The following is a 72,089-nucleotide window of genomic DNA, read 5'->3' as shown; positions in this document are numbered from 1 at the left end:
ACCTCTTTAATTTATTATTTCCCGTGTTTAAGATATAAATATCCATTAATTAATTTAAGTCTGCTATTTGACTTTAATTAATTAATATCTTTTTCCAGGAGTTGTCTAGTTCAAAATCTTTATTTATTATTCTGGAATAAATTCCAACCGGCCGGGTTTCTGAATAATAAAACCTTTTTCGAAATATGCAGAAGAATTAGACTTATTTGCTTCTTATACATTTATATGTTTGAGAAACATCTTATAAATGCATATGCAAACACCAATGCGATAAAATTAATTCTTCTCGCCTTGGGTTAAAAGTGGATTGTAGAGTTTATTGTATACAAGCAATTCTATCCGTGCAACATGCTCGAAATATGCTTTTCAGTATACCAATCCTAACAATCTCCCACTTATACTCAAAATCATGCTTTCGAGTATACCCACTGCCAAAACTCTCCCACTTATACTCTAAGCAGGTCTCGGGCCATGATACATCGAACTACCGTACTTTTCACCTCATGTGTAAAACATGTTGCCATATAGGCATTTTGTGAAAAGTTCTGTCAGGTTGTTCTCTGATGATATCTTGGAAACCATAACGTCTTGCTGCGCACTTAATCCTTAATTAATTTCATACTTCATCTCTATGTGATTGCTTAACTTTATCAGATCGTGTTTCCCTCGAGTTAGACATATGACTAGAGCAATTATAACAAAATATAATACTCATACACATACTCAGAATCACGGTCAAAGCTGTTAGGAAGTTACTGAGATTAATAACTACCTTAGTAGTTTCTGATGAAACCACACTTGTAATTTTCATCATAGAGTCTGTGATGTAATCACACTCCTTCATGACTCAGTTTTCAACTCCTAACGTTAAGACATAGTCAAAGGATAACTCGATCATCAATCAATTATAAAATCGAGTCGATGTAACCTAAAGGACATAACATGGATATCTGGTAAACTAGAGCATACCGTTTAGTCTTCTTCAAGTACTATAGTATATTCTTTACCCAATCCAATGTCCTTGGCCATGGTTAAAATGATATCATGCTTCTATGCCAACGGCAAAGCTAATATCTAACTTAATACACTTCATAGCATATATGAGACTTCCAATTATTGAACTTGTCTCATTCTTCTTGATCTCATTCAATGTCGAAAAACACTTGACTAGAGACAAAATAATTCCGTCTAGAAAAAGAAAAACTTTTTCTTGGAATTTTCAATGCTAAAGTGTCTAAGTATTGTGTAGACATAGGATTCTTTAAGAAAACATACATTCTTTTTCTAGCAATCTAATGACACAGATGCTTAGAATGTAACTAGATTATCTTAAATCCATCATCCTTAAACTGGGTAGACGACCTGTTTCCTACGCTAGATAACCATCTTAGTTGTTTATCAACTTTTATAGATGTCATCATCGTAGAGTACCAAGAATACCAAATATAGTGCATTTTCAACTTTCTTGCCCTGTATTACATAACCATTAAGATGTTCCATGCAGATGATCTCCTCAAGACTTCTACTTAAAGAAAACTGTCTTGACAATCATAATACATACATCCTAATTTATGTAAGCTACAATAGACAATATACAGATCGACTTAAGCAAAAATGGCAGACGAGAATATAATTCTCCCTGGGTATAACCCTTTGCCATTATTCTAGCCTTTTGAGATCCATGCTTACACTTGGAGGTCCACTAGCTCCCACTGACTGAAATAGTCTATGGGTAGTATCGCAAGTCTTGCAAACATTCTTGTCTATTTAAGATTGTTATTCAGAATCTATCATCTTATCAAGAATGATTATCTGAATAAGTCATTGCGTCCTTGTAGTTACAGGGATTATGTTCAAGTTGATCTAAGACTGAGTCTTAAGACTCTTTTAGACCCATGAACTTATTACGTTCGCAAAAATGCTCCCACTACGACATAACTCTTACAATCTTAGGTACAAACGTTGATTTTCTTAGTGCATAAGTTTCTAATGATATGACTTCTTGGTTAAGATGGAAAATAGATATTCTCATTATCTTGAGAATTATCATGTTTGTTAGGCTTGTAGTTCTCCTCATAATCTTCATCAAAGAATCTAGTATTCGTGTAAACAAACACATATCTTGTCGTGAAGATTATAGAACCTGTACCTTTTTTATCATTTGGGACAACCTTAAAACATACCTCAGTACACAACTCCAATTACTTAGATACCTTTTCCAGAACATGTGTTGGAATAACTCCACACCTTGAGATGTGCTGGACTAAACTTGCCTCTAGTCCACAACTCGTGTGTTGTAGAAGGTACTGATGTTATGATAGTTTCTTTAAGGTATAACTTGTTGTTTCCAACGTATATCCCATCAATGATAAGATGTTATTGAGCAAAACTGTTCACTTATCGAACTTGTCTTCGAGAGACTTCGATATCTTCTTATATGACAATCCCATTCTTTAGAAGAATGCTTGGAGTAGTCAACTAGGATTTAACTCCCACTACTGATCTTAACTCATTTGCTCGTCTCCTATGGTGTAAACCATTGAGACTTACTAGTCTTTCTATGCTGCATCTCTATATGTATTCTGAATCCCTTGAACCACCAAAGGATTCTAACTTATAGTGCATCAACCAGACTTACTTGACCTTTAAGCTATTTAACAAACAAGTTGTTAAAATCTTGATAGTCACTTGAGTTAGACAAAATTAGTTTGAACAACCAAAGGATTTGGAGCCCCTTGCACAGCGGAAGTCATGCAAAAACAAATAAATCAGATCTACAGATCTATTTGACCGATTATGGGATTAATTATCTACATGTTAAACAATCAATTGCATACAAGAACGCACACAATTCATGTAAAAGGAATTAAAACCTAGTTCATGAATTTCCTACGGTTTAGAATTACCGATCTGATTCTCCAAAGAATCGACGATTGCTTTCGCCTTCTCCACATGTAGATCTTCGTACTCAACCATGAATCTTCTAATTTGTATCCCGAACTCAGAATCTGACCTTTGGGTGGGCAAAGCTTATCAGAATCGAAAAAGGCTTGATTAGAAAGAAGACAGAATATCAGTTTTCTCAAAAACTGATTTTTCGTCCACTCCCAGAGGGGAGCACGAATATTATGAGGTTCATTCACCCTAAATCTCCTTTCTAATCTCCTTTTATATTAAGTTATAATGGGCCAGATTAGGGATCCATGGAGGTTGGACTTGGGCCAAAACTGTTGGGCTTTTACTAATTAAATTGAGCCCCAATTTAATACAAGTCCGACAGAATATTATTATCAGCCACTACAATAAAATAATATTGACCCCCCGTCCAATCCCAAATTACGAGTAATCCGGGCTTTACCTCTTTAATTTATTATTTCCCGTGTTTAAGATATAAATATCCATTAATTAATTTAAGTCTGCTATTTGACTTTAATTAATTAATATCTTTTTCCAAGAGTTGTCTAGTTCAAAATCTTTATTCATTATTCTGGAATAAATTCCAACCGGCCGGGTTTCTGAATAATAAAACCTTTTTCGAACACCTCTTGAGGATATTATCAAACTGGACTCACCCAGCACACGATTCATTACAATAACAATACTAGCACCTCTAGACATTGATCGCCACTACCCAAGATACCAGGATTCTTGGATTGCGAAAAATCCGCACCATTTGATAAATCAAAGTAGTGCATAATCAATATCGTATGCTCAAGGTTATGTCAACAATGATTAAGAAATAACAATCACCGAGACCTCGTCTTTCAGTAAATAACAAGAAAGACTTATCTCAACTGTTAGATCCTTCTTATACGTCTAAATGTTTGAGAAACATCTTATAAATGCATAAGCAAACACCAATGCGATAAAATTAATTCTTCTCGCCTTGGGTTAAAAGTGGATTGTAGAGTTTATTGTATACAAGCAATTCTATCCGTGCAACATGCTCGAAATATGCTTTTCAGTATACCAATCCTAACAATCTCCCACTTATACTCAAAATCATGCTTTCGAGTATACCCACTGCCAAAACTCTCCCACTTATACTCTAAGCAGGTCTCGGGCCATGATACATCGAACTACCGTACTTTTCACCTCATGTGTAAAACATGTTGCCATATAGGCATTTTGTGAAAAGTTCTGCCAGGTTGTTCTCTGATGATATCTTGGAAACCATAACGTCTTGCTGCGCACTTAATCCTTAATTAATTTCATACTTCATCTCTATGTGATTGCTTAACTTTATCAGATCGTGTTTCCCTCGAGTTAGACATATGACTAGAGCAATTATAACAAAATATAATACTCATACACATACTCAGAATCACGGTCAAAGCTGTTAGGAAGTTACTGAGATTAACAACTACCTTAGTAGTTTCTGATGAAACCACACTTGTAATTTTCATCATGGAGTCTGTGATGTAATCACACTCCTTCATGACTCAGTTTTCAACTTCTAATGTTAAGACATAGTCAAAGGATAACTCGATCATCAATCAATTATAAAATCGAGTCGATGTAACCTAAAGGACATAACATGGATGTCTGGTAAACTAGAGCATACCGTTTAGTCTTCTTCAAGTACTATAGTATATTCTTTACCCAATCCAATGTCCTTGGCCATGGTTAAAATGATATCATGCTTCTATGCCAACGGCAAAGCTAATATCTAACTTAATACACTTCATAGCATATATGAGACTTCCAATTATGGAACTTGTCTCATTCTTCTTGATCTCATTCAATGTCGAAAAACACTTGACTTGAGACAAAATAATTTCGTCTAGAAAAAGAAAAACTTTTTCTTGGAATTTTCAATGCTAAAGTGTCTAAGTATTGTGTAGACATAGGATTCTTTAAGAAAACATACATTCTTTTTCTAGCAATCTAATGACACAGATGCTTAGAATGTAACTAGTTTATCTCAAATCCATCATCCTTAAACTGGGTAGACGACCAGTTTCCTACGCAAGATAACCCTCTTAGTTGTTTATCAACTTTTATAGATGTCATCATCGTAGAGTACCAAGAATACCAAATATCGTGCACTTTCAACTTTCTTGCCCTGTATTACATAACCATTAAGATGTTCCATGCAGATGATCTCCTCAAGACTTCTACTTAAAGAAAACTGTCTTGACAATCATAGTACATACACCCTAATTTATGTAAGCTACAATAGACAATATACAGATCGACTTAAGCAAGAATGGCAGGCGAGAATATAATTCTCCCTGGGTATAACCCTTTGCCATTATTCTAGCCTTTTGAGATCCATGCTTACACTTGCACGTCCACTAGCTCCCACTGACTGAAATATTCTATGGGTAGTATCGCAAGTCTTGCAAACATTCTTGTCTATTTAAGATTGTTATTCAGAATCTATCATCTTATCAAGAATGATTATCTGAATAAGTCATTGCGTCCTTGTAGTTACAGGGATTATGTTCAAGTTGATCTAAGACTGAGTCTTAAGACTCTTTTAGACCCATGAACTTATTATGTTTGCAAAGAACGCTCCCACTATGACACGACTCTTACAATCTTAGGTACAAACGTTGATTTTCTTAGTGCATAAGTTTCTAATGATATGACTTCTTGGTTAAGATGGAAAATAGATATTCTCATTATCTTGAGAATTATCATGTTTGTTAGGCTTGTAGTTCTCCTCATAATCTTCATCAAAGAATCTAGTATTCGTGTAAACAAACACATATTTTGCCGTGAAGATTATAGAACCTGTACCTTTTTTATCATTTGGGACAACCTTAAAACATACCTCAGTACACAACTCCAATTACTTGGATACCTTTTCCAAAACATGTGTTGGAATAACTCCACACCTTGAGATGTGCTGGACTAAACTTGCCTCTAGTCCACAACTCGTGTGTTGTAGAAGGTACTGATGTTATGATAGTTTCTTTAAGGTATAACTTGTTGTTTCCAACGTATATCCCATCAATGATAAGATGTTATTGAGTAAAACTGTTCACTTATCGAACTTGTCTTCGAGAGACTTCGATATCTTCTTATATGACTATCCCATTCTTTAGAAGAATGCTTGGAGTAGTCAACTAGGATTTAACTCCCACTACTGATCTTAACACATTTGCTCGTCTCCTATGGTGTACACCATTGAGACTTACTAGTCTTTCTATGTTGCATCTCTATATGTATTCTGAATCCCTTGAATCACCAAAGGATTCTAACTTATAGTGCATCAACCAGACTTACTTGACCTTTAAGCTATTTAACAAACAAGTTGTTAAAATCTTGATAGTCACTTGAGTTAGGCAAAATTAGTTTGAACAATTACTAAGTATTTTCTTGGCCTTATGTTTAAGTACCATAAATACTTTATCATTCATTGTTTAAGAAGTTGAACTGTCGTGTTAAACTCAATCTTTTTGTAATTATATTGTTTAGATACCATGATGTATAATTTGTTTTTCTATGGTACTATGATAGATATTCGATCCACATTTCTCAATAATGCACGCATTATCAAATGACATCGAACATCATTTAATCATTAACAAGTTTAGAAACTGAAACTGAATTCTTTCCAAACTAAACTGTACCAATAAAACAAAGTCTTATACATCAAAACATAACCATAATGTGAGCATAAAAAAATAGTTCCCACTGCAACAACTACTCAACTGGATCTAGATCTCTCTTTTAGAAATTGCATTGTTATCTAAGTCATTGTCCTTCTGTAGAAGAGGTCAATCCGACTCACAATGCATCTTCTCTTTTGCCTTTTCACCTAATTTTTTGTGCCTTTATAGCTTTCATTGATGACAGTTTAGCTCTTCCCTCTTTCCATTGCTAGTCTTCTGTTTGATTGAACTAAGACATAGGAAAGATGCAGCATTAATGAATTCGTCAACTATCATGTTATCGCTTAGTCATTTTAAATATGGCTTTTGCATAATTATCACATAAGTAGATAAGCCTGACAATCCACTTAAAATATATTAACACCAAATAAATAGATAAATCCATTTAATTCATGGTGATTAATCACACTGGATAATTATTGAAATTATTTAATAAAGCTTGGGAGATTTTAATAAATAATTAATTCCTTATCTTATCCAATATATGAATTTCGGATTTGATAAATTTATTTGGATAATGACTATCCAAATTAATTTAGAATTTATCTAGATAGAATGGAATCTATCTAAATCCTTTTAGGATTATTCTAGATTTCACATGGATAAAATCAAATCCTAAAATTCAAGATAAAATTGACCTTGGATTATCATTATCTAAATCTTACCAGGATATTTCAGGATAAAAACAAATTTCTCCAAATCCATAAGACTAAGATAAAATCCAATCATGCTAAGATTTAAACAATCTTAGATTATTTAGAATAAGAAACTATAATTATCATATCTATTAGGATTCATACTAGATAAAATTAATTTTATCAAAATCCAATTAGATAAGTATTATCTTGTATTATTTTTATCCAAATTTATCAAGGATATTTTCTAAATAGAAATAAATCTATTTATATCCATAAAATTAGGATAAACTAGAATTAATATTAATTAATTCAACTAGGATTTAACTAGATAGACCTAAATCTATCTTAAATCCAAAAGATAATTACAATAATGGATTAACAATTATCTAAATCTTCTAAGATATATTCTAGATAGATATAAACCTATCAATATCTATAAGATAGAGATACATTTAATTATCTAAATCTACTAGGATATTTTCTAAATAGAATTAATTCTATAAATATCCACAAGATAAAGATAAACATGGATTTTAATTATCCAAATCTACTAAGATATATTCTAGATAGATATAGATCTATCAATATCTACAAGATATGGATAAACTTAATTTATATTTATCGTAGTCAATCAAGGATTCAACAAGATAGAATAAAATCTATCTAAATCCATATGACAGAAATAAATTTAATTATTCATCCAAATTTATCTAGGATTTCTCTAGATATAATTAAATATATCTAAATCCATAAAATAAGGATAAAATCCAATGTAATAATTATTTATCTAGTCTAGCTATGATTTATTCACATAGAATTAAATCTAAATAAATCCATAAGACAAAATAAAATAAGATTAATTATTATCCTAATTTATCTAGAATTTGTCTAGATAGAATTTAATCTGCCCAAATTCATAAAATAAAGATAAATCTTCAATTAATCCATGATTTAATCAAAATTAAATTGTAGATAATCCAACTAAAGATAGATTCAAATTTTATTCAAAATTAATCTTGAATTTATCCAAAATTAGTTCCTAGGTTTTAGGAAACATAACTAATTTTGAAATTTTCTCCAAATTAGTTTCTAGGATTGGGAAAACCCTAACTAATTTGGAAAGCTGCACCGCCACACGAGCCCAGAAACGCCGCCGTTGGAGCTGTTGCGACGTTGAGACAACCCAGCTTGGGCAGCCTTCTCTCCGGTCGCCGTTGCTAGCACTGTCCGTCTCGAGATCTACAGATCCAGCTTGGAGCCCCTTGCACAGCGGAAGTCATGCAAAAATAAATAAATCAGATCTACAGATCTATTTGACCGATTATGTGATTAATTATCTACATGTTAAACAATCAATTGCATACAAGAACGCACACAATTCATGTAAAAGGAATTAAAACCTAGTTCATGAATTTCCTACGGTTTAGAATTACCGATCTGATTCTCCAAAGAATCGACGATTGCTTGCGCCTTCTCCACATGAAGATCTTCGTACTCAACCACGAATCTTCTAATCTGTATCCCGAACTCAGAATCTGACCTTTGGGTGGGCAAAGCTTATCAGAATCGAAAAAGGCTTGATTAGAAAGAAGATAGAATATCAGTTTTCTCAAAAACTGATTTTTCGTCCACTCCCAGAGGGGAGCACGAAAATTATGAGGTTCATTCACCCTAAATCTCCTTTCTAATCTCCTTTTATATTAAGTTATAATGGGCCAGATTAGGGATCCATGGAGGTTGGACTTGGGCCAAAACTGTTGGGCTTTTACTAATTAAATTGAGGCCCAATTTAATACAAGTCCGACAGAATATTATTATCAGCCACTACAATAAAATAATATTGACTGCCCGTCCAATCCCAAATTACGAGTAATCCGGGCTTTACCTCTTTAATTTATTATTTCCCGTGTTTAAGATATAAATATCCATTAATTAATTTAAGTCTGCTATTTGACTTTAATTAATTAATATCTTTTTCCAAGAGTTGTATAGTTCAAAATCTTTATTCTGGAATAAATTCCAACCGGCCGGGTTTCTGTATAATAAAACCTTTTTCGAACACATCTTGAGGATATTATCAAACTGGACTCACCCAGCACACGATTCATTGCAATAACAATACTAGCACCTCTAGACATTGATCGCCACTACCCAAGATACCAGGATTCTTGGATTGCGAAAAATCCGCACCATTTGATAAATCAAAGTAGTGCATAATCAATATCGTATGCTCAATGTTATGTCAACAATGATTAAGAAATAATAATCACCGAGACCTCGTCTTTCAGTAAATAACAAGAAAGACTTATCTCAACTGTTAGATCCTTCAGTGCTATACCACACCAGTGTCGTCTATTTCTCTTCTACAAAGGACCGACTGCGTCACCTTCTGTGATCGTCGTTCACTACCAGTCTACTATGCAGTAGAATTAGACTTATTTGCTTCTTATACGTTTAAATGTTTGAGAAACATCTTATAAATGCATAAGCAAACACCAATGCGATAAAATTAATTCTTCTCGCCTTGGGTTAAAAGTGGATTGTAGAGTTTATTGTATACAAGCAATTCTATCCGTGCAACATGCTCGAAATATGATTTTCAGTATACCAATCCTAACACCTAGCAACATCCCCCTCCTTTTCTAACTCTCCATCTGAAAGTTCCTCTGTACTGGCTGGTAGCTGAGCCCCTGCGGCTCCAATAAATTCTGATTTCTGGCAGAAATCCTTAATTGCTCCTTCTATCTCTTCATCTGTTAACCCTTGGCAGAAATCCTTAATTGCTCCTTCTATCTCTTCATCTGTTAACCCTTGGCTATTGATCAGTTCGTACCATGCAGTCGCTTCTACACCAGCCTGTTCGTACACATCCAACGCTTGGAGTCTTTCCTGCATTAATTCAATCTCAAAAAAATCTTGGACTAGGGTGTCAATTACATCAACTTAGCATAGATTTTATCCCCATGAAAATCAATGCAAATTGTCACTTCAGCCATGTCCACGATTGTCTTAGTTGTTCTAAAAAATGGTCTCCCTAGCAATATACCACTGGACTCCCTAGCTTCAGACTCACTAATCTTGATCACATAAAAGTCAGCAGGATAAGTAAAATCATGCACTCTCACCAGCACATTTTCTAACACACCCTCAGGATTTATGCACGGCCTATCAGCCAGTTGGATTAATACCATAGTGCTCGATAACGTTACTCCCTTAAGCCGATTATAAATTGACAATGGCATAACATTTATAGAAGCTCCCAGATCACACATAGCATGCTTGATTTTTACATCTCCTATAGTTATAGGCAAAGTGATCATACCGGGACCGGCTCTCTTGGGCGGTAGCTTTTCCTGCACAATTGTTGACGATATCCCTTCCACCATGATCTTTCCATCCTTCTAGGCCTTCCCGGCTATGAACTCTTTGATAAATTTTCCAAGCGGGGGTAGCTTCACGGCTTGGAAGAATGGTATAGTGACATCCAGCCTCCCAAAAATTGACATGTAATCCACTGGGGTTTCGTTCTTCCTCTTGGTCAGGAAACGGTAAGGGAATGGTTTTTTTTCTTTCTCCTCTTCAATTGGTTCCCCGACAGCCTTTCCGGAGTCTTTCTTGGGCACATTTTGGGCTGGAGCTTCTTTCATGGATTCCACTTCTTTAGGCTGGCCTTCCCTGGGTTGTTTGCTCTTGGTTTCATCCCTTTCCACTAGTGTTTCGTCCAACAAAAATGGATTCTGCATCTGGGGCAGAGGTTTGTTAAGCTCTTCTTCCGAGACGACGTCCTTCAGTATATTCGTCCCACTAGGCTCTCCGTTGGGCTTCTTCGGTTGGGGTCCCTCATAGTTAGTGTCGGACCGTAATGTGACCTTGCTCACGTTTGCCTTTTCGGGTACGTGGACTGTAGACGGGAGTTTCCCTGAATTCCCTTTCAATTCACCCATAGAATTTGCCAGCTGAGCCAATTGCCTATTCATCATATCTATGTTCACCTTATGCTCCTTCTGGGCACTCTGCATCCCCTGCACTACTTCATTATTGGACTGCAACTCACCCTTGATACTCTGCTGTGAAGCGAGCAATTCTCCCATCATGTCCTCCATAGATCTCCTTGACCTATTAGGATATTGAGACTGATTTCGCCCTTGGTGCTGGTTATACTGGGGGTTTTGGTTGGGCTGGAAATTATGGAAGTTTTGCTGGTTCTAGTTATGTGGGTATTGGTTATACTGGCCAGGAGGGTTGTACTGGTCTTGGTGATATTGATTCTGGTTCTGGCTTTGGAACTGGTTCTGGTTCTGCTGATGTTGGGGGACCTTGATTAGGCTGATTCTGGTAATTTTGGAAGTTCCTCTGCTGGGGTGGTACATAAATAGGGTTCGAGTTCTAGTTCTGTGGGTTGTGACTGTAGTGTTGTTAATTGTGGATTTGTTGGTTTCTTCCTGACCAGTTGAATTGGTGGTCGGGATTTGCTAGGCCACGGTTGGGATTTTGGTTCGGGTGGGGGTTGTAAGAGTTCTGACCTTGACCTTGGTTCTGATTTTGGTTCTCATCTCCCCATCGAAAATTTGGATGGTCCCTCCATTGACTTGCTCCATATTGACGAAGTAATTCAGCTGATCGTAGGTTGTCCTTTGACTTCGCAACTCTGCATCCTTATAGCTCCTAGTTCGGGAGGTGGTGGTGCGTTCTTCTCGATCGCGCTCAGGAGTGTCTTTTTCAGCTCTTCCATTTTCAAATCCATCTTCTGCTCTATCTCCTGCTCCTGGTCAGTAGATGAAGCACTCGCAATTCTTTCTCTGCTGTAGCCGTCTCTTGAATTGTCGTACTCCTTCTTCGCGCTCAAAAGCTTCCCTAGAACCCTTTTAGCTTCACTGACCCTCAATTGCGTGAAACTTCCTCCGGACGAGGAGTTTGCCAAATCCTTTGTTCCCTTATTCATCCCCTCATAAAAGGTATGATGTATTTCTATATCCGCCATACGATGGTTTGGGCATGCATCCAAAAGACTCATATACTTCGCCCAATAATCACTCAAGCGTTCATCATACCCTTGCTTCACACTGGTTATCTCTCTCTTCAACGCACTAGTCTTCGATGACGGGAAAAATTCGCCCAAGAACGCTGACTTGAAATCGGCCCAACTCTCAATGGAGTTAGGGGGCAGACGCATGAACCAGGTGTTGGCCTCCCCTTTTAGGACGAACGACAGAGCCTTCAATCTGTAATTATCCTCGATCGCCCCTGTCGGCCTTCTCTGTGCCCTACAAATCTTACAGAACTCATGAAGGAATTCGTAGGGGCCTTCATAGCTCTTCCCACAATACGTGGGTAAAATTGCAATAACATGGGGCTTCACATCACAAGCCGTCTGTCCTGGGGTGACAACTATAGCTTACGGCGGTTCTCCTTCGGTATGCGAGTTCAACGTCCCTATCTCCGGGTCTTTATCTATCTGGGCAGCCATTCTCCTTGGGTTATCCTCCAATTGTAGCACCAGTTCTGGTATTCCTCCGTCTATGGTGTCCTGCTCTTCGTCACTACTCATGCCTAAGTCGGACAGGGCTGTCGACAGGCCAGAACGAGTGGTCACAAGTATAGTTCCTCGTTGGAGTATCTTTGCTCTCCAATGGTCAGAAGCCGAGCTGCTTCTCATAAACTGAAACAAAAGAAAGTGAAAAATTATACACAATATATACGCCAAAGTATTACACACAATAACAGTTAATAACACCATTCATCCCCGGCAACGGCGCCATTTGATGAGCTTCGGTTTCAGGTGTCGTGTAAAGCGAGGATTTATCCTACTGATCAGGATAGAAACCCCCGCTAAGCCTGAACCTGACTATCAAAGAAATTCCTTAACCCACTTCTACTGATCAGTATAGTGGAGGTAAGGGTCGAATCCCACAGAGATGATGCGTTTTGATAATTGTGGTGATATTCTGGAAGGTTTTGGTTAGCTGCCTCGCTTGGGTTGAGATTCTACCTACACGGGAATTAAAGGGTGTACTCTACTGACTGGGTGGCGTGAAAGTGAACGATATGTGGCTGTGTACGTGAGGGTGGGGAACAAAGTGTTTCAGAGACATGTGGAAAGTAGGTGGTTACTATAAAAGGCTAAATGGAATATCAGAGAATAAGTGGTAGTTAGGTGACTAGACTGACAGATCTGTAGGGTACCTGCAGAAAAAGTAAGGATAAAACAAAAAAAAGTGACTATAAAGTAGAAGTGGTCCCAAACTTTGATGTGGATGTTATCGTCTTCAACAAGTATGCAGAAATCAAACAAACTCAGATTCCATGGATAACATTTGCAGATTAACAACTTCACAATTCAGATCCACAAATTAACTCACTAAAATTCAAAGATGAAACAAGCGAAATCAAGATCTACACATAGTGGATGACATGCAAGGTGGCAGAATCACATAAATCAGATCTCACACTTAAACACTTCAGAAATTAGATCTAGGCAGCAACTTAACTAACAAACACAAATCGAACAACTCCAAATGAAATCATGCTTCTAACACTTAGAAATTACCGCAACAGCTAGATCTAAGCTACCTAGGCAGAATGAAACAGAATCGAACCAAAAGAAATGCATAAAAAAAACTCTATTGCATAAAAGGCGTTTGATCTAAACGAACACTTCAAAAGCAAATGGAAACTGAAAGTGCAATAGATCCAATCTATGGAAACAAGTAAAGATTAACTAAGAAAGCAAATAAAGATTGTTTTTGCCACTCCGGGTGATGAAACTGCTACTACTACGGAAACAATTGGCTGGAATGATGGAAGGCGAATCTCCGGCAGACTGATGAAACTTCAGGTGATCATGGTTGTGGCGAGGAATGAGAAGATGTAGGACAATGCTGAAGGAAACTGAACTACCGAGAGAAAATATTCTAACTAAGAGTGGAGTGGCCATCCTCTCTTTCTAAGTGGCTTGCTTTTATAGGGAGGCCTGCCCTTGATTTTTAGGGTAGACTCTCTTCATGAAATGACTCTTTTGCCCTGGTTTGTGGTTGATCCTTCCCAGCAATCCTTCTTCTCCATCTCGAGCCTTTTCTGGCATGCATCCTGATCAGTATTGCACCCTTCTGGCGCTCTTTTCACCTGTGTTGTCCGATACCTTTCCTTCTGACTGGAACCCTTTCCCTGCACACTTTAGCAACTGTTTTGCAGATATAATCCAATTATGCACTTATACTGACCAGTAACCAAGGCCTAGAATGCGACTTATCAGTAAGCAAATGAAGGAGTTACCCTAAGGAACTGTGGGAAGATCTCACATTCAAAGGAAGATCGTGTGTGGCATAACAGTGAGATGTCAAGGATAAGATCACATGAAATCCCACGACGCCCAGTTAATATGGAAGTACCAAGATGTGTTAGGATCGGGAGAAGGTAAATCCCAGGAACAAATGATTAAGAATGATACATCGATGGTTGTACAAGGATAATACAACCTGGGTGACAGTCGATCGTCTCACTATGCATAGCCACTTTGTGAAAATCAGACAAGTTTGTTGAGCTGTACGCATCTTCATAAAATACCAGTAATTTTCACATTAGACCAAAACGACAGATTTATAACTAGATTTTTGAAGAATCTACATGATTGGTTTCAAGAATTTATTACCACCGATAAGGTGATGAAGTGTCAAAGCGGGTGCAGGAAACGCCCGAAGACACGATCGAGAGCCAAGGTGCTCGGTATAGAAGGAAAATTGGGAACAAGTTTACCAGAGATAGAGTCTGTTCATAACAGCAGCTATTAAGCAAATAGTGAAATGATATCGTATAAAGCTTCACACGGAAATGATCTTAGACCACCCTCTATGGAACGAGGTCAGTGAGAGAAAAGTATTGGACCCGGATTTCTATTACGGAGGTGATGGAAATTTCTCAAGAATCCTAGAGGGAGGAAAGGGGCCAGGACGGATGGAAGTCCCGCAGGGATGCCAGACTCATAGTTTAACAAGGAAAAACAAGGTTAATTGAAGAGTATCTCCCTCAAAGAGATAATTGGATTCGAAGTCAACGGAAACCTCGACCGCAATATATAGGGTCTAGTGAAATGCTCGAGGAAGTAGATGCAGTAATTATCAAATGACACCACCACTGAACTTGAAAATTTTCATGACATGCCCTTGTCTAGAAAGTACGAGTTTAATTTAATATGTGTATTCCATCGAGAAGAGAGAGTCATAAATATGGACTAGGAATTACAAGGAGAAGTCAAAAATACTTCAAAAAATACAATTATATGTTGGATATTATTTCGAATTATATGTTGTTGAAATGATACTGTGATTTATTCAAGTTACTTCTATTATTTCGAGCTACCCATGGACGAGTGGTCTCATTTTCACTTCTCTTCTCAGCTTTTTTAATCCTGTCCTAGTCATAATAACCGAACTTTCTATCCTTAGAAAGTGCAATAGTGACAATGAATATACAATAGTAATTCCGTAAACCTTTCTTCTTCTACCATTTAACAAATTCTTATGTCGACAAATGAGATTGGACTTTGCAAAATAAATTATAGAGTAAAGTCCCAATTTGGTCCTTAACATATTGCAATTTATTGATTTTGGTCCAAAACATTATCTTTTGAATTATTCGGTCCCTCACAAATAAAAACGGGTCACATTTGGTCTGAATTTGATGGAACCGTTAAAAGTTAACGTGTGACGCCCCAGAAATTTCGCGCCAGGATTTGAAGCATAATTTCTTTTTCTATGGGAATGAAGGAAATATTTTGGGTTAGAGGTAATAATTATCGACATGGAGCTCAATTGAATTCAATTTCAAAGGATGACTTAAGTAGCATCTCATTTTATCATGTTGGACAAAGTACTAGGAATTTGTTTGAATCAAGATATCACCGTGGAAAATACAACCGTTACGATTTGGAATATTAAAGATAAAAGGCTTCACTTTTGGGAAGAAAGTAGCAAAGAATTTCAAGGAAAATACTAAAAATATATGTACAATGTTTGTCACCTTCAGAAAGTACTACAATACATATGCGTGAGAATATGTGAAGATTGGAGTACATGCTACTTTTGTGTATGAAATTTAGAAGCTACATTTCATCAAAAAGTAAATGTGGAAGCCAAATGCACAAAGGTGCAAGTCTACCTTCCACAAGTAGTATGATACTTGTCCTATGTGAGGATTAAATGGAAATATTACAACTTCTTTACAAAGGTCACTCTACATCATCAAACCAAAGTGAGCAAGGAGACGACTACAAGATCCCCAAATCTTCTTTGAGACTCCTTCTACACATATCTCGATTCTTGATCCGCACTCCATGCCAAGGGGTCAAATTGTAGTCTCCTAGAGATAGCATGAGTTGTCCTAAGGAAATTCCAAAAATGGTTAGATTCCTCCATCAACAAAACCCAAGGAAAAAGTTTATTCATGAAAATGGAAAAGCATGAAATAAATCTTTAAGAAAGTATCTTCTCCAAGCTTAGGAAGAAACAAAGTGGCATAAGAGAAATGAGATCATCAAGAGATCAAAAAGGTGAAACATGACAAAATAGAGAGTGAGATCAGCCATGGGCCACTCTCCCAAAAAGTTCGCCAATTTATGTATGGAATCCTATTAAGAAAATATGAAAATGGAGGCAACCCCTAACTGGATTTGGAGAATCCAGCTTCCAAGGATCAACCCTCAATAGCCAAGGACTCGGCTATAAATACCACCCATCACCACCCTCTTCCTGAAGCGGTTGGCAGCGGAAGCGTGCATAAATTACCGATCACATAAATTTGATCTATTTAGCAGATTATTTAGACAAATTCTATTCGTGTAATTATCACATGTATCATGCTCATAACTTGAATTAAAATCATGCTTTAGAATATAAAATACCTAAAACATGCATACTACGGAGTTAGCCAAATTACCTCTTTGATTCGATCAAGAATCGAAGATAGCTTGCGTCTTCTCCATGTGAAGATCTTCAGTACTCGACCTCGGACCTTCTGACTGGTGTCCCGGACTATACGCTGATATTTATGTGGGCAAATATCACCAACGTACTAGGACTTAAATAACGAAGACAGAAACTGCTCACGGAGGAAGCACAAATTTCGAACTCTCGGACAAAAATTTTGATAGATAAAGTGTATTTTCTGTCTCCTTTATTCTCCTATTTATATAAGTCACATATTGGGCCCAGTCAGGGATCTAAGGAAGAATTTGGATCAGGCCTCACCCAATTAGCTTTTTACTAATTAAATTGAACCCACAATTTAATATAAGCTTATATTGGAATATTACAAGCAGCCACTACAGAAGTAATATTGCACTGCCTTCCAAATCCGAAATTACAAGTATTTCGGGTTTCCTTTAATTGCATTTAATTTATTTCCCGCGCTTAAGATAGAAACATCCATTAATTAATTATTTTCTGCTATGGACTTAATTAATTAACATATTTTAATCTCCAAGAGTGGACTTAGCAAGAAACTCTTATTTATTATTCATAGAGTAATTAAACTCTAACTAGCTAGGTTCCGAATAATAAAACCTTGTTTCAAGCTCCTCTTGTGGATGTTATCAAACGAGACTTTCCTCGCGCACGATTCAACATAATAGCAATCCTAGCACCGCTAGATAATGATCACCACAACCCAATATACCTGGATCGTTGGGTGACGAAAAACCCGCACCTTTGGTAAGTCAAAGTAGTAGATACTCAATATCGTCTGCTCAATGCTAACGTGTAGTAGATACTCAATAGCGTATGCTCAATGCTAACGTACATTGATTAAGAAATTAATTATCAAGACCTCGTCTTTCAGTAGATAGCATAAAGACTCGTCTTGCTGTTAGATTCATTCAGTGTTATACCACACCAACGTCATCTTATTTCAATAAGGCTTAGAAATAATCGGACTGACATTGCAACCTTTCGCGATAGGTAGTTTAGGGCTATCTAGGTTGTGAAATTCTTATTTTTCTTTGTTTAGAACTGACCGTGTTCCTTAAATTGGACGACGCCCACAACCGGTCTACTAAAACAAAGACTTAGACTTTGTTACGTCTGCTTATTCATTTAAATATGCAATAAACAACCATTAAATGTAAAACATAACAACATTATGACAAAAAATAATCTGTTGCATTTATTGGAAAATAACAATTTGAGTTTTAGAGTATCCAATCACTCGAAAGGTGATTTCTAGTATACAAAACCCTAACAATCTCCCACTTATACTCAAAACAGCTTTCGAGTATACAAAATGGTAGTGCACACGTCTAAATTTCTCTCACTTATACTGAAAGCGAGTTGAAGTTTTGAATGAGTCGAACTCCCATCCCTTCAACGTGGCACTCGAACGGTTTCACCGCCAAAGCCTTTGTAAAAGGATCTGGCAGGTTGTTATCTGACGCACTCTTGACCACTTGTATGTCTCTTCTCTGCACTATATCCCTGATGATATGATACTTCTGCTCTATGTGTTTGCTCGCTTTGTGAGCTCTTGGTTCTTTCGAGTTTACCACAGCACCAGAATTGTCACAATAAATGGTGATGCTCTTGGGCAGATTCGAAACCACACCTAAATCCATAAGGAAGTCGTGAACCATACAGCCTCTTTTGCAGCCTCCAAAGCGGCCACATACTCGGCTTCCATGGTCGAGTCCGCGATAGATTTCTGCTTCACATTCTTCCAAATTACGGCTCCACCTCCTAAGGTGAACACATATCCTGAAGTAGTTTTTCTCGAGTCTTGATCAGCTTGAAAGTCTGAGTCAGTATATCCCAAAGGACAGAGCTCGGCTGCATTGTGAACTAGAGCATAGTCCTTAGTCCGTTTAAGGTATTTGAGTATGTTCTTTACAGCAGTCCAATGTCCTTGGCCCGGATTCGACTGATATCTTGCCACCATGCCAACAGCAAAGCAAATATCAGGTCTAGTACAAAGCATAGCATACATGAGACTTCCAACTGCCGAAGCATATGGAATCCTTCTCATTGCTTGTATCTCAGACGGCGTTTTAGGGCACATCTCTTGAGATAAATGGATGGCATGTCTAAAAGGTAAGAAACCTTTCTTGGCGTCCTGCATGCTAAAACGACTAAGTACTGTGTTGATGTAAGGTTCTTGAGATAAGCACAACATCTTCTTTTCTCGATTCCGAAGAACCTTGATCCCGAGGATGTATCTCGTGTCTCCCATATCCTTCATCTCGAACTGGTTCGACAACCATGTTCGTACTGATGACAACATCTTTTTATTGTTTCCAATTAGAAGAATGTCATCTACATATAATACTAAGAACACTACATTCCTCTTATCAACTTTCTTATACACGCAGCTTTCACTTGGGCACTTTTCAAATCTAAACTTGTGAACAGTTTGATCGAAACATTGGTTCCACGATCTAGATGCTTGCTTGAGGCCATAAATGGCCTTCTTAAGCTTCCAAACCATGTGTTTTTTGCCCTTTATGGCATATCCTTGGGGTTGTTCCATGTAGATGGTCTCCTCAAGACAGTCGTTTAGAAACGCAGTCTTAACGTCCATCTGCCATACATCCCAATCCATATAAGCTGCAATAGACAATAGTATCCGGATCGATTTGAGCATGGCCACTGGGGAGAAGGTCTCGTCATAATCGACGCCTTCCTTTTGGGTATACCCCTTGGCCACTATTCTTGCCTTAAAGACTTTGACTCGCCCATCGGGTCCACGTTTACGTTTATATATCCACTTGCTCCCAATGGCAGTACAGCCTTCGGGTAGGACGGACAAATCGTAGACGTCTTTGTCTATCATAGATTGTAGTTCCGAATCCATTGATTTCACCCATTCGCAATGATCGACATCTGCCAGCGCCTCCGTAAAGTTCCAGGGATCTAATACATTGCTGTCCGATGAGTGATCCATAGATTCTCCCAAACCAATGTATTTGTCGGGCTCATGCGAGACCCTACCACTGCGGCGCGGCACTACAATATTTTGAGTAGAAGTTGAAGTTTCGGGAATTGTTTGTACACTTGGTACTTGTTCTTGGTTAATGGAACTTGTGACAGAAGTTAGCTCATCAAGAGCCACTTCACTGCTGGGTTTATGATTCATTACATAGTCTTCCTCTAAAAATGTCGCGTGAGTACTCACAATGACTTTCTTGTCTCAGAGACTAAAGAATTCATAACCTTTCGTCCCTTTGGGGTATCCTATAAACAAACATACCTCCGTCCTTGATCCTAGCTTAGTTTGATCCTTTTCCAATACACGAGCCGGGCAACCCCAAATCTTGAGATGTGCTAGATTGGGCTTGCGCCCAGTCCACAACTCATAAGGAGTAGTAGGTACGAATTTTGATGGTAAATTGTCTAAAATATGGCTTGCAAAAAGCAAGGCATGTCCCCAAAACGAAATAGGCAGACGTGCATAACTCATCATCGATCGAACCATATTTAACAAGGTCATGTTCCTTCTTTCAGCCACGCCGTTCTGCTGGGGCGTGGCCGGCGCAGTCAGTAGGGATTCAATTCCCGACTCCGATAAGTAGTCCAAAAATTCGGCACTGAGGTATTCGCCTCCACGATCAGATCGTAGGCATTTGATATTCTTTCCATGATACTTCTCCATAAGAGTCTTAAAGTCTTTAAACTTGTCAAAAAACTCTGACTTGTGACGCATCAAATAGACATATCCAATTTTTGAGAAGTCATCAATAAATGTGATAAAGTATCGAAAACCACCTCTTGCCTCCGTAGACATTGGTCCACATACATCGGAATGAACGAGCTCAAGTACTTCCTTGGCCCTATTGCCCTTAGCCTTAAAAGGCCTCTTGGTCATCTTGCCTTCTAAGCATGAATCACACTCATGAAAAGGTTCCTCCTCTAGACCTTTGATAAGATCTTGTTAAACAAGAGAATGGATCCTCCTTTCATTTGCATGACCAAGTCTAAGGTCCCATAAGTACGTTTCGTTCATTGAAATAGAAGGTTCCTTTCGTTTCTTTGAAATTTTTGATGTTGTATTGAGTTATGATTTGCGATTATTAAATTGTGTAGAAGTGATTGTGTACAGATTGTTTTCCATGATACCACGACAGATATAAGAACCATCTTTCTTAATAACGCAATTGTCATTAAAAGAAATCAAATATCCATCAAAAACCAATTTAGAAACTGAAATGAAATTTCTTCTAAAAGAAGGTATCAACAAAACATTCTTCAAAATCAAAAATCTATCACTACTAAAACGCAAATAAATGTCTCCCACTGCAACGGCCACCACTTTGGTAGCGTCGCCCAGCTGGACTTCGATCTCACGATCATGTAGCCGTCTTGTCACCTGCATTAAGTCAGGATCAAAACAAATATGATCAGTAGCTCCTATATCAATAACCCAAGTGCAAGTAGATGTCGAAGCCAAACATGACTCGACTACTAGAGCTTGGTGCATACCTGTAGCCTTGCCCCTTTTAGGACAGTCTGGCTTCCAATGCCCCTTCTCACCACACTTGAAACAGTTCCCCGAGGGATTCTTATTTGCCCTTTTGTTCATCTCAAAGTTGAGCTTGAACTGCTGGAAGCTAGGGGGAAGACTTTGAAGGATGATTGTCACTTGGGACTCAAGATCGATCGTCCCTCCCAATACCTCAATCTAGTTTAGGTGGCCCATCATCTCGAGGACATGGTCCCTCACAGACGAGCCCTCCTTCATTGTCTTCGACATGTTACTCCGAAAGGCTTGAGACTTAGCCGTTCGATTCTGAGTACCAAAAATATTCTTGAGATTCTGCATAATCTCAGTGGCAGTTTCCATGGCAGAATGCTGATGCTAGAGTACTGAAGACATACATGCCAACATGTAGCAGTTAGCCATCTCATTCGTCTTATGCCACTTTCTATGTGCATCTCTGAGTCTTACCGCAGCGTTAGCCGCTGGTATTGGAGGTCGTGGGGTTGTGAGCACAAAGTTGTACTCTTCGGCTGTAAGAACAATGTCCAAATTTTGTTTCCATTCTATGTAATTTTGGCCCTCGAGTTTGTTTTCTCTGAGAATTGCAGAAAGGGGATTGAACGACATTGTGACGATTTGAATTGCACTGCAAAACAGAGTATTTTACTATTTGTCATAAACTTATGTAAGAAATTTGATTAGATTAACCATAAAACTTTTCAAAATCTTACAACTGTATAATTAAAATTTTGTACCCTCCAGAGGAAGTCAATACGCATTAAAATATTACAATTTTACTGGTCACAACACCGACGAATAGTCCAGAGACCACAGAGTGGCATGGCGCCTAAGCAAGACCACCGAATTTAGCATTACAGAATCTCATTTCTACAACACACTCTCATAACAATGTTTATGTGTTGCTAACAAGATCAAGCTATCTCATAAATCCTGTGTGGACTTCTGAATCTCGTAGTTTCTTAGGATTATTGTCCCCACAGAGCAGATGGCGATAACATTGGAAACCACATTCTAGTTCATACCATTTATATTTGAGAAGTCCGCCATATGAACTTGCTATTTCTTAGTATTATTGTCCCCATAGTGCAGGTGGTGATAATATTAGAAAAAAGCTTCATAAATTGCAGACCAATTGGTGGAGACCATATACAAACATTGAGTTCGTAATTATAGCTTAGATATTTTGGGTTATGGTTTTTCTTTAATTATCCTTAGCCTTGAGGCAGTTTAAGGCTTAATTAAATTCTGTTGGTATTTAATTTGCTGGATAATTAAATCTTTTATTAATTGGTATCTTCCTTTAGGAAATTATTGTTCTAGAATATAATTCTTATTCATGTCTACTATAAGATATGTCGAAAATAAATAAATTATTTAATTCTTAATAAGACATGAAAAATTAAATTCAAATTAATTCCATGTTCAAGATTAGGAAGATATATTTCATTATTTAATGTATTCATACATATCTATCATTTTTAGGATCTTAGATATATAAATATTAGGAAACTATAAATTATTCACATCTATATCATCTAGGAATCAAAATAATATTATTTATTTCCATAGATATAGAAAATAATAAAAATATTCCTAAAGTCTAGATAAATATTAGGAAACTATTAAATTATTCTCATCTATATCATCTAGGAATAAAATAATATTATTTATTTCCATAGATATAGATAATAATAAAAATATTCCTAAAATCTAGACAAATCTTCCAAAAAGATTTTATTTCCATTAAATAATAATATTTTAATGATATCTTTTAATAAAATATTTAAATAATCATTAAAATAATCCTTCATAGTTATCTCATCGTACGAGGTTCGCACCAACGATGGACGACAAAGATCCAACGAGTTCGTCGTCGGAACACAACGCACGCAGCGTCTCGGCCACCGGCGCGCAGGTGGCGCGCCAGCGTCTCGGCCAGTCGAGCCATCGGGTGTCGCCGCGTCTCGGCCAGCGGCGAGCGCCGATCTCGGTCATCTCGACCGCCGGGTGCCGAAGCGTCTTGGCCAGCGTTCTGCCGGGCGGCTCGAGCTCTCGGCCAGCAGAGCGCATGGTGGCGCGCCTGCTCTCGGCCAGCTCAGACCCCGTCTCGGCTTATCCGATGCTCAGGGTGGCGCACGCCAGTGCGGCTGCTCTCGGCCAGCGCCGCCATCCCTCTCTACCCTTTCGCCTAGGGTTCTCGGCTTGGTGGCTCGCCACCTCGGCATGTTCTCGGTCGAACTACCATACCACACCTTCCGTTTCGATCTCGACGTGGGTTCCGGCTTGGTTTGCGGTCTCGGCCGGCGGCGTGCACGATCCCACGCTCCTCTGCGCGTCGCCTCGTGACCGCGATCCACTCAATCGACAACTCTCTCACGATCGTGCGTGGCGCGATCCGCCTCGGCGCGAGCACCGACGGATCGCACGTCTCGTATGATCGAGTAATTCAAGTTCTTTGATTCGATAGTTCTTGAGTTTAACATGCATAATAAATAAACAAAAACACCAAGAACATGCTTTATAATCAAATAACACATGCATACATGAATTTCGCGAAATTTAAATCCAAATAATCAGAGCCAAAGACTGGCTCTAATACCAATTGAAGCGGTTGGGATTGGAAGCGTGCATAAATTACCGATCAGATAAATTTGATCTATTTATCAGATTATTTGGACATATTCAATTTTTCGTAATTATCACATGTATCATGCTCATAACTTGAATTAAAATCATGCTTTAGAATATAAAATCCCTAAAACATGCATACTACGGAGTTAGCCAAATTACCTTATTGATTCGATCAAGAATCGAAGATAGCTTGCGTCTTCTCCACGTGAAGATCTTCAGTACTCGACCTCGGACCTTCTGACTAGAGTCCCGGACTATAAGCTGATATTTGTGTGGGCAAATCTCACCAATGTACTAGGACTTGAATAACGAAGACAGAAACTGCTCACGGAGGAAGCACAAATTTCGAACTCTCTCTCTAGAGGGGGACGAAAATTTTGATAGATAAAAGTGTATTTTCTGTCTCCTTTATTCTCCTATTTATATAAGTCACATATTGGGCCCAGTCAGGGATCTAAGGAAGAATTTGGATCAGGCCTCACCCAATTAGCTTTTTACTAATTAAATTGAACCCACAATTTAATATAAGCTTATATTGGAATATTACAATCAACCACTACAGAAGTAATATTGCACTGCCTTCCAAATCCGAAATTACAAGTATTCCGGGTTTCCTTTAATTGCATTTAATTTATTTCCCGCGCTTAAGATAGAAACATCCATTAATTAATTATTATCTGCTATGGACTTAAGTAATTAACATATTTTAATCTCCAAGAGTGGACTTAGCAAGAAACTCTTATTTATTATTCATAGAGTAATTAAACGCAAACTAGCTGGGTTCCGAATAATAAAACCTTGTTTCGAGCTCCTCTTGTGGATGTTATCAAGCGAGACTCTCCTCGCGCACGATTCAACGTAATAGCAATCCTAGCACCGCTAGATAATGATCACCACTACCCAATATACCTAGATCGTTGGGTGACGAAAAACCCGCACCTTTGGCAAGTCAAAGTAGTAGATACTCAATATCGTATGCTCAATGCTAACGTACATTGATTAAGAAATTAATTATCAAGACCTCGTCTTTCAGTAGATAGCATAAAGACTCGTCTTGCTGTTAGATCCATTCAGTGCTATACCACACCAACGTCATCTTATTTCAATAAGACTTAGAAATAATCGGACTGACATTGCAACCTTTCGCGATAGGTAGTCTAAGGCTATCTAGGTTGTGAAATTCTTATTTTTCTTCTTTTAGAATTGACCGTGTTACCTTAAATTGGACGACGCCCACAACCGGTCTACTAAAATAAAGACTTAGACTTTGTTACGTTTGCTTATACATTTAAATATGCAATAAACAACCATTAAATGTATAACATAACAACATTATGACAAAAAATAATTTGTTGCATTTATTGGAAAATAACAATTAGAGTTTTACAGTATCCAATCACTCGAAAGGTGATTTCTAGTATACAAAACTCTAACAATTCCTCCCACTTACCGAGCAAGGTAATTACCTCAACACCCCATTTTGCATCATGTGAAGAACATAGAATTTTCCGTAGGAATCTCATCTCATAGCAACAATAAAAATGACTCAGTGATTAAGAACCAAGCTTGTTACATGGCAAAATAGGCTGCTTGAATCAAATAGTAGGAACCCAACAATAAGTAACGACTCAAACCACCACAGTAGAATTCATATGCAATAAGGCATCATTTGTTCCTCCCCAAATGGACTACTGCCCCAAAAGAACTTAAAACATAACAGAACAAGTAAAGAGGAAGTGGGGGAAAGGACTTAGCTTAGGAGAGAGAAGCTGCCCGGCGATGGACTGTCCGGCGACCAAGTTGTCGTCATGACAGTGGTGGCGGCGGAGCTTGAAATGTGTGGCCGGAGGAAAATACGGCAGCCATTGGCGACGGAGGTTCACTGAGGAGGCAACACCTCCATTCGTGGGCCGAAAACACGGCGGAGCGCGCACCGGCGCTGGACAGAGGGAGACGGCGTGAATCACCAGTGAGAGGCGCTGTAACGCCCCACTTTTTGAACCCTAATTTTTTCAAACCCTAAGTCGAGTGCTTTTATTTCTTTGATGGTCGCAAATTAAGTGACAAATAGTTATGTGACTTCCTTGGTGACCTAATTTAGTTTTGACCGAGTCAAATTCATTGATTTTATGACGTGGCTTTTAAATAATTGATGCGGGATGAAATATATTGCGGTGAATTATTTCTTCCTAAGGGTGAGTGAGATTTAAATAGGATCATCAATAATTACCTTGCCCCTTTATTTAGAATTTTCGACCCGTATTAATTATTGGAGAGGAATTCTATTTTCTTAGATTTAATTATTTGCTTGGGATAATTATCCAATTAAATCCAAAGCCTAATTACTTTATTTCTTCATGAGGAAATGGACTCCTATTGTTGTACTAAGGGAGACTTCGAAATCTTCCAAATTTTGTGAGAGGGAGGAATTATTTATTATTTATTTGGATCTCTTCTTTATTTCTTTCCATGATGAATTGGAATATCCTAGCAAATCTTACCTTACTTTATTTTATTAAAGAATTGGAAATTTTTCCTTGTGGGAGGGCCAAATCACAAGCCTACTTCCTTATAATGTGGGAGGATTTTTATTAATTTTCTGCTCTGTATTATTTTATTTTACTCCGTGAAATACAAATTTAATCATAGGCTAATTAAATAGCCTATGATTTTCAAAATTTCCTCCTTATTCCTCCCCAAATTCACGCCACTCTCCCCTTTCAAATCTCCCCAAATCCTCATCTAATTAATTCTCCCAAATCTTTAATGAATTGTGGGGTATTCTATTCTTAACTCTATAAATAAGAGACTAAACCCCTAACCCTAGCCACCACAATCTCACACGCCTACTCCCTCTTTTCACACGCCCATCCCCTCCCCTCCACTCCTCCCACACTTGTTCTTCTATTCCACTCAAGATCCTTTGCACCCTTGCCAAGAGTTTGTTGAAGAATCAAGATTTCTATTTGTTCTACCGATTGTTTCGATCAAGAAAGGTACAATCAAACCTCTATTCTTCATCCTCTCCATTCAAATATTCTTTTGACTCTCTCATGCATATAGTGTGTAGGGATTTCAAATCTACGGATCTAACCGGTGGGGAATTTGTGTTTGTATGTGTGTATGCATTTGAATACAATTGCGTGAAGTCTAAATAGATCATTGGTGAATGATGCGTGATTATATGAAAACATGAGTGTGAGGACCCTTATAAGCATTTTTGTGTGTTAGAAGCATGAAAAGGGTGTGTTTGAATGAATGGGGATAAAACCCTAATTCGAATTTTGAATCATGAAAAAAAAACGGTGAGTTCGGACAGTAGGCTCCGATGCGCAATTGACCAACCAAATGAACTCCTTTTTGTTCTATTACTTTTTATGAGTAAACCTCATGGTGTCTTCTATGTTGTGTGTGAGTTTCAACCCTTTTGAACAAAGGATGAAGTTTTGGTAAATTTTTGAAGTTAACTGCGCAGTTCTGCCCGAAAATGTTTTCTCGACCAGTAAGTTACGTTTTCGATTTGACCAACCTAAAAAGGTTATTTTGATGTAAAGTTTTAACTGGAAGTTATTTGATGAGTCTACTGCATTGTGGTAAAAGTTTAGCCCCAACGGAAGTCGGGTGAATTTTTGATGATTTTTACAAAATGATTTCGCAGTGCTGCCAGATTTCTATCTTTACAAAAAAGCAACTATGTTGTTATGTGAAATGATATACATAATTTATATATGTGTTAAAGAACCACTCTATGATGAAGTGATGTGTTAGTCAAGGATGTATGCTATGGTGTGTTTCCTTTTGTCGGTGGGGAAAAGGGAAAAACGTGGGGACATGCATAATTATGAGTTAGTGTTTGTGACTGATTGGTAATACATATTATCTAAAGGTGATAACTCGTGCTCGTAGTGTGATAACAAAGGGAAAGCAGTGCTTGAAATCTAAACGGTTGGTGGTGTTGAGCAGAAATAAATGAATTTCTATGGTTGTCTTGAAACTCCGAGTGTCGTGGTGTCTTTACACATGACTTCACTCTTCTCTTGGATGCTTCCGCTGTGACATTTTCTTTACTTATCTTATATTAAACTTTGAAACTGTTTATTTGGATGTGGAAAACTCGTTATCTTTTGGATAATGTTAAACCTTTAAGTCTTTTCCTTAATTAAACATAAATACCCTTGGTCGTTTATTTATTTAACTTAAATTCTTGGTCAAACCGTTATTGAAACTCTAGTTTTCTATGTCTGCTCATTAAGTCCCTTAATCACGATCGCCAGCATTTATTAACCCTAAAGAGCGGTCATGACAGTTTAGTATCAGAGCCTCAGTTCTTTCAGCTCTGTACCCAAGAGTCTTGTTTAAGTCAAAAATCTATTCACGTGTAAATTGGCTAAATGAAAAACGTCGAGAGCTCAACACCACAACTCGTCCCTGCTCAACCACGAAGAATGAGGTAAAAAGTATTCTGATGGATTTTGTTATGAACAGTGAATTGTTGGAAATTTCGATGGGAATATTACTCTTGTGTGAATGAAAGTACTTCTATGAAAATCGAAGTTAATACAACATTTTGGAAGATTTGGCTTGGAATATGAAATGATGAATATGCATGGATATGAAATTGTCAATTGCGTTTATGCCAAAGATGATGAATGTTGTTAAGAAAATGAACTTGTATATTTTACTCGAATATGTGTTAAATCTAAATGAGTTGGATGAAATATGATGATTATGCGATTGCAGCATGAAATAATATCTATGATAGTCAATTTGAGCATGCTACTGTACCTAGTTGTAAAGTGTGCAATGAATGTAAACCTTACGATAATAATGAACGTGGAGATGCGAAATGCTTAGTGCAAGGTGAGCGGCCTATGGGGAAGTCGGCATACTACGACTCGACGAAACGTGAAAGCACGCGAACAAATAACCTTGGGATATAAATTCTTGGCATGATGCTACTTACATACCTAAGTCTTTTGATATATAGCCATCTTCATACGCATCATGTTCTTAGCAATCTCACTTTGAAACTTAAACCCCATTGTTTCCTTCTATCCTTGGAATGATGCTGAGTTTTCTTTTTTTCTTTTAGATGGTCCATCAGTATTATGCCTCGATGCGTAATCGTCACTCCAGCAATAGGGACCACCCAGTTGAGAGCTACCGAGATTACGAGTGGGATGGAGAGCTCTTTCTTATGAAGGTGCTACTTCCGGCCATGACAGCTGCATTTGACGGACCGCCACGTGACCCACCTCCACATATCTATCCGTCGATTCAAGCCCGCATGCGGAAGAATCGATGCGACAAGGATCCACATGTCTCCCGTGTTCCTAAGAGAATGAGACTCGGGATGCGTATCTCAGCCCCTCTAAGAATAGACAGAGAGGTCGATGGGATGCTCGGGATGACCCTCCACTCGTAGGTGCCGAGGAGGAAAGTGAGGAGGAGGATCCAGACGAGGAGGATGAGGACCCAAATGAAGAAAGTGTTGGAGAAACCGAAGGGAAAGAGGATGGGGATGGAGAGGATTAGACATTATGGTTCTAGAATACCTTATTACGATGTCCCACGTTTTGATACTTACCGTTTTGCTTGACTTTGGCATTTCTTTTTCCACGTTGTTTTACTCTTTTGTTTTCATCATGATGGAACTAAGACCTCTTGGAGGCGACGTTTGATAATTCTATGGAAATTTTTGTCTTTGCTATCCTATTGCACAATCGTACCCTGCCATACTATCGTTGTCTTTTACGTTCTATTGAATACTTGTGATTTGCCATTCTATTGTACAACTTGTCTCCTATTACACTATTGAACGATTACCTTCTATTATTCTGTTGAGCAGTCCCTCTTTTACCATCTTGTGACACAATTGCTTCTTGCTATGCTACTCTGCAATTACTCTCTTGCTATCACTTTGTACAGTTGTATTTTGATGCCCTGTTTTGCAAAAGCTCCTTATTATTCTATGATGCAATTGTCCCTTGATCCCCACTTTTCAACCATACCACATAACCATTCTTGGGATTTCATGCAATAATAATTCTTGTGATAATAAATCAGAATGCCGCCAAGACGTAACATAAGGCGTGAGAACCAGGAACCTAACCCTCAGACGGTAGAAGGAAGTGTGACACAACCCATCCCTCTGCCACCACCTCCTCCACCTCCGGTCGACCGTGAGATCGTGAAGCTGTTCTTAGGTCAGAAACCTCCCGTCTTTGATGGAATGGGAGAGCCGGCCAAGGCCGAATCATGGATACGCTCATTGGAATGCATTTTCACAATCTTGGGGTGCAACGATCGAGAACGGATGACTTGTGTGACCTACCAACTAACCGAGGCTGCTGACTTTTAGTGGGATACACGGATGAAGATAATGCCCCGAAAGCAAGAAGCGGGGATGACTTGGGAGGGTTTCAAGACAGAGATATAGAATAAGTATGTACCAAAAAGCTACCAGAAGGCGAAGGCGTCCGAATTCTACCTTCTGACCCAAGGACGCATGACTGTGACCGAGTACGATCATGCGCTCAACAGCATGACTCGATACGCACCTGATCAGGCTGATACCGATGAAAAGCTGGCCGAAAAGTTCCGTGTAGGACTAAGGCCTGAGATAAGGATGTCGTTGGCTAGTCGTGGGAAACTACCATACGCGGAAGCTTTGGCCCTTGCACTAGACATTGAGGCAGCTATGCCCCAGGAGAGGATGAAGGATAACACCGCTTTGGCACCACCTCCACCACACCACTCCCGAGAGAAGAGGAAGTGGGAGGGAAACAGAATCCCATATGACAACAAGAGGTATCAGCACACCCAGAACCAACCGCAATATGGGGGAGGGCAAAACTCATCTAACCAGAGAGGCGACTTCCGACCCAAGCCACCCCAATGCAACGTGTGCTCCAAGTACCACTTTTGAGCGTGTAGAATCCAGAACACCACTAAGTGCTTTAACTGTGAGGGAAACGGTCACTTCTCTAGAGAGTGTCCGAGCAAGAGGGTGGCGATGGAGTCGAGGCAGAACACTCAAGGACCCTGCATGCAGCCAAGGGCACCACAAATAGAATCAAGGGGAAATCGCGATCAACCTCCGCGACAACAACAACAACCTTATCTCCCAAGACTTCCTTCTCAGGCTAGAGCATATGCCTTGAGTCGGAAACAACCCAAGATCGAACATGGGAGTCACGAAAACGGAAACCTGGCAGGTATGGGCAAAATCCTCGACACTCCTATCGTTGTGTTGTTTGATACGGGCGCATCGCATTCATTCATATCTGACTTGTGTGTGGATACATTGAGCTTGCCTGTTAACAAATCTGAACATAAGATGGTAGTGTCTTCACCAGTGGGTGGGACGATAGAAATCTCACGAACATGCCCGAACGTAGAAATTATTAGGGGAGGCCTTAAGATAGTCGCTCAGGATCTGCAAGTTATGGCAATCGGAGACGTCGACGTAATTTTAGGAATGGATTGGTTGACCACGAATTTTGCGACGATTCGTTGTAAGGAGAGACAAATATCTCTACAAGGCCCGGGGGAGGAACCCACCATATACTATGGAATCTCGATGAGCCGACGAACCTCTATCATCTCCACGCTTCAAGCTAGTACGATGGTGAGGAAAGGACGTCCTGCTTACCTCGTCTATCTACAAGGAGAGGAGAAAGGAGAAAGGAAAATGGAAGATGTTGCAGTCGTACGAGAGTTTCTATACGTTTTTCCTGAAGCTTTGCCTGGACCACCGCCAGATCGACAATTGGAGTTCACAATCGACCTAGCGCCAGGGTCGGCGCCTGTGTCCAAGGCACCATACCGAATGGCGCCAAAAGAGTTGGAGGAACTCAAGATACAGCTCCAAGAGCTTATGGACCTGGGTTTTATTAGACCCAGTGTTACACCGTGGGGCGCGCCTATGCTTTTTGTGAAAAAGAAGGACAGATCGATGAGAATGTGTATCGATTATAGGGAGCTGAACAAGATGACTCTCAAGAACAAATATCCACTGCCAAGGAAAGATGACCTATTCGATCAACTTCGAGGAGCCGGTGTGTTCTCTAAGATGGACTTAAGGTCCGGATACCATCAGTTGATAGTCCGAAGAGAGGATATACCAAAGACGGCTTTTCGTACGAGGTATGGCCACTATGAGTTCGTCGTGATGCCGTTTGGATTGACGAATGCACCTGCGGTATTCATGGACTTGATGAATCGAGTGTTTCATCCGTACTTGGATAAGTTCGTTTTGGTGTTCATAGATGACGTACTTGTTTACTCGAAGAATGAGAAAGAGCACGAGGAACATCTGTGAATCACCTTGGAGACTTTGAGGAGTGAAAAGTTGTACGCCAAATTTACCAAGTGCGAGTTTTGGCTTAAGGAAGTAAATTTCCTTGGTCACATCGTGTAGGCAGAAGGAATCTGAGTAGATCCCGCTAAGGTTGAGGCGATGCACCAGTGGAAAGCACCTTCAACACCAAATGAGATTCGGAGTTTCCTAGGTTTGGCGGGATACTATCGAAGGTTTATAGTAGGGTCCTCCAAGATAGCGAGATCCATGACACAACAACTCAAGAAGGGGGTGAAAGTCAATTGGACTCCCGAGTGCGAGGCAAGTTTTCAACTCTTGAAGGAAAAGCTAACTAGTGCACCGATCTTAGCTGTGCCAGAACTTGGAGTGAACTACGTGGTATACACGGACGCTTTGAAGGTGTGACTTGGATGTGTTTCGATGCAAAACGACAAGGTGATTGCGTACGCATCCCGGTAATTAAGGCCACACGAGTTGAACTACCCAACCCACGACTTGGAGTTAGCAGCAGTGGTACACGCCTTAAAGATTTGGAGACATCATCTCTACGGAGTTCGATGTGAGATCTTTAAGGACCACAAAAGCCTGAAATATTTCTTCGAGCAAAAGGATTTAAACATGCGGCAACGAAGGTGGCTCGATTTGGTGAAGGACTACGATTGTGGCATCAATTACCACCCCGGGAAAAAGGCAAATGTAGTGGCAGATGCCTTGAGCCGGAAGGGTCATTCCCAACTGGCCACTTTGCTCACCAACAAAGAAAGCCTGGTCCGCGAGTTTAGTAAGATGCGTTTGGAAATAGTCAGAGCACCTGAAACGGTGGAAGCGTGAATCGCCACTTTAGTTGTTGAACCTGATCTAAGGTCGAAAATTATTGAAGCACAACGGATGGATGCGAAACTAGAGGAAATACGTGTAGAGGTGCGAACCGGAAAATCTGGAAACTTTAGTGAAGAATGTGACAACGCTCTTACCTTCAAAGGAAGACTATGCATGCCGGACAATGAGGAGCTCAAAAACGAAGTGATTAGCGAGGCACATGAGACTCCTTACACCGCCCACCCAGGAAGTACGAAAATGTACCAAGACTTGAAGAAGTCCTTTTGGTGGAACGGTATGAAGAGGGATATTGCGGCATTTGTGGAGCGATGCTTAGCCTGCCAACAGGTGAAGGCTCTACATCAATGACCGTATGGGAAGTTGCAACCACTAGAAATCCTCGAGTGGAAATGGGAGCACATTGCCATGGACTTTGTGACAGCATTGCCAAAGATGCAAAGAGGGAATACTGTCATATGGGTGATTATAGACCGACTCACCAAGAGTGCACACTTCATACCGATTCCCATAACCTATGGATCAAACAAGCTAGCTCAAATGTATATAAAGGAAATAGTGTGACTGCATAGAGTCCCAGTGACGATCATGTCTGACCGTGACCCGAAATTCACATCAAGATTTTGGATCAGCCTACAACATGAGCTAGGCACTCAACTTAACTTCAGCACAGCATTTCACCCGAAGACGGATGGGCAATCCGAAAGAACGATCCAAACCCTCGAGGATATGTTGAGAACCGTGGTGTTAGACCGAGGAGGAAGTTGGGAGTCCGCACTACCACTAATTGAGTTTGCCTACAACAACAGTTTCCAGGCAACGATAAACATGGCGCCGTACGAAGCCTTGTACGGGAGAAAGTGTAGATCCCCGCTCTACTGGGACGAAGTTGGTGAGAGAAGGGTACTCGGGCCCGATGCAGTCGAAGAAATGGTTGGAATCATTCGACAAATTTGTGCGAGGATAAAAGAAGCTCAAGACAGACAGAAGTCATACGCGGATGCACGACGAACCGACTTACAATTTCAAGTGGGCGACAAAGTCTATCTCAAGGTGTCCCCGTCGAAAGGGATAACGCGCTTTGGTGTCAAGGGAAAATTGAAACCGCGATTTATTGGGCCTTATGAAATCCTTGAAGGAGTGGGTTCTGTTGCCTACCGTTTGACGCTACCCCCAAGCCTTGGAAACGTGCACAACGTCTTTCATGTGTCGCAATTGCGGAAATACGTGTTTGACCCAAAGCACGTGATTCATTACGAAGAAGTCATTTTGAACCCGGACTTGAGCTACCAGGAGAGACCCCACATGATTTTAGACCGGAAGATCCAGAACGTGAGAAATAAACCAGTTGCATACGTGAAAGTATAGTGGAGAAACCTTAGGGACGAAGAAGCCACGTGGGAGCTTGAGGACAAGATGATGAAATCGTACCCAGAACTCTTCTTATGAAGGTACCAAATTTCGGGACGAAATTTCTTTTAAGAGTGGTAGGATGTAACGCCCCACTTTTTGAACCCTAATTTTTTTCGAACCCTAAGTCGAGTGCTTTTATTTCTTTGATGGTCGCGAATTAAATGACAAATAGTTATGTGACTTCCTTGGTGACCTAATTTTGTTTTGACCAAGTCAAATTCATTGATTTTATAACGTGGCTTTTAAATAATTGATGCGGGATGAAATATATTGCGGTGAATTATTTCTTCCTAAGGGTGAGTGAGATTTAAATAGGATCATCATTATTACCTTGCCCTTTTATTTAGAATTTTCGACCCCTATTAATTATTGGAGAGGAATTCTATTTTCTTGGATTTAATTATTTGCTTGGGATAATTATCCAATTAAATCCAAAGCCTAATTACTTTATTTCTTCATGAGGAAATCGACTCCTATTGTTGTACTAAGGGAGATTTCGAAATCTTCCAAATTTTGTGAGAGGGAGGAATTATTTATTATTTATTTGGATCCCTTCTTTATTTCTTTCCATGAATGAATTGGAATATCCTAGCAATTCTTACTTTACTTTATTTTATTAAAGATTTGGAAATTTTTCCTTGTGGGAGGGCCAAATCACACGCCTACTTCCTTATAATGAGGGAGGATTTTTATTAATTTTCTGCTCCATATTATTTTATTCTACTCCGTGAAATACAAATTTAATCATAGGCTAATTAAATAGCCTATGATTTTTGAAATTTCCTCCTTATTCCTCCCCAAATTCACGCCACTCTCCGCCTTCAAATCTCCCCAAATCCTCATCTAATTAATTCTCCCAAATCTTTAATTAATTGTGGGGTATTCTATTCTTAACTCTATAAATAAGAGACTAAACCCCTAACCCTAGCCACCACAATCTCACACGCCTACTCCCTCTTTTCACATGCCCATCCCCTCCCCTCCACTCCTCCCACACTTGTTCTTCTACTTCATTCAAGATCCTTTGCACCCTTGCCAAGAGTTTGTTGAAGAATCAAGATTTCTATTTGTTCTACCGATTGTTTCGATCAAGAAAGGTACAATCAAACCTCTATTCTTCATCCTCTCCATTCAAACATTCTTTTGACTCCCTCATGCATATAGTATGTGTAACGCCCGTACTTTTAAAGTACTAAATTAAAGCATGTCATGAAATAATTAATATAAAATATTTATGGATGTTATGTTTCTCGTTAAATGTGCTTCGGGAAGTAGTATGGTATTTATGTGACGATGTGACTTTGGGACGTTTTTATTTAATTATGAAACTTTGGGAGACATGTTGAAGGTCTCGTTGAAATAATGATGACGATATTACTGTATTTAGCATAAGCGATGAGATGCGGGAGATGAATTTTTTATGGAAGATGACGTGCATAAATCGAGGAACGGTTGAGGAGACTATGTTTGGAACAACACCAAATATAGGTTGTGACGTTAGGTGTTCTTTAATTGTTGTTTGTGAAGAACAAGATAAAGTCCCGTGAATCTTAATTAGCGACGGAAGTGCGAGAAAATAAAGTATGTATATATATTTATATTTGGGCTTTCCAAATTAAATTGGAGTCCAATTGACTATCTATAAAAAGGGCTTGGGCCCTAACTATTTAAAAATCTAACCAAGTAATAATATTGCCAAGTTGGGCTTACAACAAAATGAGCCCAACAATTAAATAAGGTGTTGGGAGATGTTTTGAGCCCAACAAACATGGAATTTAATTAATTCAAGCCCAAAGACCCTCCTCTTCTTCTTCTTCTTCTTCTTCTCCTTCCCTCCCCCCCCTCCTCAGCCGACGCCTCTCCCCCTTCAAGGTGGAGACCCTCCAAATTTCCACCTCTCCACCTTCTATCTTCTCCCATCAATGCCTACAAACCAAGAGTCACCCACCACTTATTCATTTACCTCTTCTCTAACTCTCCACAACTTGCACAAAGAAAAAAAAGATTGAGAGAGGGAGCCGAGAGAGAAACCAAAGGGAAGAGGAGGAGGATTCTTTTTCACCATTCTTGTTCACTAACCACCAAAACCAACCAAGTTGAAGGTATATTTCTCCCCTATCCTAAAGCATGAATTGTTGAATGTATATATATATATTGCCATCATTCCATAATTCTTCCATAACCAACTTAACCAACTCAACTTGTAAAACAAATCAAACGATCGCCGTATGTAATCAAAAGTCTTAAAGAACTTAACTTTATATTGAGAGTGTATGTTGCGGGTTGAATCGGGGTCGTTCGGAGTGGTTTCAGAAAAGGGGAAGCCGCCGCCGCGCTTGACATCCCCAGTGGCGGACAGCGGCTCCTGGTGGCGACGGCAGTAGCTCTCCTTCCCCGCGGCGGCAGGAGTGACGCCAGCTGCACGGCAGCGGCGCCGTTTGATTCTCTTCGCGGCAGTAGCGACGGCGGCTGCGAACAGGGACGGCCACGGCAGCTGCAGTGGATGTCGAGATCTCGACGACGGTACGGCAGTAGTAACCCGACGTTTCTGGTGGCGGCGGCGAGCCAAGGCGAGCGACGGAGGGGGGCTTATAGTCGCTGTCGAGAGAGAGAGAGAGAGGGTGGTGTGAAAGAAGAAAGAAAATTTGGGCCACTTTTGGTTTATTTGTGGAATGGGGCCTTTGTTGTTAGTTTGTGGCGTTATTAGTTAAAATTGGAAGTTTAGTTAAAGTTGGGCCTCTTTAAACTAAGCTTTGGGGCTTTCTAAAAATTTTTTTAATTGGAGGAATAAGGTGGGCTAAGTAAATATATCTTTTGGGCCGCCAATTAAATTAAATCGCGGGAAATTATTTAATTAAATTTTGGAATATTTTGAAAGATGAATAATTTTATCCTAAGTATGAAATAATATATTTTCAAAGATAAATAATTGCGATAATTAAAGTATACGCTTAAATAACTTTTTTGAAATTATTTTCGACGTCACGGAAAATACGAGGAACCAACGGAGGAAAGAACGAGCGTAAGCGGCCGACCGGCGTCGCACGCGATGCCTTTGGCAGCCGCCGAATAATTGAAAACACACGAACACCGAGAAAAAAAATTAAAAAATTTTAATCAGAGTGCATGCATTCTAAATACCTTCGTTACCGAGAATTTGATATGAACTTTATGTATTTTCCGAAAAGGTGGTTCGCACGGCCGCTAGAGTCGGAACGAGAAGCTACTTAAGGAAAACTCTAAGCTTTGAGGTGGGCTTTATTACTTAAATCTTTTTATTTGAAATTGATATGTTCAAGGTGAAATAAGGGAGGTTTTTAAATAGTATGTCTTGCCGTATTTTGTTTTTGAATTGCCTATCTGATTGTCTACTAGAATAAAGTTCTACTAGACGTTGATGGTTAACGAATTCGGGTCTAACTAGGGGCTATGCCCTACATAGACTAGTGCACTGATGGGGACCGTGAGCCGTCCCATAGGTCGGCCGGTCCAGTGATCAAGTTTGTGGCCACATTCTCGTTATACATGATGGTTCAGATATGGTATATGATGAAGGATGACGATTGTCCGTGCGGACACTATTTTATTAAATGAGTGATTTTAGTGTTTCTCGGCCTTTTAAAGAAAAACCCGAGTTTCACTCAATGATGGCTGACATAATTCTATCGATAAACGTATTTCGGGCATGAGTTCACTGGGTGCATCAAGTACTCAGCCCCTGCATATGTTTTCCCTATGTGCAGGTTGAGCGAGGACGGGAGGCGAAGGATGTTGAGCAATGATTCCGGAATTTTATTCAATAACTGTTCTGGTTACTATTGTGTCTTCATACATAGTAGTAGCCAAACTCTCAATTGCTTCCGCTACTCTACGTTTTAAGAATTTCTTTTATTTCCTTTGAATTGTCAAACTATGTCATTCACGTTATGTACTTTCGGGATTTGGAACTTTGATTTGATAATGGAATTTCGCCTTTTGATCTACATGTCGTACCCCTTGATTGTTTTTCCCCCTTCTTCTCCGCTTCTTAATTCCCCCATTAGTCGCGATCAACCGTGTTTTCTATCCTTAGAAAATGCGGTCGTGAAAGAATGGTATCAGAGCAATTTTTCCTTCCGCTCTGGACCGAGATTCGTTTATTCAATCTAGTCTAGATTCGTTTTGCTAGACTAAAAGAGTATCCATTTAATGTTCAATACTCCGTTTCACCGCGCTCAACTAGAAAGAAGGTAAAAGTTTGAACGAGGCATATTGGAAGTAATAACGAATGGGAATGTTTGAGAAGTAGACTTCAACAGCCTTTGGTGTAGGCTAGTCGTTCATACGAATTTCTTCGTTGATGACGATACAAGTATTGATGGAACGAATGGGGCGCGAATCCCAAGGGATGATGAGATGGCGAGATAAGGATAACCTTGTGAAGCGCGACTAACGCTAGATCGAGAGATCGATGAAATTGCAGATTGCTACGTTTATAAAATATGCAACATCTATCCATAGATGATAACAAAAAAAAGGGAAAGAATTGTTATGACTTTTCCTTATGGAAATCGATAGGTATATCCACGGTAGCACGTATGACGTTCTCTACGTGTTTTTATCCTTCTCTGCCTTGCTTATGCTTTTTCTTCGACTCGTTACTAAGGGAACTTACTTTTATGTAGATGGCGATCATGATCCACACACCGCTAAAGGGAAGGTACGTCAAGAATGGACTACGGGCAGTGGAACTGTATCGGGGGTTCGAGAGGGACGAGAGGGCCCCTTTGATGTCCTATGTTTCTGACTACTTGGCACTATGGCGGGATGCTCATGGGTGTGGAGTGAGGCACTATGAAGGTATTAAGAGATTGATTGATGGATTACCGGCGCCTTGGAATAGGTGGGTCGACGAGGCTTCGCGGCCATACATTTGGCATAAGCTCCCCGACTATAGTGTGCAAGGAGACATGCATGGTTTTGTGAAAGTTCTCTTGGAAGCCCTGGTCGATGCTCGTAACGGACCACCACCCTATGCCCCACCTGGAAGGGAGGCATCCTCATCGAGTCGCAGCCCCTACAGCGGGGGTCGGTACGAGGGTGAGACGCCGCAACCAAACTTCCCCAAGAGGAGGAGGCTTGGAATGCGTACCTCCGCACCTCCCGCGACAGAAGTCCTTGTGGTCGATAAGCATATCGACGTAGCTACTTATGTGAGGGAGAAAGATGAGGAAGAGGAGGAAGATCCTCTTGAAGATGAAGAAGAACCCCTTGAGGATGAGGAAGAACCTCTTGAAGACGAGAAGGATCCCATGGAGGAAGAGGATGACCCCGAGGAAGAGCCCCTTGAAAGGGAGATTGAAGTCGAAAGCGAGGGAGGGGTGAACGTTGAGAGAGCTCCCAAGGAATAGTGTTCTCTTTCTGTTTTGTTAGCTTTCGAATGTTTTGCTTTGACGAACTGTGTAATGTTTTCTTTTGAGTTTTGGTTGCACTTGTTGCAAAGACCTTGTGGAAACACGTACTTGTTTTTAAGTTAATAAAATTCCCGTTGTTTTATCGTTGTGCTTGTTTTTACCTTGTTATGTATGGAAAACTTGTGAAATCGCTTTTGGAAAGGTGGTGTGGTGTGGTGTGGTGATGGTAAAATCAGACTTTTGTACTAATGCGTGTGTTGAACAGAATGCCTCCCCGACGTGCAGCAGTTCATCACGAAAACGAGGCAAGCAATGAGACCCAAAGTAGTGTGGGCCCTGAAGGACAACCACCACCACCACCTCCACCACCGCCACACCCGGAACGAAACATTGAGAAGGAGTTTCGAAAGGAACGTCCTCCCGTGTTCGATGGGATGGGAGATCCGGCCAAGGCTGAGACCTGGATTCGGGCCATAGAACGCATCTTCAAGTTCTTAAGGTGCATCGATCAGGAGTGCCTGTCGTGCGTGATCTACCAGCTTACCGGGTCCGCAGAGTTTTGGTGGGAGACCAAGCAGCGGACGATGGCGCAGGACCAATTAGATGCCCTGACGTGGGAAGACTTTAAGGTGGAACTGTATGACAAATATATTCCAAGGAGCTACCGCAAGGCAAAGGAGGCCGAGTTCTACAACCTAAAACAGGGGCGGATGACCGTGACGGAATATGACCGTGCCCTATGTGACATGTCTCGATATGCACCGGAACAGGTAAATACTGACGAGAAGATGGCAGAAAAGTTTTGTGCCGGTCTGAGGCACTAAATCAGGATGGCTTTAGCATGCCGTGGAAGGCTCTCGTATGCCGAGTCGTTGTCTCGTGCACTGGACGTGGAGGAAGCAATGCCACGGGAAAAGACTATTACATCCACTACTCCAACACCACCGACCCCAAAGCAGAATTTCCGAGACAAGAGAAAGTAGGACGGGAACCGCGAACCCTTTGACAACAAGAGGTTCCAAGATACCCCAAACTCTGCCCGGGGAAAAGGAAAGCAAGCTGCTCCATACCAAAGTGGAGAGTACCGTCAGAGAGCACCTCCTTGCGCCAAATGTCAGAAGAATCATGTGGGGGAATGCAGAGTCGGGACAAACGTGTGCTACAAGTGTGGTGGAGTTGGACACATCGGCAAAGAGTGCCCGAACAACAATAACACGGGAGTTGGGGGAACACCGAATGGGCTCGAGGGAATCCTACACCACCTCCGCAGCCGTAGCAGCGTCGCCTACCATATCCCACTCAAGCTAGAGCCTATGCCTTGGGACGCAAGCAAGCTAAAGCCCCACAGGGAGGTCCAAAACAAGATAATCTGGCAGGTATGGGAACACTACTTGGCATGCCTGTTGCTGTTCTGTTTGATACGGGTGCGTCGCACTCCTGCATAAATGCTTTAAGACTTCCTGTCGATGAACTTGAACATAAGATGAACGTGAACTCACCGGTAGGAGGCCTTATAGACCTTTCACAATCTTGCTCGAACATAGAATTTATGGTGGGAGAACTTAGCTTAACGGCTCACAACCTACATGTTATGTCAATGGATAACGTTGACATTATTCTGGGAATGGACTGGCTAGCTGAAAACTATGCCACTATCCGATGCCAAGAGAGACAAATCTCATTACAAACCCCGGGGAAGGAGCCCTCTACCTTCCACGGGATTTCGATGAATCAGCGGACTTGTGTGATATCGGCACTTCAAGCAACTACGATGATTAGAAAGGGGCGTCCTGCCTATCTCGTTTATCTACAAGGACATGACAAGAAAGAAAGGAAAGTTGAAGATGTGGCGGTAGTACGTGAGTTTCCCGACGTATTTCCCGATGCTTTGCCAGGCCTCCCGCCTGACCGACAGTTGGAGTTTACTATCGATCTGGAACCAGGAGCCGCACCAGTATCGAAAGTACCTTATAGGATGGAACCGAAAGAGTTGGAAGAACTCAAAATTCAGCTAGAAGAACTATTGGACTTGGGTTTTATCAGACCCAGCGTATCGCCATGGGGAGCACCTGTGCAGTTTGTGAAGAAGAAAGACGGAACACTGAGAATGTGCATAGACTACCGGGAATTGAACAAATTAACTCTCAAGAACAAGTATCCTCTGCCAAGAATAGATGACCTGTTCGACCAACTCAGGGGAGCAGGAGTATTTTCAAAAATGGATTTAAGGTCGGGATATCACCAGCTGAGGGTACGAAGGGAGGACATACCCAAGACGGCATTCTGAACGAGGTATGGGCATTATGAGTTTGTAGTAATGCCGTTTGGACTGACAAATGCACCTGCAGTATTTATGGACTTAATGAATCGAGTATTCCATCCATACTTGGACAAGTTCGCCCTGGTGTTCATAGATGATGTACTGGTTTACTCGAAGAACGAAAAAGAACATGAGGAGCACCTAAGGATCACGTTGGAAACACTAAGAACGGAGAAGTTGTACGCCAAGTTCAGTAAGTGTGATTTCTGGCTAAAGGAAGTGAATTTTCTGGGGCATATTGTGACGGCCGAAGGGATTCGAGTTGACCCCACAAAGGTGGAGGCCGTACAACAGTGGAAGGCGCCAAAGACCCCAAACGAGATTCGGAGTGTCCTTGGACTGGCAGGATACTATCGGAGATTTATTGAAGGATTTTCTAAAATCGCAAGGCCGATGACTCAACAACTGAAGAAGGGGACCAAGGTTAATTGGACACCGGAGTGTGAGGCTAGCTTCCAGTTGCTGAAAGAGAAGTTGACCACCGCACCTATTCTAGCCGTACCGGAACCAGGGGTAGACTATGTGGTTTACACTGATGCGTCGAAGGTTGGACTGGGGTGTGTTTTGATCCAGAACGGTAAGGTGATTGCCTATGCTTCGCGTCAATTGAGGCCACACGAGTTAAACTACCCTACCCATGACTTGGAATTAGCAGCCGTGGTGCATGCATTGAAGATTTGGAGGCACCATCTCTACGGAGTTCGGTGTGAGATTTTTACCGACCATAAGAGTCTAAAATACTTCTTTGAACAGAAAGACTTGAACATGAGGCAACGCAGATGGCTTGAATTAGTCAAGGATTATGACTGTGGCATTAATTATCATCCGGGCAAAGCATATGTAGTAGCAGATGTACTGAGCCGGAAAGCCCAACCACAGTTGGCTACCTTTCTTACTCAAGAAGAAGAGTTGATTCGCGAATTCAGCAAGATGCGATTGGAAGTAGTAAGAACTCCGGAGACCGTAAAAGGAAAGATTGCCACCTTAGTAATTGCACCCGATCTGCGAACAAGGATAAGAGAGGGTCAACGAAATGATGAAAATTTGGAGAAGGTTCGACTGAAGGTGAGGAAAGGCGAGCAAGAGAAATTTCGAGAGGAGGCTGATAATGCTCTCACCTACTAGAGGAGACTATGTGTGCCGAACGACGAAGGACTTCGAAATGAAATTTTGACCGAGGCACACGAGACTCCATATACCGCTCATCCTGGAAGTACAAAGATGTACCAGGACTTGAAAGGATCATTCTGGTGGGATGGAATGAAGAGGGACATAGCTTCGTTTGTGGAGAAATGCTTGGCGTGTCAGCAAGTAAAAGCTTTACATCAACGACCTTATGGGAAACTGCAACCGTTGGAAATTCCGGAGTGGAAATGAGAACATATCGCCATGGATTTTGTGACAGGTTTACCGAAGACCCGGCAAGGGAATACAACCATTTGGGTAATCATAGACCGCCTCACCAAGAGTGCGCATTTTATACCTATCCCTATAACTCATGGATCCGACAAACTGGACCGGATTTATGTGAAAGAAATCATTCGGCTACATGGGGTGCCAGTAACAATCACGTCAGACCGAGATACAAGGTTCACTTCAAAGTTTTGAATAAGTCTGCAACGAGAGCTTGGTACACGACTGAATTTTAGTACTGGTTTCCATCCACAAACCGATGGACAATCCGAGAGAATGATTCAAACTCTCGAGGACATGTTGAGAGCCGTGGTTCTTGACAGAGGAGAAAATTGGGAAGTTGTACTACCGTTGATCGAGTTTGCCTATAACAATAATTTCCAGGCGACAATAAATATGGCCCATATGAAGCATTGTATGGGAGGAAGTGTAGATCACCACTCTATTGGGATGAGGTTGGTGAAAGAAGAATACTCGGGCCAGATTCAGCCGAAGAGATGATTGAGATCGTACGACAAATTCAACGAAGGATAAAAGAAGCTCAAGACCGACAGAAGTCGTATGCTGATGTCCGGCGTACAGAATTACAGTTCAACGCTGGAGATAAGGTGTTCTTAAAAGTATCTCCGTCGAAGGGGATAACGAGGTTTGGCGTAAAGGGGAAGTTGAAGCCACGTTACGTAGGGCATTATGAAATTCTTGAGAAGGTGGGACCCGTAGCGTATAAGTTGGCACTACCACCGAGTTTTGGGACCGTTCATAATGTTTTCCATGTGTCACAATTACGAAAGTACGTGTTCGATCACAAACATGTGGTTCATCAAGAAGAAATGATTTTGAATCTCGACTTGAGTTATGAGGAGAAGCCCGAAGCTATTCTGGACAGGAAGGTGCAAGAATTAAGAAATAAGTCGATCGCATCCGTGAAAATACTTTGGAAACACCATGTCCACGAGGAGGCTACTTGGGAACTCGAGGATAAAATGAAAGAGAAATACCCAGAGTTGTTCGTTAGAAATGAGTAAATTTCGGGACGAAATTTTTGTTAAGGTGGGTAGAATGTAACGCCCGTACTTTTAAAGTACTAAATTAAAGCATGTCATGAAATAATTAATATAAAATATTTATGCATGCTATGTTTCTCGTTAAATGTGCTTCGGGAAGTAGTATGGTATTTATGTGACGATGTGACTTTGGGACGTTTTTATTTAATTATGAAACTTTGGGAGACATGTTGAAGGTCTCGTTGAAATAATGATGACGATATTACTATATTTAGCATAAGGGATGCGATGCGGGAGATGAATATTTTATGGAAGATGACGTGCATAAATCGAGGAACGGTTGAGGAGACTATGTTTGGAACAACACCAAATATAGGTTGTGACGTTAGGTGTTCTTTAATTGTTGTTTGTGAAGAACAAGATAAAGTCCCGTGAATCTTAATTAGCGACGGAAGTGCGAGAAAATAAAGTATGTATATATATTTATATTTGGGCTTTCCAAATTAAATTGGAGTCCAATTGACTATCTATAAAAAGGGCTTGGGCCCTAACTATTTAAAAATCTAACCAAGTAATAATATTGCCAAGTTGGGCTTACAACAAAATGAGCCCAACAATTAAATAAGGTGTTGGGAGATGTTTTGAGTCAATGTTTGTGACTGATTGGTAATACATATTATCTAAAGGTGATAACTCGTGCGCGAAGCGTGATAACAAAGGGAAAGCAGTACTTGAAATCTAAACGGTTGGTGGTGTTGAGCAGAAATAAATGAATTACTATGGATGTCTTGAAACTCCGAGTGTCGTGGTGTCTTCACACATGACTTCACTCTTCTCTTGGATGCTTCCGCTGTGACATTTTCTTTACTTATCTTTATTAAACTTTGAAACTGTTTATTTGGATGTGGAAAACTCGTTATCTTTTGGATAATGTCTAACCTTAAAGTCTTTTCCTTTATTAAACATAAATACCCTTGGTCGTTTATTTATTTAACCTAAATTCTTGGTCAAACCGTTATTGAAACCCTAGTTGTCTATGTTTGCTCATTAAGTCCCTTAATCACGATCGGCCGCATTTATTAACCCTAAAGGGCGGTCGTGACAGGCGCTGCTGGAGCAGTAGCGTACCGGTGGCGCAAGGGAGACGGCGATTTCACAGGTGAGAAGGGGAGAGTGTCGCTGCTTGTAACGCCCGTACTTTTTAAGTACTAATTAAAATATGTTGTGAATTAGTTAAATTGAATTATTGTCGTCATGCTATGCTTCTCGTTATTTTTTTTCTTTATGATGGAGTATAGTATTTACGTGCTAGGTATGAAATGAGACGTCCCTTTATTTAAATGATGGAGGTTACTAGGAGACGTGTTCGAAAGTCTCGTTGAAGTAATGATGTTGATGTTACTATACTTGGCATGATTGAATGAGATGGATTTTATAGTACTTGGAATAACACCAAGTTACTACGAGACAAATAATAATTTGTCTAAACGAAAGGAAACGAAAAAAAAATATAAGAAACGAACAAAAATAAATATATAAGAACTTGGGCCGACCCAAGTAAATATAAATTAAAGTACCAATGTCCTTAACAATTTTAAAAGAGTGTTGGGCCATCAAACTCTCTTATTTTTTTTCCCAACTTGAGCCCAACTCCACAAATAATATGTTGGGCCCTATTTATTCCTAAAATTTTGTACAAGCCCAAAATCTTTCCTCTCCTTCCCTAACGCCATGGAGACTCCTAATCTTCCATCTCCCACCCTTCCATCTTCCAATCTTCAATTCTACAATCAAAGGTCACAAGTTAAATATCAGTTTCTTCACTTCCACATACATTTTTACATCTACAAATTTCAAGCAAATCCAGAGAGAGAGAGAGAGCCGACGAGAGAGTGAGAAGCTGAAGAAAAAAACTGCTGTTTTTTTTCAATTGCACACAAAACAAGCCAAGCCAAGGAGCTCATCCCTTTCGATCCCACCAAGTTCATAGCAACGAAGGTATAATCCCTTCCCTTTGATCATTGTTACACACAGCATATCATCACACATTAATCCCCCAAGTAATCCGATCAAACAACTTAATCTAACACCTTAAATCCAAACGCCAAAAAGAACATAACTTTCAATGAGAACTTATCTTGCGGGTTGAATCGGGGTGGTTCGGAGTTGTTCCGGGCCTGTTCAGAGTGTTTTCGGGGGGAGGCAGCGAGCAGCGTCCTCTCTTCTCGCTGCAGCGGCAGCTGGCGAACAGCAGCGACGGCGACTCTAGACAGCGACAGACGACGGCTGCGACTGGACTCTGCGACGGCGGCTTCGGCGGGGTAGGACGACGGCAGTAGCAGCGACGGCGTACAACGAATACTGTCGAAGTCGGGCCCGGCGACTGCGCTGACAGCACCGTGGCAGCGGCAATTTGTCTTCCCGGTGAGCAGCGGCCGGCGACGGGGAGTGAATTGGCAGAGGCGGCGACCAATTGAAGAAAAAACATTGTTGAAGAGAAAGAGGGAGATTGAGAGAATGAGAGAGACGGATAGGATGGGGAAGAGAATAGGGATGTGGGCCTTTTTATTTTTTTGAATTGGGCCTCACTAATTTTAAATTGGGGTAAATTTTAAAGATGGGCTCCATTTAATTGTTTGTGCTTTAATATATTAATTCGAGGTATAAGGTGTGGAAATAATTAAGCTTTGGGGCTTTTAACTAAATCTTTGGGCCAATAATTAATTATGGGGAATTTCTTAAGTAATTCTTGATTAATGTCAAGGATGAATAATATATCTCAAGTCCGAAATAAATATAATTTCGAATGGAGATAATCGCGATAATTTACTTATGCGCTTGAATAATTTTGAGGCTTCGTAATTCGATACCATGGAGAAAATACGAGGAGCCAACGGAGGAAGTATTGGTGAAAGCGGCCGACCGGCGTCGCCCCCGACGCCTTGGGTGGCCGCCGAATAATCGAAAATGCACGAAAACCGAGAAACGAGATAAAAGACTTTAATTAGAGTGCATGCAATCTAAATGTTTTCTTTCTTAAGATTGATGTGTACTTTAAATTTTCTCAAAAAGGTGGTTCGCACGCTCGTTAAAGTCGGATCAAGAAGTTTGTTAAGGAAACTACTAAGCTTTCGAGGTGGGATTTATTACTTAAACTCTTTTATTTGCAATGATGTGTATATGGTGAGATAAGGGTGGTTTAAATGTTATGTCATGCCGTATTTTATGTTTTGAATTGCCTATCTGATTGTCTACTAGAGTAATGATCAACTAGACTTTGATGGTTAACGAATTCTGGTCTAACTAGGGTCTAAGCCCTACTTAGGCTAGTGCACTGATGGGGATCGTGAGTAGTCCTTTGGGTCGGCAAGTCCAGTGATCGAGTTTGTGGCCACATTCTCGTTTCGCATGATGGTTCAGATATGGTATGTGATGGAGGATGACGATGATAATTGTTCGCGCGAACACCATTTTATTTATGGAAATGATTTTAGTGTTTCTCGGCATTTTAAAGTAAAACCCGAGTTTCACTCAACGAGGGCTTGACATAACTTTATTGATAAAATGTATTTTGGGAATGAGTTCACTGAGTGCATCAAGTACTCAGCCCCTACATATGTTTTCCCTATGTGCAGGTTGGCGTGGATGGGGGACGGAGGATGTTGAGCATTTGGACGAAGACAGTATTCAATAAATATTCTGGTTGCTATTGTGTCTTCATACATAGTAGTAGCTAACTCTCGATTGCTTCCGCTATGTCAAGTTTTAGAACTCTTATGTTTTCTTTATTCTGTTGGACTAGTTTCCTATGAACTTTATGCTTCGTGATTTCAGACTATATTTTGGTAATAATGTTGTATCTTTTGGTCTACATGTCGTACCACTTGATTGTTTCCCCTTTATTCCCCGCTTCTTAATTCCCCCATTAGTCGCGACCCACCGTACTTTCTATCCTTAGGAAGTGCGGTCGTGACACTGCTGCTATGTCTTTCAATTTAGGGATTTTTAAATTTAAGGGAAATTGGAGAAGTGGAGTGAAGAGGAAACGGTGGAGAAATGAGGCAGAGACGGCGACGCAGAGGACGGCGAGATCACCAGCGCCGGAGATGAGAGTGCGAGAGAGATGGGAGTAGATTGAATAGTGATGAAGTGGGAGACGCGAAAGCCGACCGGATTTTCTCCATGGGCGGCCTTAAGAAAATTCAAGGAAAAGAATTGGAAAGGATTTTCCAAGAATCCCTATTTTTTTAATAAGTGCCCAAGTAATTATTTTCACGGAAATAGAATTTCTCCGGATTTAATTAAAGTAAATAATTAAATTCTGCAGAGTAGTGAAGCCGAGGTAGGATTAAGAAAATCCTATAAGCCGAGACTAAGATATAGGTGCTACCCAATAGGATGCATGCATTCTTTTCTCAAGAGAAATAGTTCAAGTACTAATTAGCATGTTACGTTGTTTTTGTTAAAAAGGCTATTTTTGGCTGGGAGGCCGACGGGAGAATTTTAATTGAGGAGTAAACGTATCAGGTGGGCTTTCTTTTAAATATCCAACACTATAGTGTGGATATAAAGCAAATACTTTTTGAAGTTATGAAATATCATTTTTCTCAAAATGGAGATGTGTTTTTTTTAAAGCTATTGTCATGCCATAAAATGTTTGTTTTCGAGGCCTATCTGTTGGACTGTATGTTTGTTGGTTTTGGCTACGCCAAAACGTTATGATTGGAATAGAGCGCACGAGAGCCGTTAGCCATCCTAGAGAGGTTGGCCAGCGAGGTGTCCGCTGAAGGTGGCCACCATCCCGGCACGATGGAATGACGAATGATGAATGAGGAATGATGAATGAGGAATGATGAATGAGGAATGAGTGATGAAATGATGAGTGATGAATGATGAATGATGAATGATGAATGATGAATGATGAATGATGAATGACGAATGATGAATGACGAATGACGAATGATGAATGATGAATGATGAATGATGAATGATGAATGATGAACGATGGAATGATGATTGATGAACGATGAAAGAACTTAGTATGCGCAGACGAACTTTTAGCTCACTAATGAATTTAGTAAGCTCGGTCCTTTTAAGAAAAACCCCGTGTGTTACTGTTGATGGCTTGACAAAACTATATATAATGTATGTTTTGATTTTCGGCAAGTGCCCACTGAGTACTCATGTACTCAGCCCTGCATGTATTTTCGGCAAGTGCCCACTGATCAGAGTCGATGCTACTTAAGTAAATAAGTGTGGATCTATCGACGCTACGTGTCTTCATACGCGAGGTTGTTCTTTGGACTCTTTCCGCTGCAGTTTGTTATGAGGCCATCCACTACGCTGTCTCTATACCGTCCCTTAAACCGTCTCTTAACTACTATTTGAGCACTATTTGAGGGCCCCACTATCCTTTTTTCCTCCATCCCTTAACTAAGGGACGGAACCTGCAACGCTCCATCTCTTAACCGTCTCTATACCGTCCCTTAATTACTATTCATTCAATTTCATTTAGAATTTTTTTTTCTACCCAATTCAATTTAAACAAACACACTTTATTAAAAACGACACTTTATTAAAAAACACACAAACTAAATAAACACACAAAATAAAAAAGACACAAAATAAAAAAACACACAAAATAAAAAAAAACTACTCCGCCGGCGAATCATCCTCTGGAGGCGGTCGAGGTTTAGGGGGTGTCGGAAGGTCAAGTTGTGCTGCCATAGCAACAATTCCGCTCCACCAGGCCGTGAATTGGGTGTACGAGAAGTGGGAAGTGTCCGCCATTGTGGCGGTCATGTACGCCACCATAAGTGTGTCCGAGCCTCCCCGCGAGCCCGAGGCCGGCTGGCTTGATTCGCCTCGGCCCTTCCTTGCTCTAGCCGCTTTCGCCGCCTTCGTCCCTTGCGGCCGACGGCGCCCACGCGCGGATCCTCCAGCATCGCCGACCGTACCCGCAAACTCCCGGGATTCAGCCTGAGGATGGCTGATGCCATCGGTGTCACCACCAGACGCACCACCAGACGAGTATTGGCCACTCGCCGTATGCTTCGTGCGCTTCGAGGTTGAGCCCGAGCTGGAGCGGAAACCTCCGGCCCACCGTTCCTCGTCCTTGACGGCCTGCCAAACATCAACAAATCTGAATTGATAACCCTCGTCCTGGTAGTAGGCGCGCAAAGCGGACGTCAAAATGTCGGTGGCCGTGGCGCCGCTTTGGTAGCGCGCCTCTTCAGTCGAGTAGATGCCGCATAATTTTTTGATCTGTCGGTCGACTCGGTCAAAGTGAGAGCGGAGCATTTTAACTTTGCACTTGCGGGAGCCTTTCAGCTTTATCTGGTGGTAGACCTCGCAGACCTTTTCCCAGAAACACTTCCTGGTTTGTTGATTCCTGACGATGGGATCGTACGAGACCGTGATCCAGGCGTTGTACACCGCCATCATTTTGAAGTTGCTGTACAGATGCCGGCCAAGATCCTCTTCTTCTTCCTCCTCCTCGTCCTCGCCCGCCTGGGGTTGTACACTGCCAGTGCCACCTCCACCGCCTCGGCCACCTCCACCGCCAGTGCCACCGGGAAAATCCTCCCGGATCTGGGATAATCCCTGCGAATACCGCATGGCGGAGGGACGGACAAATGCATCAAGGTCAAAATTGGGTGGTTGGTACCCCCCCCGACGTCGCCGAACCCTGAGTCCCAGGGGTTGACGAACCAGAACCGCCCAATGTGTTGATCATGGTCTCCCAATCGCCGAACGCGTTGAGATCCCACCCGCCGGAGCCGGAACCGCCGTAGCTGCCGTCGCCGTCGCCGGACATCTTGAGTTGGTTTATGAAAATTTGAGAGAAAATTTAGATGATAGGAAGAATAGATGTGTAGTTGTGTGTGAAATGAGGATGAGTTTAGGAGTATTTATAGAGTAAAAAAATTATAAAAAAAAACAAAAAACGGTATTATTATTACCGTTACAAATTTTTTTTTTTTTATTTAAATTCGAATTTTTTTTAAAAAAATATTTATTGCATTGGCACGTGACGACGCCCACTCGCGGGCCGGCGAGTGGGCGTCACGCACGACATCGGGTTGCTCCACGTCGCCTCGGCACGTGGCGAGACAGCCCGTCTCGTGGCTCACCGGGACGAGACGCGGGATGAGACGGACGAGATGGAGGCTGCAACGCGTCGCGCCGGCGTCCCGTCTCACCGGGATGAGACGCGAGACGCTGGCGAGACCCGTAGTGGATGGTCTGAGAGTATAGTGAACTCTCATCATCGAAACTCTTATTCTTTTTGACAAAATGCTATTGTTAATCAAATCCTTGTAATCGAATACTTGGATCTTATCTTATCATATTATTTGACTTTTCAATGTGCAAGTTCTATCCTCATTCCTTCTCTATTTCTTTAAATCCTTTTATTAGTCACGATTTATCCGCTTTTGCTATCCTTGGCAAAGTGCGGTCGTGATATAACGATCAACGAATCTTAATTCGATTTTAACCGCATCTCCGCCGTCTGGCTCGCCGGCACCGAGCTCCGCCGCACCAGTACCCCCGAGCCCACCCCTCACGGAATCTCCTGGACCTTCCGTAAAGACATCACTCGCTACTCCTCCCTCTTCACCTTCACAACAATCAATTCCAGATCATTCTATAGCTATTGCATAACACAAATTAACCAACAATTCATAACTAAAATGGTGAAGTCAGCAAATTTTCAATAAAACCTAATTGGTGATTGGTGAACAGAAAGTATTTGGGGGAAATGATTGTTTACCGGCGTATTTACAGATAAATCTTCCGGCAGTGATCAGCTCCGCCGCATAGAAGCCCCATCTCTTTTTCTCGTGTTTTACAATCTTCAACCTCAAATTCACCCCACACTGAGTCGCCCTGTTGCCGCACAGAGAGCCATACTTGCAACTCGGTCCGCATTCTAGATTCAAGCAGGGGCAAAAATCATCGCCGCAGCCTTTTGTGCAGTCGCAACCGGTGGCGCCGTCGACGCGGAATAGAAAAAGAGAGGGGGATCGGGTGGGGCATCGTGATCGGAGCCCCATGGCTGGCGGAAGGGATGGGAAGCTTCTCAAAACCTCTGGAAGCGTCGGAGGTTCTGCCGGAAGTTACATTGGTGGAGAGGTGGTGCAAGGTTTTGCAAGTTGAGGAGATGGAGACTAGCTCGGTGGGATTGAGGTAAGGAATGACGATGGGGCGCATTGGAAGAATGGTTCGCCGGTTTGATGGTAGTTGATTTTCCGGCAGTGTGGTTCCTCCATTGTAGAATTGGGCAGAGGTCCAACCGTCCGAATTCGTAGAATTGGGAGGAGGCCTAGGATTCGGTGCCGGCGAGCCAAACGGTGGAGATGCGGTCAAAATTGAATTAAGATTCGTTGACCGTTAACTTTTAACGGTTCCGTCAAATTCGGACCAAATGTGACCTGTTTTTATTTGTGAGGGGCCGAATAATTCAAAAGATAATGTTTTGGACCAAAATCAATAAATTGCAATATGTTAAGGACCAAATTGGGCCTTTACTATAAATTATACTCTAGTTAGGATAACTCTCAACTATAGTACCTATATTTAAGTAGATTCGACGTCAATGAAATGTTTCAGGTTGATGTGAAATTAAAGTATGAAGAAACGTATGGTGGCGTTCGGTTGTCATGAGACTATCCATCTAGGATTAAATTATGAGATTATTTTAGTTGGAGGGGGAGGTTATGACTAATTATCATGAGACTATCCATCTAGGATTAAGTTGTGGGTTCAATCTTATGAACCAAACATGATACATATTTAATCATGGGTGTGAACACTATTTTAAATACTCTTATCTTCATTTATCTTATTTTATCAATTATGCATTAATTCCCGTGTCGTTTCAAATATTTTTATTTTTTGGCATACTTAATAACCAATTAGTGTTGTTGTCGAATAAGGATGGGATACAGCTGTTAATATATAAATAGATGTACGTGATGCACTTTATGTTAGGTAATTAGTACTTTGAACTAATTTGACAGCTAGTTTGATGATTAAAAATTTGATATTAAAAAGATATAACATGAAAAAGGAAGAAAAGCATGTCAATCCGGTAACATTAATTTACAAGTGGGCTAGGTAAATTTGAATACTACCGCCGTCGCATTTCAAGTGATTAACTGCTTTTTGATACGTGTTTAGAGAAAATGATAATAAATAGTTAAAATAGAAAAAAAGTAAATTAAGTAGAGAATAATGTAGATGCGACTATTTTCTATACTATTCTATCTCTTGCTGTATTTTCACTCCACTTTACTATTTATTGTCATCTTCGTAAAACAACTTCGAAAAAGAAATTAATCACTTGAGTTGGGACTTATGCTTCAACATAAATCCAAAATTAAATCTAGTAGATGATCAAATATTTCAAAGAGAAAAAAAATGTGGCGTAATAACTTATGCTTAACCTGAAAGTTGTTATGGGAAAAAAGTATCACATCACACATTTTTTCAGTCTCAATTTTTTTTTCCATGTCAAATATATGTCATTGCTGCAACGTAGAAAATAGGTTTAGAAATTAGAACTAAATTCTGATGAATTTCGTGGAAAATATGCTGCTTTGACCACCTCTAGTGTATTATCTTGAAGTAAGCCATCACAGGTTTTTCTTTATTCAAAGTACATGAATGTTATTTCTGTGTAATTGACAGGAAAACAACTTAATTCCGTAGTCTAAATTGAATAATTTGTAAAATGTTATTGACTGTAAAAAGAATTTTTGCAAGTAGTTGTCGCTTTTCAAAATTTAAACGAGTTTAGTGATTGGAAAAAGGGACGTCAGGCATTAAATGGGATCCACAATAAAGACCTTTTTCGTCAAACAATACAAATTTCACTATCTATGATTATCAATGAAAAATCCCTCTAGATATTTACATGTTAATGCAGATAACTATGACTCTTGATGATAATATAAACAAATATATGTTGACGTTTGAAACAAAATTATTATAACAATATTTTATATGATATTAAAAAAGAACTGAGACAATTATACAAGTTTATTGAGTCATTCACCTATTATTATTTGCTGACTACTAATGTACAAATTGATCAAGTAGTATATACTTCATCTGTCTTATTCAAAATACTCACATTTTTTAATGATGAGAAAGTATAAAATACCTAATCAAATATTCCCTCTGCTCCATAGTATTGAAATCATTTTGTTATTTTGATACGTTCTATTGTAGTGGAGTCATTTCCCTTTTTAGTAAAAGTCAACACATTTCTTCTCAGTTACTTTTCCTTCTCTCTACTTTTCCCTCTCTCATACTTTATTACTCCCTCCGTCTCGGCTAAGATGACACATTCCTTGACCGGCATGTGATTTTAAGAGTTATTGGTTGAAGTCTTTAACTGGAGTGAGAAAATGTGGGTGTAAGTATTAAAACAGAGAGAGAATGAGAGATGAATATTTTAATAGGAGTGGAAAAAATGGTTTGTTGTATTAATTGGAAAGAGAAAGTTTCCAAAAAAGAAAATGTGTCAACTTAGTTGAGACAAATTAAAAAGGGAAACGTGTCATCTTAAATGAGACGGAGAGAGTATCTTTTTATTTAATACATTAAACACATTTTTCTTAATCTACGTTTCGAAAAGAAATGTCTCCACTACTATGGAACGAAGCGAGAAGTATATTTGAACTTTAAATTTAGTCCAATTCAGAAAATGGTTCGTCCAACCCTCTCAGAAAAATTGTCCAAACCTCCGGGCCCAAGGTCACGAAGACCATCTCCACCAAATAATTTAACAACTTTCTTGAAACAGGTATCAACAAGTTGCAAGTTGAAAATAAAGAAGTCACCACCAAATAATTTAACAAATTTCTTGAGAAGAGTATCAACAAGTTGGAAATAAAGAAGTCACCCCCTATAGTGAGTAGAGCGGCGTGTATTTTAGGATTTTAGAATACTATTATTTGGAGCATAAATTAATTTTCCTAAAATATGGGATACTGAAATCCACACATCGTGTATCACGAGAAGACTATTGTACTATAAAATTATGGAGACATCATTTAATAATATAGAATCTCGTGATATGCCAGTTAAGATCCTAGCAAGCACCAACTCAGTCGATGCATCAAAACAAATTAGGAAAATAGAGAATCTGAAGGTGATGCTGACATTCCAGTTAATGTATCTCAAGATTCTAGGAATCATGCATTGTACCGTAAAGCATTTTTCCTTTCAAAATGTTAAGTTGATTGCAGCTGTTCACAACTTGGCCACTTTAACCATCTTTGCACTTGCATAAAAATAAAAGAAAAATAATAAAACTCTTGCCACAAATAGGGTTAGATCGATACGGTATACCGTACCGAAATGGGCATACCGCATACCGTACTGAAAAATACGGTACGCGAAAATACGATACCGCACCGCGTCGATTATTTCGGTATACCGAAAATTCGGTATATGAAAATATGAAAACCGTTACCGTACCGATATTTCGGTATACCGTACCATGCTGCGGTATACAGCAAATCATACCTATTTGATATATAAAATTATAAAATATTGAAAATAACTTTCTAGAAAATGTCCAAAATGATAAAATTCCATCACAATCAAACATAGTTCAAAACATTCAAAATTAATATAACTTCCAAAGGGATAATAATATTGTAACGACATGTTTATATCAATATTCATACAATTTCCAAAAGGTTAACCATAACATAGTTTGAGCAGAGAAAGTGATGGTAGAGCTTCCATTATGCATCAATCATCAATTCATCATCAACAACTGGTATGAAAAAGCAAATTAATTTAATTTAAATATCCAAGCATTGATAGTCCAGAGTCTTTGTCCTAGCGACAATAAGCTTAGACATTATTGCATGAGGTGCCGAGTTCGAGCTCATCAGTTGTAATTTCCTCCTATCTATAGTATAGGAGTTTATTTGTAATTAATTTCCTCCTATCTATAGTATAGGAGTTGAAGTTTATTAGTAATTAATTTCCTCCTATGTATAGTATAGGAGTTGGAGTTTATTTGTAATTTCAGTTTATTTGTAATTAATTTCCTCATATCTATAGTGTAGGAGTTTATTTGTAATTTATCTAGGAGTTTATTTGTAATTAATTTGCTACTATCTATAGTATAGGAGTTGGAGTTTATTTGTAATTTCAGTTAATTTGTAATTAATTTCCTCCTATTTATAGTATAGGAGTTTATTTGTAATTTTCTCAGTTTATTTAAAAAAAAATTCAAAGCTTCAGCACCATGGGGTCAACACCTACCCTAAAATTAATTTAATAAAATTTTTTAAAAAAATACCCAAGCATTCATAGAATCATAGAAACACATGAATCATAACAGACTATTTGAAATCGACGGTGAATTAGAGATCTAGGTTACGCTTTTGTTTTGAATCTTTTGATAATTATAAACTAAATTTAAATCAAATTGTAGTAATAAATATTAATAATGATCCATTGTATTTGAGTCTTTGACTATTTGAAAATATAAAATATTATAATATTATAAATAATAAATATGTTAAATATATAATTATTAACTGTATATACCGTAGTAATTTTGAGGTATATACCGTAATTACGATATAATGCGGTATACCGCAGTATATACAAAATTCATACATTTGTCGTACCTAAATCTGTCGGTAAGGTATCATACCGTACCGAAAAGTGCGGCATACCGAAAATTCGGTATTTTTCGGTACGGTAAGTGCGATATTTTGGTATATTTTGTAAGCCCTAGCCACAAATTTAACATTTGAATTGAGCCAAAAACAAATTCTACATACTCATCGACAATGACTCAAAATAAGAAAATAAAAAGAAAAAAAAGTTGAGCACTTTTCAGGACCATGTCCTGAAATGCTGGATTATTAATGGAACTTGAGAGGGACAAACACCTTCTTACATATTTTTCGACATTGGAAAAAAATCTGTGTCCCCTCCAAAATCTATTTACATTTTCTTTGCAGTTGCAATTTCCACAATCATATCATCTCTACACTTGGGAAGTAGGCATCTGCATAGCTTTGCCATGAGCCGGTGAAGACTGTACTCTGCGAATAAGTTCATTCCTATAAAAATGGAGCATACATTAGGGAAATAATTAATGTAATTTGGTTGATTTAAGTAAAAAATAATAGTTGGTATTTACCTCATGAGCGATCTATCAAAGGAGGATGCAGAGAGGAGTCCCCTGTTTTCCTCTGCCCGTCGGAGCAGATACGGAATGATCTGATCCACGGGGCCGTAGGGCAAGTATTTGCTAACTCTGAACCCCGAGTTTCTGAGCCCGAACGAAAGCGCTTCCGCCATTCCATACAGCTGAGCGAAATGGAGTCGCTTGCTGTCCTTGTCGATTCCCAAATCCACCGCTTTCGCAGCAGCCATTTTACCTGAAATGAAACCCGATTGTGAATTCTCCATGATTTATCATAATTCAATTTGCATCAAATATAGAATCACGCGTAGCTACCTGACTCCATATTGTGGGTGGCCAGGACGAGCGAGCCCGAGCCTGAGCCGCGGGCGATCTGGTGCAGCATGAAATCGGCGCATTCATTGTAGCATCGGTGAGTATTGTTGATGGAGTCGTGGATCGGGGATTCGACTCCAAGAGACTCGGCAAGGCGGTTTTCCGAATTCATGTAGGCGCCTCTCACGAGCTTGATCCCGAGCCCCACGCGCATTTCGTTCGCGGCTTTTTTTGCCATCACCATCCTGTCCTTGGCGTCCTTCAAGTATCCCTGGATAGTGTTGTAAATAAGAGGCTCTTCCTCGCCGCTGCTGAACTCTTCGGCCGCCGCGTACGCCAAGTAATCGATCGCAGGCTGGATCGCCGTGTCCTCCGCGTCGATCAGGATAGGGAGGCTCGCGTCGATGCTGTTCCTGCAGATCTTCGCCATCCTCGCGTAGGAGGCGTCTAGATCGCGCTCTTCCTCGGCGGTTAGCGCCGCGGGCCGTGCCGCCGTGTGGTACAAAGGGCTGGAATCGGCGAGGAGAGGCAACGATTTCAGCTTCCACGGCAGATTCAGAGATTTATCCTTGTGCTGCCACCTCAGCAAGTCGCTTACTCTTTTCAGTATGCGGACAGGGCAGATGGCGGTGATCTTCACCACCACGAAACTTATCTGAAAAGATGAAACGACTTCGTCTAATTAGGAGTGTTATTATAATCTAGGTGTTGTGAAAATATACGAGGACTAACTCACTGGAGATTCGACGCCAGATTTGGTGGATTGGATGGTGCGGAGGAACTCCTCCATGTTGACGTCGCACGATTCGTTGTCGTTGGCGTGCTCCAGGCCGTAATCGAGCATAGCGGTGCGTCCGGTGTCCCAGAGCTCCCGGGCCGTGGCGCTGGCGGAGGCGAGGTCTTCGCCGGCGCAGAACTGGCGGTAGAAGGTCCGCTCGGTGACGCCGAGGACCGCCTTCCTGCACAGAGGGATGTCCATGAGCTTTGATTTCATGACCCACATGCCGAGATCGGCCACCGGCGCCGACGAGGCTAGGCGGAGCATGATCAGAGAGCGGAGCATCTTGGCGGAGGTGACGGATGAGAAGAGCTCCTTCGTGTCGGTGAAGTTTACGCCATGGTTGTTGGGGGCAGAGGTGACGGAGGCGGCGTGGGGTAGGGTATCGGCGAGGAGATTCTCCGAAAGGACGGCGGTGGTGGAGGTTCGGGCTCCGGATTTGAGGCGGCAGAGGAGTTGGGGTCGGAAGGGGCTGCCGGTCATGGTTTGGCTAATGATCGGCGGCGCGAAGGGTGGGATAGGGTTTAGGAGAGTCGGATATTATGCAGTAATTGTTGAGGTGTGAGCGGGTTTTATAGGTGCGTTCAGTTGCATGTTTGTAATTACCAAATTAAATAAGGGACCTGCTTGGGTTGCTCTTTTCAGAAAGTTGGAAACTTAGATTTGAATTGCCGGGGGACCTACTACCAGATTTCTCCATATTTAATGCATCCAGATTCAATTGAATACTGTAATTTTTGGTATTTCCACATTTCTTAGTTGTCGGAACTGTTGTTAATGTAGTAAGTAGTGTTTAATTGGAGATATAAAATGTGAGTGTAAGTATTATACGGAGGAGAGAGAAAGAGGGTTTGAATATTTAATTGAGTAGAGAAAAAATTAAGTGAACATTTCTTAACATTTCTTAAAATTCGTATTGGGTCAAAGTAGGACACGTATTGAAGGATTGAGGGAGTAGAATATTAAAGAGAAAATAGAGTGGAAAGAAATACTTACTCCACGAAAAATATGACACATTGTGAATAACATGGGTTTTAATGTGGAATTGGTAAAGTAAAAGAGAAGGTAAAAACAGTAAGAGAAAAGTAGTGTTAGTGGAATGTAAGGTTCATATTATTAGTAAGAGAGAAGAGAAAGAAGTTGTTGAAAACTCTCCTTTTTTAAATGTGCTATATTTTTCGTGGATAACTAAAAATGACAAATTTGCTCTATTTTTCATGGACGGGGGGAGTAAAAAAGTAAAAGAGAACTTAAATTTTTTTTATCAATAGATAAAAAAATAACTCAACTATATTAAGATGGCTAGAAAATAAATGTCTCCCTTGTCTCATAAAAATAGGATGAATTTATTTTTTTCATCCATCCAGTAAAAATTGTTAATATCCATTTTTGGAAATTGTCTTTTTCTCGTTGACTTTATCGTTTATAGGCTCACATCATGTATTAAATTATTTCTACTATTTTTTTTCTCTCTTATTTTATCATATTTAAGTAGCTTTTTTAATGAATCAATGAATAGAATATAAACACGTAAATAAAGTACAAGCACGAGGGATACATGCCGGCTAGCCGAGGTAGTAGGCCGATGGGGGGTGGGAAGTAACTCTAGGAGGAAAAAGTCCCCCGAGGGAGGTAAAACCATCAAAACCAAATAAAATACCATGATCTAAAACGAACAGAAAAACCTCAAATCAGGTTTTTTTCTGAAAATACCCCAAAAACAAAAACACTAGAAAAATTCAAGTTACCTATTTCTATGAAAGGAAGGAGGTAGTACTCTTTCCGTCCAATCGAAAATTACTCACTTTTCTTTTTAGTTTGTCCCGATCAAAATGACTCATTTTTCTTTTTGGTTTGTCACGATCAAAATGAATTATTACTAAAAATAGAAACACATTTCACAAATGGTTTGTTTCTACTTTATTCACTCTCTATTACTTTACTCTCTCCACTTAACACATAAAATAAAATTAAATAAAATTTCGTGCTATCCAAGAAAAGAAAAGAGTTATCCTCGAAACTGAGGGAGTTATATTCAACTACCGTAAAAATAGGGAGTAAATGAATAGATCATACAAATTGTAGGTTTGAGTGATAGGGTAATGTTCAACTTTTAGAGGATCACATTTTTAACTTTGAAATTAAAAATAAAAATTCATGTTTTTAAGGATCGCATGTTAAATTTTGAATACTACTTCCGTTTTACGATAATGGAAGCGTTTTTCAATTTAAGAAATATTTTATTAAATAAATTAAATAATGGAAGAAATAAGTGAGACATGTAAAAAACAGAAAAATAAAGAAAAGAAAATAAAATAAGAAAAAAGAATATATTAAATTTTACTACATTGAAAATAACTCTAATAAGTGAAACGAAGGGATTAAAATACAAGCCATTCAGTTTCACGGTATGTTATAGGCGGTGAGATTGTCCTAATCGCATGGGATAATGATGCAATGTCAGCGCTGTTGAAGTATATATCCACACTGCTGCCACGTCAGGCTGAATCATTTATAATTTACTCAAAATTTAATATGAGCTGTGAGTTTATTTTGTTTTTTCTGTAAGTGAGCAGTTACAATATTCACTGGCCATAATTGCAGATTCCAATAAAATGGCATAAAATCTTAGATTCCAAGTAAAACTTCAGCTGGAATTGTCAATTTTAAAATTTTAAAATATCTTATGCCTAATAGTTTGACTAATATTCGTTGAACCATGAAGTCAAAGATCAGGAAAGAAACGTATGTTTAAAAGGTAATCCAGCATGAGTGGAGCTGTCAGCAATACACAATTTGTAAATTGTGAAACTATGTAACAAGTTGCAGATCCTAAGAGCAACCGCAACGCATCATGCGGGTGTCTCGTATCTCGTCCCTCCAAGATGAGACGGGAGCGAGACGCGTTGCAGCATCCCGTCTTGTCCTAGTCTCGCCGAGACGTCCATCCCACCTAGACGGCTGGCGCGCGCTGGCGCTAGGCGTGACGCCCACTCGCCTGCCCGCGAATGAGCTTCGTCACGCTGACGAAATAAATCATTTTTTTTAAAAAAATTCGAATGTAATAAAAAAAATTTAAAAATTCAAACGGTATTGTTACCGTTTTCGACCGATTTTTTACTCTATAACTACTCCTATTTCATCCTCATTATACACACAAACACCCATCTATTATTCCCAAATCATCTCCATTTCCTCTCCAATTATCATCTAACCTCTCCAATTTTCGTCACAAAATGTCCAGCGACGGAAACTCTGGCGGCTCCGGCGGGTTTGACATCAACGCGTTTGGCGACTGGGGGACATGTACAATGTCTTGGGTGGTTCCGGTTCGTCGACGCCGGGCACCCAAGGCTCGTCGATGCCGGCGGGGTACCAACCACCCCATTTTGATGTGGATGCATAGTGGGGGCGGTTCAGGCAGCGCCGCACAAGAGGTTGCCTCGCAGGAGGTTAAGGGCACGGCAGAGATGCAGGGGGGTCCTCCCGTGGGCGCCGTCGGCCGCAAGGGACCAAGGCGGGGAGGTGGCTAGAGGGAGGAGGGGCCGAGACGAATCAAGCTAGACGGGTTCCCAAAGGCCGCCCTCCTCCCTAATGTCCATGTACTTCACCGCCACGATGACGGACACTTCCCGGATGACGCCCGCCCAATATCAAGCCCATCATGCCGGCATTGTGTATCTGGCGGGACAACTTGGTATTCCGCCTCCATTCGGTGCACCGTCACCGCCTTCGGGGGATGATTCGGCGACGAAGTAGTTTTTATAATTTCTATAAATTTGTATTTTAAATTATGTCTTTTTTTATTTATTTTACCACGAATTTAATTATGTATTTTTTAGGATTTTAAGTTGTAATTTTATTTTATTTAATGAAGTGTTTTTATTAATTGAATTTGTTGGAAATAAAAATAAAAAATGAAATTGAATGACTAGTTAAGGGATGAGATGGTTAAGAGACGGATAAGAGATGGAGGGTTGCAGGTGCTGTCTATTAGTTAAGAGATGGAGTGAAAAGTATAGAGAGGCCCATGAATAGTTAAGAGATGAGACGATTAAGAGACGGATAATAGACAACATTGCGGATGGCCAAACTACTTGGTTGCAATTGCAAAATAACTTGGTATGGAAGAAATGGTTAGCCGGTGATTATAATTCACTAATACTCCCTCCGTCCCACATAATTTGACCCAGTTTTCCATTTTGAGTCGTCCCACATAATTTGACCTATTTCACTTTTACCATTTTTTGTAGTGGATCCCACATTCCACTAACTCATTCCTACTCACATTTAATTATAAAACTAATATATAAAAGTAGGACCCACATTCCACTAACTTTTTCAACTCACTTTTCATTATATTTCTTAAAACATGTGCCCGGTCAAAGTGTCCCAAATTATGTGGGACGGAGGGAGTAAATATTAAGGCGTGTGGAATTTTATTTTAGAATTCATTTAATTTCTGTGATTTGAAAAGTTTTGTTACTTGTCTAATATTGCACACTAACAGGTGGCTGATAAATTTAGTTACCTCATGCGATAATAGACTTTATCCTACGAGTAATTATCATTAATGTATCAATTTAAATATCTATATTTCTACCATAATGTTTATATTTCTATTCATAATATATTTTCAATCATTTTTCCATTCATATTATATTTTCTTTACTGTTTCTATTCATAATAATAATGACTGCTATTTAAAATAAATTTATTAATACTCCTTCCCATTGGCAGACCCACATGTAAAGAGGGGAGGGCTTTAGCCTTTAATAAATCCAATTTTTTTTTTCTATTATAAAATTTTAAAATTTATTCATATTTTGAACATATTGGTATATAAAAGCCCCTAATAATATTCTATATTACATGAAAATTTATTTTTGTATAAAATTTTGAAAATTTAGCCCCTACTCATGTTTATTTCTTCGTCCGCCCCTGCTCCTTCCGTCATAAAGCATTTTGTTATAAATAATGACTACTCCCTATTTATTAATAATAATGACTACTATTTATCAATAATAATGACTACTAGTCATATTTATTAATAATAATGACTAAGTACTATTTATTAATACAACTTTTCCGTAAAGCATTAATACGACTTTTGTCAGTCACAAGATTTACGGTTAGGGTGGTTAACTGCAAAATATGTGCACTATTTATTAATACTCCTTTCTTGAAGTTGTACATGCCTTGTGGCTCTTGACTTCTTTGCTTAATATGAAGCATTTGCGTTTATGAATTAGATTTTACGTTAGTATTATTTTGTAACAAATGCAGACAGAATAAACTAAGTGAGAGAAAAGGTAGATATAATATTAATTTATATTTAAAAATATGTCATTTGTAGTGACAATCCAAAAAGGAAAACGTTTCATTTTTAATGGGACAAAGTCACAGAGAGAGTATATTTTCAATCATTTCTCTATCCATAATATATTTTCAATACTATTAACTAGGAATGTCAATGTAATCGAATAATCCAAATAGCCTGCTAAATTTAAAAGGGATAGAATTGAAAAGTTTTCTATTGATAAAATTACAATTCAATTAGCCTGCAATCGGGCTAGGGCTGGCACAGAACCTGATGGGCTACCCAACGGATTGGACCTAGGTGCTCTATTATCTTTCTTCCATCATACTCCCTTCATCCTAATAAATATGAAACATTTTGATTTCAGCACGAAATTTTATGTGATGTTGTTTTGTGAATGGTGAAGAAAAGTAAAGTAAGAGAAATGAAAAAAAAGGAGAGATGGTGTTATTTTCATTTTAAGAAACATTAATTTTTAATGGGACAACCCATAAAAGAAAAATGTTTCATTTTTAATAGAACACCCAAAAAAGAAAACGGTTCATTTTTCATGAGACATATGAAATATTTGACAACTAATTTGACAATTTAATTATAATATGTTAATATGAATCATGAAAATTAACCTTCCATTTTTTATTTAATATACATATATTTAGATTTTTATTAATATAATGTAATAATTGATAAATGAAATTTGATTTCAAATTAACTTTAATATATATTTTTTATTCCAAAACAGGATTTGAAATTATGTCAAAGCATTCAACAAATCTTGAATTAGATGTTCATAACGCATTATAATTTCTTATATGTTAAGGCATTGAACAACTCGAGATTTTTAAACGTTATTATTATTACTATTATCTCATGTCAAAATATATTTTTACCCTATTAGTATTTAATTATGTTTGAGTTTGAACATATATTCCAAAATTCTCTTAATTAAATATATTATAATATATAAATATAATTATTTTTATCATCTTGCATGATCACATGTTAATTTTACCATTAGCATCAAATAGCGTGAGGGGTAGTTTGAAAGTTTAGGATTACGGTTGAAAATTTTAACCTATTAAGTTCTACTCTGATTATTTCGCACCTGATTTTTTTTCCATAATCTAAAAATCAAGCCACCAAGTGAGCAAGTTGTGCAATAGAGAAGAATGAATAAAGCACAACAATAGTTCCTTTTTAAGATTTCAGAAAATGGGCCTCAATTCACTCACCTTTCGAAATTTTAGATTAAATTCGCAGACCTTTCAGAATATGGAATCGTAACATGCGAATTTTTCAGAATAGGGATTTTTTCACTTTTTTATCTTTTTCTCTTCTTCTTTCTTGTTACTCCCTCCGTCTACGAAAAATAGACCACATTGTGAATGACACGAGTTTTAATGTAGAATTGGTAAAATAAGAGAGAAAGGGAAAAAACAAGAGAGAAGTAGTACAACTTCCTAGCTGCGTTGGTCCATTTTTGCAACTAATTCCTAGCTCATGTAGTCCGTCGAGAACATGATCTGGTGAGAAAGGAAATTCATGACACCAACCTCTTACCCGCACCCGATTGTTCTGTAATTTGAGAAGAGTTTACACAAATTCTATTAGGCTAACCCGATTAACACCTCCACTATTAGCATTACCTCTAAGCTAATATTCCCACCGTCTATAAAAATATGAGTATTTGAAATGGCATGGGAATTAATATACAATTGTTTAAGTAATAGAGATGAAGAGAATGGTAGTTAAAATAGTGTTAGTGGATAGTGGACCCACATTATTATTAGTGTTTAATGAGTTGTAATGGTGGGCCATAATGATATAAGTTGTAAATAAATTGATGTATATGAGTAATGAGTTGGGGACGTACGAAAATTTAAAGTGCACATATTTTTAAGGAACTGGGGGAGTACGATGTAATTTGTTATATATTTTCTAAAATTGAAATGATATTTATTTTTGTATGTAAAATAATATTTAATGTTTGAAATTGAATAAAATAAATATAATTATAAATATTTCATCATTCTTGTTCAAAGTGAAAGATTTCCATTGCAGCATTTCAATTTTAATTTATATTTTATAATTTTTATTCGAATAAAAGTGTAATATATTACTCCCTCCGTGCCACGTTATTTGAGGCATTTTTTTTAGCACGAGATTTAAGAAAGTTGTGTTTGGTGAGTTAAATAAAGTAAAATAAAGTAGAAGAGAGAATAAAGTAAGAGTGATGAAAGTGGGTAAAGTAAAATAAAGAATAAAGTGCTGGGGTTGGAGCCCATTGCACAGCGGAAGACTTGTACAAAATAAATAAATCAGACGTAGGATCTATTTGACAGATTATGGGATTAATCTATTCACATGTTAACACAGAATTGCATGCTAGAATGCAAATAATTCATGTTTAAAGAATATAAATCCTAAAACATGAATTCTACTGTTTAGAGTTACTGATTTGATTCTCCAAAGAATAGTTGATTGCTCGCGCCTTCTCCACGATGATCTTCAATACTAGACCACGGATCATCTGACTGGTTCCCGAATTGTATCTCGATATCAGGGTGGACTGACTCGAATAAAGAGACAGAACTTTCTCACGGAGGAGGAGCTGAAAAACTAACGGAGGAGAAAATTAGAAAATTTCGTCCTCTTTCAAAAAGAGAAGGGATGAATATTTCATCTTTAAAAATTGTCTTTTCTGTCTCATTTATTCTCCTATTTATATTAAGTTCATATTTGGCCCAATCAGTGATCTATGGAAGGTTTTGGATATGGGCTCCCCCAATTAGCTTTTTACTAATTAAATTGAACCCACAATTTAATACAAGCTTATATTGGAATATTACGAGAAGCCACTACAGAACTAATATTGACCTCCCCATCAAAATCCAAAATTACAAGTAATCCGGGTTTCCATTTTGTTTATTATTTATTTCCCGCGCTTATGATATAAATGTCCATTAATTAATTAAAGTCTACTATGGACTTAATTAATTAACATCTTATCAATTCCAAGAGTGGACTTTGCAAGAAACACTTATTTATTATTAATGGAATAATTAAATTCCAACTGGCCAGTTTCCGAATAATAAAACCTTGTTCAAGCTCCTCTTGAGGACATTATCAAACGAGACTCACCTCGCGCACGATTCAACATAATAGCAATCCTAGCACCGCTAGATATTAATCACCACTACCCAATATATCAGGATCATTGGGTTGCGAAAAACCCTCACATTTTGATAAGTCAAAGTAGTGCATAATCAATACCGTATGCTCAATGCTAACGTATGTAGATTAAGAAATAGTATTTTATCAAGACCTAGTCTTTCAGTAGATAGCATAAAGACACGTCTTGCTGTTAGATCCATTCAGTGCTCTACCACACCAACGTCATCTTATTTCAGAAAAGGCTTAGAAATAATCGGACTGACATTGCAACCTTTCATGATAGGTAGTCTAAGCCTATCTGGGTTGTGAAATTCTTTTTTTTTTCTTTTGCAAAGCATTGCATAGAACCGACTGTGTTACCTTAATGTGGACGACGCCCACAACAGTCTACTATGCAAAGAGACTTAGACTTTGTTTGCTTCTTATACATTTAAATATTTATAAAATATCTTATAAATGCACAAGCAAACACATTGTAATAATATACTGATCCTATCCGTGCGATACTGCTCGAATAATACTGAATCGGGTTAAAAGTGGATTGTAGAGTTTTCCGTATACAAGCAAGATTATATTCGAGCGAACTTGCTCGAAACATGCTTTTCAGTATACCAAACCTAACAATCTCCCACTTATACTCAAAATATGCTTTCGAGTATACCCACTGCCAAAAACTCTGCCACTTATACACAAAGCAGGTATTGGAGCTAGATATATCGAACTACCATTCATTTCACATCATGCTTGAAACATGTAGCCACAAAGGCATTTTCTGTGAAAAAATTTACTTGGTTGTTCTCTGATCATATCTTTGTCACCACTATGTCTTTGCTGCGTACTTGATCTTTAATTAATTTCATCTCTCTATGTGATTGCTTAGTTTATGATCTCGTGTGTCCCTTGAGTTAGCCTTTGCTAGAGTTACTCAAACTTACGATCAAAGCTACTAGGAATATACTCCTAAGGTAAACACATATAATGAGGATGACTTACTCGATCACTGATTAGTCATAAGACTTAGTCAGTGTAACCCCAAGGACATTACATGAATGACTGGTAAACTAGAATATAGTGATTAGTCTTTCTCAAGTACTATGGTATATTCATTACCTCAATAAAAGTCCTTTGCCATGATTAATATGATTTATATTTGATATGCAAAAACACAGCTAATATCAAACTTAGTACACATCATAGCATATATGAGACATCTATCTCCGAAACTAGTCTCATCATTCTTGATCTCACTAAGTGTCAAACGACACTTACTAGAGACAAGATAACTCCATCTTGAATGGTAAAAACCTTTTCATGGAATTTCCAATGCTAAAATGTTCCATGCAATGCTAAAATGTTCCATGCAATGTCTAGAAATCTTAAAGACTTAGATGCTTAGAATGTAATTAGTTTCTCTTAAATCCTTTATCTTAAACTCGGTAGACAACCAATTTCCTACGCCAGATGTCAATCTTAGTTGTTTGCAACTTTTGTAGATTTCATCATCGTAGAGTACCAATAATACCATATTTAATGCACTTTCAACTTCCTTGTGCTTACAGCACTGTTAAGGGCACAAGTCAAATTCAAAACATTTGACACTCTCGATAAAACACATATACTCTGATTTAGATGCATGCCTAAGACCACAAAGGTCTTCATAAGCTTCTAATAATGTGTTTCTTTCCCTCTATTACATACCCATTAGGATGTTCCATGTAGATGATTTCCTCAAGACTTCTATTAATAGAAAGCTGTCTTGACAATCATAATACATACATTCTAATTTATGTAATTTCTGATAGAAAGTAGGATCGAATCAATCCTGGCACAACGACAGACGAGAGGATGATGTTTCTCTTTGGGCATAACCCATTGTCATTGTCTAGCCATTTGAGATCCACATTTACACTTGCAAATATACTAGCTCCCACTAACTGACACAACCTGTAGGTAGTATTGCAAGTCTTGTAAAACATGTTGTCTATCTTAGATTGTAGTTTGGAATCTATCACCTTTTTAAGGATGAATATCCAAACGAACCAATGCTACATTGTAGTTAATGGGAGTATGTTCAAGTTAATCTAAGACCAAGTCTTGCGACACTCTTAGACCCATGAACTTGTTATGTTCCAAGGAACGCTCCCACTACGACATGGTTCTTACAATCTTAGGTACTGATGTAGATTTTATTAGTGCAAAAGTTTCTAAAGGTATGACTCATTGGTAATGTGTAAAATCCGATATCTCTCTCTTTATCTTGAGAGTTATTACGTTGTTAGGCTTGTAGTTCATCTCTTGATCTTCATACAAGAATTCTATCTTTGAAGATTGCAGAACTTATTATAACCCTAATCATTTGGGAGAACCTTAAAACATACCTCAGTACTCAACTCCAATTACTTGGATACCTTTCCAACATGCATTGGAACAACATTACACCTTGAGATGTGCTAGACTAGAGTCGCTCTAGTCCACAACTCGTGTTTTGTAGAAGATACTGATGTTGGTAGGTTCTTTAAGGTGTATCTCGTTGTATCTAACGCTTATCCCATTAATGATAAAATTTTCATGAGTACAACTCATCACTTAATAAAACCTGTCTTAGAAAGACTTCGATTCCTTCTTACATAACTATCCCATTCTTTAGAAGAATGCTTGGATTCGTCAATGAAGATTAGACTCCCACTACTGATCATAACCCATTGCTCGTCTCCTTATGGTGTAAACCATTGAGACATGCTAGTCTTTCTATGTTGCACTTCTGTAAGCGATCTGAATCAAATGATTCTAACTTACGGTGCATCAAACAGACATTCTCGACTCTCAAGCTATTTAACAAACAAATTGTTAAAATCTCGATAGTTTAGATCAGCTTGAACAATTGCTAAGTATTTTCTGGGCCTTAATACTAAGAGCCATAAATGCTTTATCATTCATTATTTAAGAAGTTGATGGGCCTTAATACTAAGAACCATAAAACAATAATTGAGCATTAATAGCTCACACTGCAACAAAAGCCTAACTGGATCAAGATCTCTTACTTAGAAGTTGCATTGTCATGTAAGTCATTTTCCTACTCTAAAAGAGGTCAACCCAACTTACAAAGCATCTTCACTTCGCTTTTAAACAAACATTGATGACAATTCAGGCTCTCCCATTTCCATATCTAGTCTTTTGTTCAAATGAACTAGGACTTAGAAAAATGCAGCCATTATGAATTCGTCATCTATCATGTTACTTTCCTCTAACATTAATATAACGACTAATATTCTGAAGGTTTTCTACTTTTCAGTTAAACCTTCTTGTAGTCATTTCTTATTACTTTAGGCGATGACTTGAGTCAGAAAACTATTTGAGTGATCAAAAGATTCCTCAAAACATTCTGTCCCTCTAGGATATTCCAATCGTATCATATGGACAGATTCTATTGATATCCATCTTTCATCATTATTAACCAAGACTTGTCTCACTACTTAAAAGAAAATAGCTTGACCTTATTCCTCAAAGAGCTTGTCAAGTACATGCATAATGCATTCTCGAACAATCTTCGTGGAATTATGTCGAGGAAATGGAGGACATGAATCATTGAGTATAAACTCTAAGTTTTCAGCGATGAGAATCTTAGCCATTTACGTTCCCAGTCTACATAATTTTGGCATTCGAGTTTATTTCTTTAAGGATCGCAGACAAAATATTGAATGACATAATGAAGATTTGACAAATTAATTTATTATCACATACTTATGCTCAATACATAATCGCAAATAACTACAAAACAATTATGTATCTTGCAACTGTAAAATCGAAAACAGGTACCCTCCATAAGAGGTCAATACTCATTCACAACTTTAACATTTTTACTGGTCACAATACCGACGAATAGTCCAGAGACCGCAGCACGGCATGGCTGCCAAATATTGCCTAAGCACGACCATCAGATTTAGCATTACAGAATTTTATTTCTACAACACACTCCCATAACAATGCTCATGTGCTGGTAACAAAATAAAACTATCTCATAAATTCTGTTTGAACTTCTGAAAATTTGTAATTTCTTAGGATTATTGTCCCCACATAATGGGTGGCGATAATATTAGAAACTACTTTGTAGTTCACACTATTTATATTTGAGAAGTCTACCCATATGAACTTGCTATTTCGTAGGATTATTATCCCCACATAATGGGTGACGATAATATTAGAAACTAGCTTCATAAAATTTGCAAACCAATCGATGGTGACC

The 72,089-nt window shown here is 39.2% G+C and overlaps 1 protein-coding gene and 1 long non-coding RNA gene across 3 annotated transcripts; one reads left to right on the top strand and one right to left on the bottom strand.

Annotated features, from left to right (window-relative positions):
• Nucleotides 1–46,477: 46,477 nt before the first annotated feature.
• LOC121757095 lies at nt 46,478–48,941 on the top strand. Of its 2 annotated transcripts, XR_006041161.1 has the most exons (4): nt 46,478–47,068; nt 48,143–48,206; nt 48,378–48,495; nt 48,706–48,941. It is a non-coding gene; the product is annotated as an uncharacterized LOC121757095 (long non-coding RNA). The 2 variants fall into 2 exon arrangements; XR_006041160.1 differs by lacking the exon at nt 48,706–48,941 and having other exon boundaries at nt 46,483–47,068; nt 48,378–48,665.
• Nucleotides 48,942–57,839: 8,898 nt separating this feature from the next.
• LOC121757090 (proline dehydrogenase 2, mitochondrial-like) lies at nt 57,840–59,920 on the bottom strand. Its single transcript, XM_042152576.1, has 4 exons — nt 59,311–59,920; nt 58,575–59,229; nt 58,254–58,494; nt 57,840–58,173 (listed from the first exon to the last, which is right to left on the bottom strand). The coding sequence occupies exons 1-4, from the start codon at nt 59,833–59,835 to the stop codon at nt 58,098–58,100; spliced, it is 1,497 nt and encodes a 498-aa protein (XP_042008510.1). The 5' UTR covers nt 59,836–59,920; the 3' UTR covers nt 57,840–58,097.
• Nucleotides 59,921–72,089: the final 12,169 nt, after the last annotated feature.

This window comes from Salvia splendens, chromosome 12 (assembly GCF_004379255.2).
Source record: "Salvia splendens isolate huo1 chromosome 12, SspV2, whole genome shotgun sequence".
Lineage (NCBI taxonomy): Eukaryota > Viridiplantae > Streptophyta > Magnoliopsida > Lamiales > Lamiaceae > Salvia > Salvia splendens.
This window is presented reverse-complemented; position numbering and strand designations above follow the sequence as displayed.

Coding starts and splice junctions, on each gene's coding strand:
- LOC121757090 (XM_042152576.1), bottom strand. CDS start 59,835: ATGACCGGCAGCCCCTTCCGACCCCAACTCCTCTGCCGCCTCAAATCC. Junction 59,230..59,310: donor AATCTGGCGTCGAATCTCCA/GTGAGTTAGTCC, acceptor TCATCTTTTCAG/ATAAGTTTCGTGGTGGTGAA. Junction 58,174..58,253: donor TTTGATAGATCGCTCATGAG/GTAAATACCAAC, acceptor CCATTTTTATAG/GAATGAACTTATTCGCAGAG.